Source organism: Musca autumnalis, unplaced genomic scaffold, assembly GCF_047663935.1.
Source record: "Musca autumnalis isolate F117 unplaced genomic scaffold, ASM4766393v1 scaffold_1, whole genome shotgun sequence".
NCBI lineage: Eukaryota > Metazoa > Arthropoda > Insecta > Diptera > Muscidae > Musca > Musca autumnalis.
This window is the reverse complement of record NW_027411644.1, coordinates 220,233,160-220,297,584: the sequence shown is the minus strand read 5'-3', so window position 1 is coordinate 220,297,584 and position 64,425 is coordinate 220,233,160. Positions and strand designations below refer to the sequence as shown.

General features: G+C 38.4%; 6 protein-coding genes across 6 annotated transcripts; 1 reads left to right on the top strand and 5 right to left on the bottom strand.

Moving 5' to 3' along the window:
- Positions 1–4,191: 4,191 nt before the first annotated feature.
- Positions 4,192–14,606, bottom strand: LOC141389153 (lysosomal acid glucosylceramidase-like). Its single transcript, XM_073960219.1, has 8 exons — positions 14,333–14,606; positions 14,114–14,259; positions 13,804–13,930; positions 5,688–5,826; positions 5,060–5,624; positions 4,657–4,999; positions 4,419–4,584; positions 4,192–4,339 (listed from the first exon to the last, which is right to left on the bottom strand). Exons 1-8 carry the CDS (start codon positions 14,376–14,378, stop codon positions 4,240–4,242), a joined length of 1,632 nt encoding a protein of 543 aa, XP_073816320.1. The 5' UTR covers positions 14,379–14,606; the 3' UTR covers positions 4,192–4,239.
- A 9,675-nt stretch (positions 14,607–24,281) lies between these two features.
- On the bottom strand, positions 24,282–31,715 carry elm (calcineurin like EF-hand protein 1 elm). The gene is made up of 3 exons (XM_073960218.1): positions 31,495–31,715; positions 25,479–25,742; positions 24,282–25,402 (listed from the first exon to the last, which is right to left on the bottom strand). The coding sequence occupies exons 1-3, from the start codon at positions 31,559–31,561 to the stop codon at positions 25,164–25,166; spliced, it is 570 nt and encodes a 189-aa protein (XP_073816319.1). The 5' UTR covers positions 31,562–31,715; the 3' UTR covers positions 24,282–25,163.
- A 4,070-nt stretch (positions 31,716–35,785) lies between these two features.
- On the bottom strand, positions 35,786–36,942 carry LOC141389151 (RNA 3'-terminal phosphate cyclase-like). Its single transcript, XM_073960217.1, has one exon. It carries the CDS (start codon positions 36,909–36,911, stop codon positions 35,832–35,834), a length of 1,080 nt encoding a protein of 359 aa, XP_073816318.1. The 5' UTR covers positions 36,912–36,942; the 3' UTR covers positions 35,786–35,831.
- Positions 36,943–39,797: 2,855 nt separating this feature from the next.
- Positions 39,798–40,919, bottom strand: LOC141389148 (RNA 3'-terminal phosphate cyclase-like). Its single transcript, XM_073960215.1, has one exon. It carries the CDS (start codon positions 40,917–40,919, stop codon positions 39,840–39,842), a length of 1,080 nt encoding a protein of 359 aa, XP_073816316.1. The 3' UTR covers positions 39,798–39,839.
- Positions 40,920–40,961: 42 nt separating this feature from the next.
- MED27 (mediator complex subunit 27) lies at positions 40,962–44,674 on the top strand. The gene is made up of 5 exons (XM_073960216.1): positions 40,962–41,544; positions 41,610–41,879; positions 44,016–44,106; positions 44,165–44,380; positions 44,456–44,674. Exons 1-5 carry the CDS (start codon positions 41,372–41,374, stop codon positions 44,591–44,593), a joined length of 888 nt encoding a protein of 295 aa, XP_073816317.1. The 5' UTR covers positions 40,962–41,371; the 3' UTR covers positions 44,594–44,674.
- A 63-nt stretch (positions 44,675–44,737) lies between these two features.
- LOC141389147 (gametogenetin-binding protein 2-like) lies at positions 44,738–58,111 on the bottom strand. The gene is made up of 5 exons (XM_073960214.1): positions 57,457–58,111; positions 49,485–50,051; positions 49,238–49,416; positions 46,549–47,974; positions 44,738–45,427 (listed from the first exon to the last, which is right to left on the bottom strand). Exons 1-5 carry the CDS (start codon positions 57,553–57,555, stop codon positions 45,221–45,223), a joined length of 2,478 nt encoding a protein of 825 aa, XP_073816315.1. The 5' UTR covers positions 57,556–58,111; the 3' UTR covers positions 44,738–45,220.
- Positions 58,112–64,425: the final 6,314 nt, after the last annotated feature.

Below are 64,425 nucleotides of genomic sequence, written 5' to 3'. Positions count from 1 at the left end.
ACTGGGAACCTGAAATGCCAAACTACAGGTAGTTCTGTCGAAAAATTTAGGTACCGTTATATGGCGCCTATACCAAAGCATGAACCTATTTTGAAGTTTTGCGACCTCAAATATCAAATAACAGATAGTTATGTAAAAAATATAGGTAAAACACCGAAACATCGGGAGGTACCGTTTTATTGGGGCGATTCCAAAACATGGACATGACATTTTCGATGGAGAAGTTTTGAGGCCTCTGTTAATCTAAAATGGCAAATTACAGATAATTCGGTCAAATAATCCTCAAAATACCGAAAATCGAAAAATAACGTTATATGGGGGGTAAAACAAAACATGGACTTATGTTGAAAAATGTTTGTGGATGTCGTGTTTTGGGAATTCTGGGAACGTGAAATGTCTAACTACAGCTAGTTCTGTCAATGAGCAAACATCCTCAAGATACCGAAAATCGGGAGGTACCGTTATGTGGGGGCTAGACCAAAACGTATGCCTACGTTGACATATTTTGGTGTAGAAGTTTTGTGAACACTATTAACCTCAAATGTCAAACTATAGGTAGTTCTGAAAAAGAGAGGGTGCTTCTATGGACCCTTTCTGACAGGAAGGCTGATTCTAGAGACCTTTTCTGAAAGGAAGGCTGCTTTTATAGACCCTCTCTGAAAGAAGGGGTGTTTCTATAGACACTTTCTGTAGGAAAGGGTGCTTCTATACACCTTTTCTCTTGTGTGTTTCTATAGACTCTTTCTGTAGGAACGGGTCCTTCTATAGACTCTTTCTGTAGAAAAGGGTGCTTCTTTAAACCCTTTCTGTAGGAAAGGTTCATCTATAGACCCTTTCTGTAGGAAAGGGTGCTTCTATAGACCGTTTCTGTTGGAAAAGGTGCTCCTTTAAACCCCTTATGTAGGAAAAGGTGCTTCTATAGACCCTTTGGCGCTTCTATAGACCCTTTCTATAGGAAAGGGTGCTTCTATAGACCCTTTCTATAGGAAAGGGTGCTTCTATAGACCCTTTCTATAGGAAAGGGTGCTTCTATAGACCCTTTCTATAGGAAAGGGTGCTTCTATAGACCCTTTCTATAGGAAAGGGTGCTTCTATTGACCCTTTCTATAGGAGAGGGTGCTTCTATTGACCGTTTCTAAAACAAAGGGTGCTTCTATTGACCCTTTCTAAAACAAAGGGTGCTTCTTTTGACCCTTTCTAAAAAAAAGGGTGCTTCTATTGACCCTTTCTAAAAGAAAGGGTGCTTCTATTGACCCTTTCTAAAAGAAAGGCTGCTTCTATTGACCCTTTCTAAAAGAAAGGGTGCTTCTATTGACCCTTTCTAAAAGAAAGGGTGCTTCTATTGACCCTTTTTAAAAGAAAGGGTCATTCTACGCACACTTTCTGTAAGAAAGGGTGCTTCTATAGACCCTTTCTAAAAGAAACGGACTTCTATAAACCCTTTCTGTAAGAAAGGGTGCTTCTATATACCCTTTCTAAAAGAAAGTGTGTTTGTATGGACCCTTTCTGAAAGGAAGACTGCTTCTACAGACCCTTCCTGAAAGAAAGGGTGTTTCTATAGACACTTTCTTTAAGAAAGGGCGCTTCTATAGACCCTTTCTATAGGAAAGGGTGCTTCTTTAGACCTTTTCTGTAGGAAAGGGTGCTTCTACAGACCCTAAGGTGATAGACTTTTTCTGTAGGAAAGGGTGAAAGAAAGGGTGCTTCTATAGACCCTTTCTCTAGGAAAGGGTGCTTCTATATACCCTTTCTAAAAGAAAGTGTGTTTGTATGGAATGGTGCTTCTACAGACCCTTTCTGAAAGAAATGATGCTTCTTTATAACCTTTCTGTAGGAAAGGGTGCTTCTTTTGACCCCTTCTGTAGAAAAAGGTGCTTCTATAGGCCCTTTCTCTAGGAAAATGTGCTTCTATAGACCCTTTCTCTAGGAAAATGTGCTTCTTTAACGCCCTTCTTTAGGAAAGGGTGCTTCTATAGACCCTTTTTGAAAAAAGCGGGTTTCTATAGACCCTTTCTTAAAGAAAGGCTGCCGTGATAGACCCTTTTTGAAAGAAAGGGTTTTTCTACAGACCCTTTTTGAAAGAAAGGGTGCTCCTACAGACCCTTTTCGAAAGAAAGGGTGCTTCTACTGTCCCTTTTTGAAAGAAAGGGTGCTTCTACAGTCCCTTTTTGAAAGAAAGGGTGCTTCTACAGACCCTTTTTGAAAGAAAGGGTGCTTCCTCAGACCATTTGCTGAAAAAAAGGGTGCTTCTTCAGACCCTTTGCTGAAAGAAAGAGTGCTTCTTCAGACCCTTTGCTGAAAGAAAGGGTGCTTCTTCAGACCCTTTGCTGAAAGAAATGGTGTCTTTTTTAGAGGAAAGAGCGCTTCTACAGACCCGTTTCTATAGAAAGGGTACAGGGTACAGACCCTTTCGGTAGGAAAGGGTGCTCCTACAGACCCTTTTTGAAAGAAAGGGTGCTCCTACAGACCCTTTTTGAAGGAAAGGGTGCTTCTACAGACCCTTTTTGAAAGAAAGGGTGCTCCTACAGACCCTTTTCGAAAGAAAGGGTGCTTCTAAAGTCCCTTTTTGAAAGAAAGTGTGCTTCTACAGACCTTTTTGAAAGAAAGGGTGCTACTACAGACCCTTTTCCAAAGAAAGGGTGCTACTACAGACCCTTTTTGAAAGAAAGGGTGCTTCTATAGACCCTTTTTGAAAGAAAGGGTGCTTCTATAGACCCTTTTTGAAAGAAAGGGTGCTTCTATAGACCCTTTTTGAAAGAAAGGGTGCTTCTATAGACCCTTTTTGAAAGAAAGGGTGCTTCTATAGACCCTTTTTGAAAGAAAGGGTGCTTCTATAGACCCTTTTTGAAAGAAAGGGTGCTTCTACAGCAACTTTTTGAAAGAAAGGGTGCTTCTACAGACCCTTTTTGAAAGAAAGGGTGCTTTTACAGCCACTTTTTGAAAGAAAGTGTGCTTCTACAGACCCTTTTTGAAAGAAAGGGTGCTTCTACAGTCACTTTTTGAAAGAAAGGGTGCTTCTACAGACCCTTTCTGAAAGAAAGGGTGCTTCTACAGACTCTAGAAAATGGTGCTTCTTTTGCCCCTTTCTCTAGAAAAGGGTGCTTCTTTTGACCCTTTCTCTAGAAAAAGGTGCTTCTTTTGACCCTTTCTCTAGAAAAGGGTGCTTCTTTTGACCCTTTCTCTAGAAAAGGGTGCTTCTTTTGACCCTTTCTCTAGAAAAGGGTGCTTCTTTTGACCCTTTCTCTAGAAAAGGGTGCTTCTTTTGACCCTTTCTCTAGAAAGGGTGCTTCTTTTGACCCTTTCTCTAGAAAAGGGTGCTTCTTTTGACCCTTTCTCTAGAAAAGGGTGCTTCTTTTGACCCTTTCTCTAGAAAAGGGTGCTTCTTTTGACCCTTTCTCTAGAAAGGGTGCTTCTTTTGACCCTTTCTTTAGAAAAGGGTGCTTCTTTTGACCCTTTCTCTAGAAAAGGGTGCTTCTTTTGACCCTTTCTCTAGAAAAGGGTGCTTCTTTTGACCCTTTCCGCAGGAAAGGTGCTTCAATAGACCATTTCTGGAAGAAAACGTGCTTCTATAGACACTTTCTGTAGGAAAGGGCGCTTCTATAGACTCTTTCTGTAGGAAACGGCGCTTCTATAGACCCTTTCTGTAGGAAAGGGCGCTTCTATAGACTCTTTCTGTAGGAAACGGCGCTTCTATAGACCCTTTCTGTAGGAAAGGTTGCATCCGTAGACCCTTTCTGTAGGAAAGGGTGCTTCTATAGACCCTTTCTCTAGGAAAATGTGCTTCTTTAAACCTATTCTTTAGGAAGGGGTGCTTTTATAGACCCTTTTTGAAAAAGTCGTGTTTCTGTAGATCCTCCTCTGAAAGAAGGGGTGCTTGTGTCCACCCTCACTGAAAGAAAGTGTGCTTCTCTATACTCTCTTTGAAAGAAAGGGTGCTTCTTTATAAAGAAAGAGTGCCTCTATATAACCTTTCTAAAAGAAAGTGCTGGCATCCAAAATTGGAGAAGTAAAGTAAAGATTGTAAAAAGGGACCGATGCCATTGTAAATCTATTCTTAGTTCGGCTTATGGGGCAAACGTTATGAATAAATTCATATAATTAAATAAAAAAGGACTTTCATCCTGTCCTTTTGATTTAGCCAATCTTATGGCATCAGATACATTTTCCAATAGATGGCTCTTATTTGTTAAATAAATTTGAATATATAAAGTTTATTTTCAAAAAATATAAAAACATTTCTTAGTGATAGATCATTGTATGGATAGATCTTGGGGGTAAAACAATAATGGCACTTCCACGAACACTATCGATAACATTGATTTCCACCTGAGCGTTGCCACTGTAAATACAAAAATAAAAAAAAATCATCACATCTATCTCCGAACATAATAGACATAAAAACAATTTGAGAAACTTACCTATTGAAAAGTACTGCAGCAACTGAACCATCAGGACGTAAATAGGCCACACTGTCGATATTGACATTACTACGTACGGCATCAATGCGTACCGAACCCTCGGGAATAAATTTGGAGAAATGACCCATGGCATAGAAGATGGGTTGTTTCAAAATTTCACTGGGATCTGACAATTAAAAAAATGCACCAAAATTCACCTACAAAACCTTCTTTCTTCTTCTATTTCATGACAACTTACTAGCAGTATCCACAATAACCGGAGCATCGACGGTATTGTCTACATAATTGGGACCACCATTTTCATCCAAAATTAAATTCCAATCAATCCAACCATTATAGCCGTGTTGCAAGTTTTGCAAGAATGCGCGGGCCATTTTTTCACCACGATACCAGGAACCCAAAACTGGTCCAGCCTTTTGCCAGGGTTTATCACCAATACAAGATTCAGTCATAATAAGGATTTTCTCGGGATATAATGCCAAAGTGTTATCAATGAATGTGGGCTTGAAAATCTCATCCCAATACCAGTGGACAGCAAAACCATCCAAATAATTCAAGGAATCGCGACGAGATAATTTCATCTAAAAGAAAATATCAATATATCCGCATAACTTCTTAATATTCTGCATCAAACAACTCACTAATTTGAACCACGTTGGGAAGGTATAACGTTGATCATCATTGCCGAAAATAACCAAATCCTTGTATTTGGAATTGCGTATGGTGGGACCCAGGTGATCACTTAACCACGCCGCCTGACTCAACGGATGCCAACCCATACTCATGAATCGCACAAAATACATGAACAACAAACCATTCATGGGTTCATTGCCAGTGGAAATGGCCCATATGGGAAGACCATTCTCCTCCATAATTTCCAACCATTTCAAATGGTAGTCGGCCCATGTCTGATAGTATTCCTTCTTTAAGCGGCCGAAACCTGTCCAACGATTGTTTGTTTTCATCCATGGTGGTGCACTCCAGGCAGCACCTTTAATGCGTAAATTTTTCGGATTAGCTACAGCCATTAAACGTTTGATTTGCTCCGCCTTGGTTTGATCGCGTGGATCAATTTTGGTAAAATTACTCAAATTGGCATCATTAGCTGGCTCTTCATTATAGGCCCAGGGAGCTAAATCGAAATCACAGCCACCAATGGACATGCGCATTAGATTAAAGGCTAAACCATCGTCACCATAATAGGACCTGCGGGAAAAGACGGGATTTTAGTGGTTGCACAAATATGTATGTTCCCAGTCCATTACTCACTTGTATAAATGATCTTGCACGGCTTGAGGTAATTTCTCCAAAAGATATGAAACAGCTCCGGTAAATGAACCGCCAAATCCTACAATCTTACGATATTGCTTCTCACGATCGATGTTGAGATTTACGGTACGTGTGGTAGCTGTAAAGGGAAGCAAACCATTTCAAATAAATTAATAAATTGTACTTCTCCTAGGTGGTAAAAATTGTGGCGAATTTCTATGATAAGGGTATTATTCCATAAAAATCTTTCCAAAGACATTTTTAGTCCTTACAAAGTGTCACTAATTTCAAGGATACCTCTCAAAATCAAAATAACCAACGCACATAGGAGTAATGTATGTTTAAAGTTGATTAAAACTCCGAAAACCCTCATTTATAATCCGATTGATATAATATTTTGCACAAATGATATCTTTGGTCCAAGGACTATTTTTGTAGAAAACTATCAAAATCGGTCCAGATTTGGATATATGTAGCTCCCATATATATTAGTATCGTATATGTGAGAAATAATGTACTAAAAGCGTAATATAGGTCCGATCAAGCTGAAAATTGGTACAAACATACAAAACTAGCCTAGAACACAATGTTCCAATTTTGGTTGAAATCGGTTCAGATTTATATATAGTCCCCACATATTTTTAATCGATTTTCTTATTCAATTGCACGAAAGCTCTAATATATCATGGTGATTTTTTGTAATATAACCGAAATGTACATGATTCAGTGTATTTCATAAAATTATCCTAAAATGCCGATGAAATTTGGTACAGAAAGGATAAAATTAAAAATAAGACAAATTTATTATGAATTTACTATAAATACCAACATACATATTTCGAAATACCCAGTCAGCATTTTTTGAAAATTTTAATCAAATTCGAGTCTTTTTTGATCCGACTGCACGATTAAAAAGCTAGAATATGAGCTCATTTTCTGATCATAAATGACTCCTTTGTCGGTAGGAAAACATAACCTCAGGCGACTCTTCTAAACAAATCACAAATGAGTCTTTTTCGAGTCGTATTTCAATCATTTATTGGTGTTTTGTTGATTAATTTCGGACCCTTTTTCGAGTCTTTTTAGAGTCATGTTTATAATAATTTATGAGTCTTTAGGGAGTCATTTATGAGTCTTTTTGTTAGACGAAATAAATTAAAAAAATTTTCTTTTTATTCTTCTTTGTTTCTTTCCTTTGTTTTATAGTCTTTTCTGCTTTGTTATGTCTTTTAATTATCCTTTATGTTGCTTGGTGGTTAGTATACTGCTTCTTCATTTCACTTGGCAAAACCTGTTGTGTTGTGTTTGTCTGTACCTTTAATATTATACGTTACATTTATATCAAAATTTTGTAGAAAGTGTATATGAGAATTTTATTTTTTTATTTACAACCAAATAAAAATAAAACAAAGCAATCAGTTTTTAATCACCTAACTGTTCAAAATATGATCAGAGTATACATAATTATAATCACTTTTCAAACACCTGTATGACCCTTTTTTGATTAAGCATTTTTCAATCTTCCAGATGCTCAAAATGTGACAATAAATAACAAAAAATTGTCACATTTTAAACACCTCAATGATTTATTTGTGATTGCTACACATTTGTTGTTGTATTTTAAATTGAACTCTTTTTAATCATTACAGGGAGTCACTTTCGAGTCCCTTTCTGATCACACAAGCGACTTAATCAATTTTTGATCACCAAAAGGACTCTAAAAAGACTCCTCAATGTGATTTTTGAAAAAACAGTCTTCTAAATGCTATCTGGGTAAGCACTGGTTGTATTACCCATATTTTATTTGAGAAAAAAACGTGATTTTTCCATATGGCGCAAACATTTATCAAAAGTTTTGATTTAGTCTGATAAATAGGAACCCCGGTTATATGACCGACCAAAATTTAGTGTTGGCAAACATTGCCAAAATATTTTTTTAATTTTTTAAATTTGCTTTACGTAAATTATTCCAATTTTACTTGAGAAAAATCCGTGATTTTTCGGAAAGGCGCAAACTTATATCAAAAGTTTTGATTTATTCTGATAAATAAGAGTCCCGGTTATAAGACCGACCCAAATTTAGTGTTAACAAACATTACCAAAATATTTTTTTTAATTTGCTTTACATAAATTATTCCTATTTTACTTGAGAAAATCCGGGATTTTTCCGAATGGCGCAAACATTTATCAAAAGTTTTGACTTAGTCTGATAAATAACAGCCCCGGCTATAAGGCAGATCAAAAATTAGTGTTGGCAAACGTTGCCAAAATATTTTTGTAATTTTTTTAAAATTGTTTTACATAATTTTTTTAAATTTGCAACGTACACAATATGCCCTAAAATGGATACCAGGAAAACAACCCCATATAAACTGCAGCCCAGATTATTGCACTATAATTTCATTTGGGGTCCATATCGACGAATTAAAAGCAACAAAGTCCAAAAAAGCATTACCGTTTATTTCAGAAAGGGTCAATAGAAGCAGTCTATCTTCAGAAAGTGTCAATAGAAGCAGTCTTTCTTTCGGAATGGGTCAATAAAAGCAGTCTTTCTTTCAGAAATGATCAATAGAAGCAACCTTTCTGTCAAAAAGGGCCTATAGAAGCAGCCTTTCCTTCAGAAGGGTCTATAGAAGCAGACTTTCTTTCAGAAAGTTTAATAGAAGCATACTTTCGTTCAGAAAGGATCAATAGAAGCAGTCTCTCTTTCAGAAAGGGTCTATGGGAACAGCCATTCTTTCAGAAAGTGTTTATACACGCAGAAAAATTTATGTTAGAAATATGTTTGGATCCAAACAAATATATGTTTGCAACATTTTGTAACATATCTCAATTTGATATGTTTGGGTAAAACATATTTTTTATGTTAGAACATTTTTTTCATGGGTGGAGAGAGGATGTTTGTCAACGAGAGTAATAACAGTGCTCTGGCGGCTGTGGAATGCTGCTTTATAATAAAGAGTTGTGTGTATTGTATAATAGAAGACGTAGAAGCGAAGAAGGGGGCTTTGGTGGCATGTATGCGTCAAACTCGTGTGTTTCTTGTTTTGTTGTTGTTAACCAACGAAGAAGAAAAGAAGAAATGATATGATTTATATTTTTTCTTTCTTCAGTGTTTTAGTTGCCTTTGTAGAGTCAAGACGGTAAAGTGAGTGAATAAATCAGTGTTTTGTGTTTTCTTAAAGAAATTGTGTTTTTAGTAAATTAAATGCCCAATACATTTTATAATTGAATCGGAAAGTTGAATGGAATTATTTTATTGGACAAGGAAGAAATCGCATTTAATATTGGTAATTACATACATACTTATGTATATTTGAAATATGGCATATCCATATATATTTATTACATTACATAATCATTTGATTCTAGATGCCGATTTCCCGCTGATGATTTCAACTATGAGGACAATTTGTTTTATTTCACAACTAAGGAGAAGCGTTCAACTACGTTTCTATATATTTTTCCTTTTTAAAAGTGTGACTACATTTTATTTCAATCAGTTTTTCTTTTATTAAAGTGTGTTGTGTATTTCTTTGGAATTTTGTATGTACCTATGTGTTTGTTGTTCTTTTGCCTTTTAATAAAAAACCACAACATTTGTGTGTATACTATAGAGATAGCCAGTAAGCTCTTACTGAGAGCAAGTGAGCGCACATTTAAAAGTGTTTTACATTGAATTTTACGCTCCCTTGCTCTCAGGAAGCGCCCACTGGTGCATGTGTTTGTTTTTTTTTTTTGTGCCTTTTGGGTTTGTATTTTTTGCACCCAAACATATAAAATGTTTGCACCCAAACATAAAATTGTTTCCACCCAAACATATCTTTGTTTGCACCCAAACATATATATCTTTGCACCCAAACATAAATATCTTTGCACCCAAACATATATATGTTTGCACTCAAACATATATTTGTTTGCAGACCCAAAAATATATTATGTTTGGGACTGTTGCAAACATATATATGTTTGCTGCAAAATATGTTTGGGACATATGTTAGAGAGGCCGTTGTTTTTTTGCGTGTAGGAGCAGCCTTTCTTTCAGAAGGGATGTACAGATTCAGATTTTCTTTCAAAAAGGGTCTATAGAAGCACACTTTCTTTTAGAATAGGTCAATGAAAGCACCCTTTCTTTCATAAATTGTCTATAAGAGCATCATTTCTTTCAGAAAGGGTCTATAAAACAAACTCTCTTTAAGAAAGGATCTACAGAAGCAGCCTTTCTTTCATAAATGGTCTATAAAAGCACCCTTTCTTTCAGAAAGGGTCCATAAAAGCACCCTTTCTTTCATAAATGTTCTACAAAAGCATCCTTTCTTTCAGAATCGGTCTATAAAAACACCCTTTCTTTAAGAAAGGATCTACAGAAGCAGCCTTTCTTTTAGAAAGGGTCTATAAAAGCACACTTTCTTTCAGAAAGGGTCTATAAAAGCACACTTTCTTTCAGAAAGGGTCTATAAAAGCACACTTTCTTTCAGAAAGGGTCTATAGGAACAGCCATTCTTTCAGAAAGTGTTTATACCAGATCCGGTCTTTCTTTCAAAAATGGTCTAGAAAAGCACCCTTTCTTTCAAAAAGGGTCTAGAGAAGCACCCTTTCTTTCAAAAAGGGTCTAGAGAAGCACCCTTTCTTTCAAAAAGGATCTAGAGAAGCACCCTTTCTTTCAAAAAGGGTCTAGAGAAGCACCCTTTCTTTCAAAAAGGGTCTAGAGAAGCACCCTTTCTTTCAAAAAGGGTCTAGAGAAGCACCCTTTCTTTCAAAAAGGGTCTAGAGAAGCACCCTTTCTTTCATAAAGGGTCTAGAGAAGCACACTTTCTTTCAAAAAGGGTCTAGAGAAGCACTCTTTCTTTCAAAAAGGGTCTAGAGAAGCACCCTTTCTTTCAAAAAGGGTCTAGAGAAGCACCCTTTCTTTCAAAAAGGGTCTAGAGAAGCACCCTTTCTTTCATAAAGGGTCTAGAGAAGCACACTTTCTTTCAAAAAGGGTCTAGAGAAGCACCCTTTCTTTCAAAAAGGGTCTAGAGAAGCACCCTTTCTTTCAAAAAGGGTCTAGAGAAGCACCCTTTCTTTTAGAAAGGATCAATGGAAGCAGCCTTTCTTTCAGAAAGGGTCTATAAAAGCACATTTTCTTTCAGAAAGGGTCTATAGAAGCACACATTTTTTCAGAAAGGATCTATTAAAGCAGAAAGAGTCTATATGGTGATTACGATGGCTATCATGGTAACACCCAAGCAAGTACTGGAGCGAGAGCATGTCATTGTGTGGCTGTGCTGGAAGAATCTTTGTAGATGTAGATGTTCCATTGAAGACATGAGGAGGCACCTTGCTGCAGTTGTCAGGGCGGCATCTAGCAAGTTTAAATATTTGTCCATGCTGGCGCCACATAGCTTACAACAGACCGACCTATCGCGTTATATATGCTCAACAAGGTATCTTTATCTACACCCTAAGTGCTGGCGTCTAGGGACTTGAGGACCTTGTTCCTACATCTCAGCGTGTCGCCGATAGCTATGGCATGCGCGGACGACATGAACATGCTGTAAAATGTGACCAATTTAGGGGTAGTGTGTGGTCGAAATTCCGCTACCTATGACCATGGCATTCAACTCAGTACTCAACTCTGCCGTCCATACAGTGAACACAGTGGCCGTAGATTTAGTCGCGGATATTTGCATATTCCTCGCGTGGAAAAAAGTGGTAAGATCAGTCAAATGTCACAACTGACATTTGGGAAGGTACTTGACACCAAGATCGTACAATCATCCGCATACTTTACGATATCAATGCCGTCTGGAGGGGGTGGAACACATGAAAGGTAGAGGTTAAACAGTTCCGGAGATATCACCCCACCTAGGGGAACTGCCTGTTTCACTTTACGGTGCTTGGTCCTCTTGTTCCTGAATTCCACTTACGACGACAAGCGCCACCATCACTGTTCTATCACACGGCTTGTGCTGCTTACGGAACCCATGCTGATGATGAGCACCATGCTGTTGATCGGCAATTGGATATCTATTTTTGACGCTGTGGGGGACTAAAGCCTCAAGGGTCTTTGCTACGGGCGACCAAAACGAAATCGGCCTGTATGATTCACCTTTTCCAGACTTCGGGAACGATGTGGGTGGCGACAGGATGAGAACTTTAGTAAGATACTCTACTCCCGGCTCATCCAGCTGCATTACCATGGAGATTCCATCAGGGTCCAAAGCTTTGGATGATTTAGCGTTCCTAATGACATTCGCCACATTATCCATTGTAAATTGTTGTGGTTCACCCCCGGCAGGAAGATATCTAATGCGACGTATTACCCTTCTCTTCGCTCTGTCAATCCCTGGGTTCTCTACAAACTGTCGATTGAAATAACTTGCGCACCTCTTGGGATCAGACAGTGTAACGTCGCCAAACGTGACTGACGCCCTATCATCCTACTTTCCAGGGTTCGAGAGTGACTTAATCGTTGGCCATAATTCACTTTTTCCGGCTCTAATAGTTCATTTAGACTAGTCATAAATCCTCAACTGGATTTAATAAATCCAGTACAAATCTCATTGCATTTAGATATACCTTTGGAGGATTTAAATGACAGTCAGCTGAATTTTGTTCATAGCACAATTACCAAGGTAGATGCATCAGCCCATCTGATCGAATTTGAAACGTCAAAAGAAGTTGTTGTACATTGAATTTGTCTCAAACAACATACGGTAAAATACAAATTTATTGTTTAATATTGAAACTGCTAGCACGTTATGCTACTAATGCTAACTAATAAGCAAAATTAATTACTTTATCGTTTGACATCGTAAATATTAGTCTTGCTTGATTAAAATCAACTTTGTATATCAAAACAAATTTAATGTTTCCCCCTTGTTGCAAACAACAGAGTTGTATACGAGGATTTATGCCGGATTTAAAACAAATCCACTCTATACGAGGTTTTATTTTTGTATGGGAAATCTGGTAGATTTTGGCCGGATTTAGCAAATAAAACCTGATAATGCGCTAAATCCGGCTAACGATGTCATATTTAAATGGCCTATAATGTTGCAACTCTTCAGATTATTTAACCACTTGTTTCGCATATGTTTACCGACCATCCTGTTAACTTCCAGTGTCAGCTCCCTGACTCTGCGGTTACTGGGGTTGGCACGACGAACCTCATAACGCTCATTTGCTAATCCCGTCGCCTCTGCTGGGAAGTTTGGTCGCACTTCGGGTATTCGAACAGCAGGTATAGGGCGTGCGACTGCAGCAGTGATGATGTCCCGGAACGTCGTTTCTGCTACCCGAAAATCAGAAGGGCTGGGAACATCTCTGAAGCGGTGATTAGTGAACTCTCTGAAACTATGCCAATTAGCTTTCCCATAATTGGTGAAAGTGTGTCGTTCAGAGGTGATGATGGATATAACTATGGGGAGAAGATGTCAGATGTCGACATTTGTCAGACCAGGTGACACGATGGTTATGTCTGGCGAACTGTGACACTCTCCGCTAATTCTGGTAGTCGCGTCCTCATTGACCTTGCAAAACGTAGAGCTATCAAGCTGCTCAGTCAGCAAAACCCCCTAATGTCGTTTCGGAGGACCGAATGCCACAACTCGTGATGAACATTAAAGTCGTTAATGGACAAAATGTGTACTTTTGTGAGTAGAATATATGAAAACTGTGTGCAAACTGACCATTTTGGGTACATCCCTCACAGAAATTCAAAATTTTCGAATAGATTTTGTTCGAGGATAGTTTTGAAATTTTTCGCTAACCAATTCAAATGGTCGGTGGGCACTTTAACTATCGAATGGATTGGCCAACATTAGCAGAAAAGTCAAAGAATAAGCCAATCAGATGCGTGCAAATATTATACACAGACTTATCATTTAAAAACTTATCAGTATTGAGCCATAAAGATGTTCACCTGCCAAATATTAATCGCATAAATTGGCAATTCAACAACTGTCACTAAATCATAAATCCCAACACATTTCTTGTTGGAGTGTTGTTGCAAAATATGCATGTATGTCTGTATCGGATATACCATTAAAATCCACAAAAATAAAAGTTCGTTCGTTCCAAGAGAACTGACCAAATTTAACACTACACAAAACTTTCACACTTCAAAACTTACCACGTTCACTCATATGGGCTGTAATATTATCGATTTGTTGTCTCTCGACCAGCTGATCATAATCCAAGACATATTGTTTACTAAAGCGATTGAATAGGCTGGTGGTGGTGGAAAATCTTAGGCCAGCCTATAAATGAGATAAATTAGTAATGCATTATTAAGTGGAACAATTATTATGAACATTTTCCCAACACAGTTGAATTTCTCTATAACGAACGTCTCTATAACGAATAATTCGCTATAAAGAATTGTTTTATAAAACTTCGTCCTCAGCAGCTATCTCGTTATAGAGAAGTTCGACTGTACTTACCCTTGATGATGATACTAATGCATATTGCACATCACTTTCCGGTGTCGGGTCATCTAGATAATCACAATATTCCGAATTGCAAACACAAACACCACCCTCAGGTGTCTCACGCAAATTGCATGGTGTTGTAACGGCATTAATGCCAACTAAATGAAACAACAATAACTTTTTATTACAACAACTACAGACATGGGAGTAAATTCTTCCTCTCATACTCACCCAAAAAGGTCAAGAATATTAGAAATTCTTTAAAATGTATTTCCATACCGACTGTCGTCTAGTCGTTTCAAAAGTCACCACCGGACTAACGGATACTTTAATAAACTAAATAATAAAGGTATTTATCATTGATTTATTGTTTCTTCAAATCTTTGAGTTTTCAATAAAAAATCCAATAACAAAAATTACAGAAAAATCTTATGTGGGAACCATTTCGAAGTTATTCTGACACCCCTCCGACAATACCCGCACACACTCAAGTCTCATATCAGACAAAAACAAAATGTTATGATAACGTTGTTGTTGTTTCTTTTGTTCGTTTGTTTTTCACCTGCAAATTGTTTTCACCATTCAATTAATAAATTTAATTATGTGGGATAATCCGCAATAGCCGTCTAGAACTTGTGACAAAGACGAATAGTCGACACCCTTTGTGGAATTGATGTATCCTAATGGAATTAAAAGCAGACCTTAAAGTGGACCCTCCTGGGAAATTTATCAACTGTATATATTGTTGTTACAGCGTTTTATTTTCATTTTCTGCTTAATCTGGCTCTGAATCTATCTCCAGTTCTAGGAATGTGGCTGACTCGATGGGATGTAACCACAGATCTACTGGAGTTAGTTGGGTAGGTTTGGAAGGGCAGTTGAAATGGTGCAGTGTGTCGTGCGGACCTCTACTGGGCAGATGTTTTGCGCTTTGTCGTCTATCCTTGCCCTATGGAAATTCTGACGGCTGCACCATCCCGAGCGTATATGAATATCCTGACATGCCTGGGTGGCGCAGTTCTATACGCCATATGGTGATTAGGATGGCTCTCACAGTAACACCCGAATAAGTATTGCAACCAAAGCATGACATTGGATTGTAGTGAAAGAATCTTTGTCTCCTCATTTAGATGATCCACTGAAGAAATGAGGAGGCACCATGTTGCAGTTCTCAGTGTGGCATTCTGACGGCCAGGGACTTGAGAACCATATTCCTATATTTCTGCTTGTTGCAGATAGCTGGGGCATGCGCGGACGACACGAACAGCTGTCGAATGTGACCCCTAGAATTTTGGGGTGGTTTGTGGTCGGAATTCTTAAACAGTTCCCCGCCTTGGAAACTCCCTGTTTCACACAACGGTGTTTGGACATATTGTTCCTGAATTCCACATACGACTGGCGTCCACACATATAATTGATTATCCATGGTTTCAGACTTGGCCAGAGTGTTGTCTGCTCAATGTCCTCAAACAGCGTGTAGTGCTTGAGTGCTTGATAAGTCAAGCGCCACCATCAATGTTCTATCACACGGCTTTTCCTGGTTGAGTCCTAGACAAAAATGGGTGGAGATGGAGTGCAGGGCTGTTGTCATGCTGTGTTGCTTACGGAACCCATACTGATGATCGGCTACTGGATAGCTATTTCTGACGCTGAAGAGGACTAAAGCCTTAAGGGTCTGTGCTAAGGACGACAAAAGCGTAATCGGTCTCTACCATTTACCTTTGATGGTATCCTTACCTGGCTACATTCAGTAGCGGGACCACCGTGCTCATTTTCCAGACTTCGGGAGCGATGTTGGTGGCTAGCGACAGGTTGAGAACATTAGTGAGATACTCTACATCTAACTGTTTCAGGTTTACCATGGAGATTTCATCAGGACCCAAAGCTTTGGATGATTTAGCGTTCTTGATGACATTCGGAACATCATTAATTATAAATTGTGGTGGCTCATCCCCGGCAGGAAGTGATTTAATGCGTCGTAGTACCCTTCTCTTCGTCGTGTCACTCCAGGGGTGCTAGATATACTGTCGATTGAAATAACTTACGAACATCTTCGGATCAGTCAGCGTAACGCCGCCAAAAGTGACTGAGGTCCTATCTTCCATCTTTCCAGGGTTCGAGAGTGACTTAACCGTTTCCCACAATTCACTTATTCCGACTCGAATGTTGTAACTTTTCAGATAATTTAGTCACTTATTCCGCTTCTGCTCACCGATCAACCTGTTAACTTCCACTGTCAGCTGACTCTGGGGTCACTGGGATTTGCATGACGAAGCTCATCCCACTTATTTGTTAATCTCGTCGCCTTAGCTGCGAAGTTTGGTCTCACTTCGGGTATTCGACCAGCAGGTATATGGAGTGATGATGTCTCTGAACGCCCTTTATGCTACCCGAACATTAAAAGGTTTGGGCAGATCTCTGAAGCGGTGATTAGTGAACTCTCTAAAACTCGGCCAATACTTTTTTGCCATGATAGGTGAAAGTGCGGTGTTCTGCGGCGCCATACCTCGTGACTCGACGGTATGTCTGGCTAACTGTGACACTCTCCGCTAAATCTGGTAGGGGCGTCCTCATTGACCTTGCAAAATATAGAGCTATCAATCTGCTCAGCCAGCACTTTGCCCCTCTGGTCATTTAAGAGGACCGAATGCCACAGCGATCCCACGGCGGCGGGTTCTTCGATACCGGATTGACCTGAAACCAAAAAACACCCGTGTTCCTCCCAGCGGTTGCCACCTCAGTGTACACATGTTTGTATTTGTATCGTTTTTCTGTACAGCGACGATACCAAGCAACGGTCCCGACCGGCTTTAACATGGCAAAGCCCAGGATTTATCTTGGTTCCTCTTACATCTCAAGTAAACACACACACAGTCCCTGTGAGTCGTCGTCGTCATGTTACGCCACATCCCCGCAGTCCACCCAACAGCAGCCGCACACGCAACACTTAAAACCAGCCGTTGTTGTTCCAATCGCAAAAAACATCCTTTTTGCAACTTAATTGCAATGGACTTCGAGATAAGATCGAGGAAATAGTGGACTTTATGAGTCGGAAGAATATCATGGTCGGGGAGGTACAGGAAACCAATCTCAACAACAATTGCAGCTAACAGCGTTATGATTGTTACAACGTAATGTGGAAAGATCGCACCAGAAGTGGAGGTGGGGGACTAGCTTTCCTATTGCCCCAGTCTGTTCAATACAGACTTATCTCCCTTGAGCCTGGCTTTAATGACCCGTACATGGAATGTATGGGGGAAGCGGTCAGGTGTGGAAGAGGTAGAGTTTGCTGAACGTATACATCCCGCCGATAAATAGCTGTACTCCAGGTTATAGATCCAACAATATCACTCTTTTGGGGGACTTTAATGTTTGTCATGATTTGTGGCATTCGGTCCTCGAAAACGAGGTCAATGGGGACGACCCCACCAGAATTTCCGGTGAGTGTCACAGTTCACCAGACATAACCATCTTGTCACCTGGTCTGACAAATGACGTCTCCTGGCAACCCGTGGTTTCTTTAGGATCAGACGATCTTCCCATAATTATATCCATCAGCAGACCACCCGATTTCATCACCTCTGAACGCAGCACTTTCACCAATCAGCCTAGTTTCAGAGAGATCACTAATCACCGCTTCAGAGATCTGCCCCACCCCTCCGATTTTAGGCTAGCAGAAAGGACGTTCCGAGACATCATCACTGCTGCAGGCGCACGTCATATACCTGCTGGTCGAATACCCGAAGTGAGGAAAAACTTCCCAGCAGAGGTGACAGGATTAGCAAATGAGCGTGATGAGCTTCGCCGTGCCAACCCCTGTGACCCCAGAGTCAGGGAGGTGCCACTGGAAGTTGACAGGTTGTTCGGTGCGCATAAGTGGTACAAGTGGTTAAATCATCTTAAAAGTTGCAGCATTGGAGCCGGAATAAGTGAATTGTGGGCAACAGTTAAATCACTCCGGAACCCTGGGAAGACGAAGGATAGGACCTAAGTCGAGTTTGGCGACGTTACGCTGACTGATCCGAAGAGGTATGCAAGTTATGTCAATCGACAGTTGGTCGAGAACCCCGGGAGTGACGAAGAAGAAGGGTACTACGTCGCATTAGATGTCATCCTGCCGAGGATGAACCACCACAATTTACAATGGATGATGTTGCGAATGTCATCAGAAACGCAAAGCGTTGGACTCTGATGGCATCTACATGGTAGTGCTGAAACAGCTGAATGCGCCGGGAGTAGAGTATCTTATTAAAGTTCTCAACCTGTCGCTAGCCATCCACATCTTTCCCGAAGTCTGGAAAACGGCAGGGTGGTCCTGGGTGAATCGTACAGACCAATTTTTCCTTTGTCGCTCGTAGCGAAGACCCTTGAGGCTTTAGTCCCCCCCCCCCCCCCCATCGCCGGAAATAGCTATCCAGTTTCCGATCATCCGTAAGCAACACAACACGTCAACAGCGCTGCACGCCATTTCCACACATTTGTATAAGTCGCTATAAGCCATCAATCCCCCCTCCCTTAGACGGCATTGAGATCGTAAAGTATGCGGATGATTGTACGATCTTGGAGTCGGCTACCTTCCCAGATGTCATGTGGAAAGGCCTAACTCCTATTTGACTGATCCGCCACTAAATCTGCGGGCACTCTGTTCACCACATGAACGGCAGAGGTGATATCAGAGTTGAATGGTCGATGGTAGCAGAATTCCGACCACAAACTACCCAAAAATTCTATGGGGTCACATTCGACAGAATCTTCATGCTACAGCTATCTGCGACAGGCTGCGATGAAAAAAATATTCAAACCTGTCAGAATACCCCGCCACCCCTACATGTCAGAAGAGATCTTCATGATCTAGAAAGAGAGGTAAAACGTTACAAGAGAGAACCCTTAGATCAAAAAGCCTATCAAACAGGTTTGAATAGTATTCACACAGATACATCCGCAGATGTCATAAACAGCCATCATATGAATGCGATCTTCTATCGTAGCTGAGGAGCGGCAGCTGCCACGACAAACCAAAGAAGTTTTGGCTCAACTACGCTACGGATGGTGCAGCCTGCAAATTCTTATAAGGCAAAGATCTGCCCAGCATGCGACACAGGCCCGCACGATACCCTGCACCTTTTCAATTGTCCTGTCAAACGTGCTCAACTAACTTCAGTAGCTTTGTTGTTACAACAAATAGAAGCACCCACGTTAGCGGGTTATTTCGTACCGGATTGACACGATACCAAAAGTGTTTCGGCCGGTTTGGCAGCCGCAGCTACAACAACAACCAAAATCGCACAACCCCACGGCGGCCTGTGCCGTGAACCAGATTTATTCGGAGTTATCTACGAACAACAATTACATATTTCTGTTCGTGTATTCTTTTGTCGTCTTGGGAGCGACCGCAATGTCAGTTCCAAGCACTTTGGTCCGACCCGGGATAGATAAAACCCCTGGACCGCAGATCTGTTCCTTCCGAAGCTGTTCCGCTTTTAGACGGTTCAAGGACTACTGTGATAGGAGTTATGTTGCTGCTTGTTGAGCCACAACATCTCCCTACTTCGTGGACGAATTCATCGTCGTCGTATTCTCTCCAACAGCAACAAAAGCAGCAGCTATCACCCCTTGTTGTTGTTCAGCTTCACAGTATCCTCACCAAAGTCAACGATATTGTAGACTTTATGGGTCGGAGAAACATCATGGTCGCCGCGATCCAGGAAACAAAACTCACCATCGCCTGTACACCAGTCTGTCCAGTGACCCATACATGGAATGTATGGGGGTAGCAGTAAAGTGTGGGACTGCCGAGGTAGAGTTGTTTAATGTGTATATGCCGCCTATGAATACCTGTGCCTGCGTTATATGCTCCATATTAGTTCGCATTTAGGGGTGCTAGGGGACTTCAATGTCATCATTAGCTTTTTTCAGAGAGGATAATACCCAAAAGTTAGGGAACTTACTCTTGAAGTCAATAGGTTAGTTTGCGAGCATAACCGTAAAAAGTGGCTAGACCACCTGAAACAATGAACCATTGGTACAGGATTGAGTAAATTGTGGGTAATGGATAAATCACTCCAGAATACAAGGATGAGGTTACAGCCACTCCACTCCACAAGGATGCACACCGGCTGTTACTTTCATCGGCGTGACAGATCCGAATAGATACGCGTCTTGCTATAACCGACAGTTTATACAATACCCTGTGAGCGATAGGAGGAAGAGAAGTGTGATATGCCGTATATCAGCCCTCTCGTCTGCCCTGATCGCCACAATTCGCGATAAGCGAATTTGCAGATGTCATTCGAAACACAAAACCATTCAAAATGTTGGACCCTCACAGAATCTCAATGTTTAAGTCACTGGCTGAACCTGGAGTTGAGTATTTGACAAGTGTCAATTTGTCTTTAGATAACCATATGAGAAGCAATTGCCCAACTACAACAGCATTATACGCCATGTCCACATATCAATGGAGGATTGAACCAGAACAGCCCGTACGAGCGAACAGTCATTCTGGCTCTTGACCTATCAAAGGCCTCCGATATCGCCAACCATGCTAAACTGTCTAAGGACATAGAGAAGACTTCACTTGAGCAATCCAGAAGTAGGAAAAAGGTCCTCAAGTCGCTGGACGACAGTACATTGGGCGCCAGCTGCCAAGGCAAAAAGTGTAGTTTTAGCTAAACTAAGATCCGGACGGTGCTGTCGTCTCAATTCGTATTGGGCTCTATGGAATAAAAACCTGTGATCAGGCTTGGTGGGCATATAAGACGCAGTACAGCCAATTCGTTTTTTCGATAATGAGCCATGATTGAAAAATATACAAGCCTCTTTCTTCTCAATTTCATACCGAGGGACTTTTTTTAAAATAATATATGTAGGTACATGTAGATGAAGATCTGGCACAGAAGCATCGAATTCAACCCAAGCCGACGAGAGTTAAGGCCGGTAGTTTATGTGTTCTCACTTATACAGAGTGCCATGATATCACCTTCCAATTAATGGCCGTTGTATGCTACAGCACGATACGCTGCATCTCTTTACCTGCACAGCTAAACCCACATTCTTCATGAACGTCTACAGCCCAGGGCTGTAGGGCATAGAGGAACCTTGGCCAGATAACTGAATTAGCCCTGTCCGTCCGTCCGTTACGATAACTCCATGGAAATGATAAAACAGCAGAATGAACAGGGAGTTGAATATATAACTAAAGTTCTCAAGCTGTCACTAGCCACATATAGCCCGAATTCTAAAAAATGTACAGGGTGTTCCCGCTACAGGAGCCAAGGAGGAAAGGATGCAGGCAAAGGTGAATCGTACAGACCGATTTCGCCTTTGTCGCCCAGACTCTTGAGGCTTTTGTCGAACAGAATCTTGAGGCTTTAGTGATGGTGGTGGCGCTTGACATTCGAAAGCGCTTGACTTATAAGCCATCTGCAACAAGCTGTGATTTAGACACAAGGTACTCAAGTCTCTAGCCAGCATCACTTGGGATGCATATAAAGAAACCTTGTTGACCTCATATAATGCGATATGTCGGCTAATGCCATCGACTACGACATTCAACTCTGTTCTTACCTCTGCTTTCCATTTGGTGAACAGAGTGGCCGTAGATTTACAGCCTGTTTCACTATGTCGAACGAAAATGAAAAGGAAAGAAATACAGCTAAACTCGTGCATGATTTTTAAACGTTGTAGTTGTTTTATAGCAAACACAAAGTCAATATTGCCATGCAAACCAAAGTTTAGGTGTTCATTTTCTTTCGACATAGTGAAACAGGCCCTTAGCGGTGGATACTTGCATATACCTCGCGTGGAAAAAGCTGATAAGATCTGCCAAATAGAAGTTCAGCTTTTCACAAATGACATCAGGAAAGGAACCTAACACCAAGATCGTGCTATCATCCGCATACGTTACGATCTAAATGCCGTCTGGAGGTGGCGGCAGGAGAGGTAGAGGTAGGTAAGTCAAGCGCCAATATTACTGTTCTATCACACGGCTTGCTCTGATTGGAGTCCTCGACTAATATGTGTGGATATGGCGTGCAGCTCTGTTGTCATGCTGTGCTTATTACGAAACCCATACTGTTGACCGGCAACTGGATAGCTATTTCTGATGCTGAGGAGGACTAAAGCCTCGAGACAAAGGCGAAATTGGTCCGTACGGTTCTCCTTTTCCAGACATCGGAAAAGACGTGGGTGACTTGCGCAAGGTGGAGAACTTTAGTAAGATACTCTACTGGTGGATCTAATGCGACGTTGTATCCTAATGCGACGTTGTGCCTTAATGGGACGTGGTACCCTTCTCTTAGCCCTCTCACTCCTGGGGTCCTCGACCAATTATCGATTAAAATAACTTGCGCACCTCTTCGGATCAATCAGCTTAACGTCGCCATACGTGACCGCCCTATCTTCCTTCTTTCCATGGTTCGAGGATGGCTTAACCTTTGCCTACAATTCACTTATTGCGGGTCCAATGCTGCAACTATTCAGATGATTTAGCCACTTGTTCCGATTTTTCTAGAAGACCAACCTTTTAAATTCCAGTGTCAGCTCCCTGACTCTGGGGTCACTGCCCAACAAAGCTCATTTGGTCTCACTTGGTGTATTCGAAGGGGAGGGTAAAGAGAAGGGACCAAAGGTATGGATCCCTGGACACATTAGTTGTTCTGTCACATGGTGTGTGTGTGTGTGTTTAGTCCATATATTAAGAAGTTTTGTTTTACTTGTTGTGTCTTTATGGTGTCAAAAGGGTTGAGAATCCGCGACCGTTCATATAGCCGGTCCAGACACGAGAACTAACGGGGATACGCAACAGTAATGGTATATTGCGAGCGTCTACAGTAGTGATAATGTCTCAAAACGTTCTTTCTTCTACCCGACCATCAGAAGGGTTGGGCAGATCTCTGAAGAGGGGATTAGTGAACTCTCTGAAACTAGGCCATGATTGATGAAAGTGCGGCGTTCAGAGGTGATGAAATCGACAATCTGCTGATGGAGATAATTATAGGGAGATGGTATAATCCAAAAGAAACGAAGGCAGTTAGGTGACACTACGGTTTTGACTGGCAAACTGTGATACTCTCCGCTAAATCTGGTAGGGGCGTCCTCATAGACCGTGCAAAACGTAGAGCTACCAATCTGCTCAGCCTGTACTGTACCCCTCTGGTCGTTTCCGGGGACCGAATGCCATAACTCATGATGTGCATTAAAATCCCCCAAGTCCAGACGGTTATGACCTTCCATGCTCAACAACAACTGCAGCTTACAGCAGCTACAGGTGAAGAATCGCACCAGAATTGGAAGTGGGGGATAAGCTGGAGTACATCTATTTATGGTTGGATGTTTACGTTAAGCAACTCTATCTCGGCAGTTCCACACCTGACTGCTATGCCTATACGGGTCATTAGGCTCAAGCGAGATAGGTCTTTATTAAACAGACTGGTGCAATAGGAAAACTAATCACCCACCTCCAATTCTGGTGCGATCCTTTTTTACTACGTTATAATCATCACAGCGCTGTAAGCTGTAGTTGTTGTGGAGCATGGTTTCCTGCACCGCCGCGACCATGATATTCCTCCGACTCTTGAAATCCAATATTTTCTTGATCTTACCTCGGTGTTCATTGCAATTCAATTGCAAACAGGATGCATTGCCAGGGATTGGAACAACAACGGCTGGAGTTAAGTGATGCGTTTGCGGCTGTTGTTGGGGGACTGCAGGGAAGTCTCGTATGTCAAGCGGTTGTTGATATCGTACTCAAATAGGCGTTGCATCAACAGGTGGACTTCAAAGCCATATGGAGGAGCTATAGATACATTTTAGAGAGCGAACACCTTCCGTTCAGGCACTACTTTGGTCGCGGTAGTATACTAATGTTGTAAATTACAGGGAACGTATCGAATCTGGCATTTGTGCCTTCTAATACAACATATCTACGTCGTATTGGTTTATGGCCAAATCAGATTGAGGTAAAGTAGTTATGTTGCACATATCCAAACCTATTCTTAAAAGTAATAAATATATTTTCACCTACCAGACATTTTCGGACATTTGCAAAGCATCTGACGATAAGGAAGTAAGCCTAATTCTACAGCTCTACGTAGCTCGAACAAATATTCTTAAGACTCATCCACTTCGTCAATGTTATGATTGCGCCTAAAAGTATACTCCACTTCTAAAAACACATTAATTTCTGGCAATGTTAAGTACATAATAAATATTATTTTATTTTATTTTTTTTTTTAACAAAATTCCTATTTCTAGCCTGATTTTTGTTACTTGTTGCTATAAATAATTTTTTATTTTTGTTAAAAGCCATATTAACTGTAAAAACAGTAATTAAATTACAGTTACATAATTTAAGCTGTGTTCCAGAACTAAAAAGTTTTTACAATTTTTACGACTTTTACACATTTTACTCGAAAAAGCGTTCCCGTACACAAGAAAGTTGTAAAATGTTCACTTCTCTTTAAACAAAAATGGCGCTGAATGACGCTCTCTTTAAAAACTTTTTACACGACAAATTTGGGCAAGTAAAAAAATAGTAACATGGTTGCCGGCGTCTGATTGGCTGATACGCCGACTTTGACATTTGTTCCAGTTTTTTTGACGTATTTCCCATTTTTGCGTTCCCGAACTATTTCAAAAAACTTGTGTGTAAGAACAAATTTTTTGCAGTTCTCTCTTTTACGAGTTTTACCATTAAAAAGTACGGGAACGAAGCTTTATTTTCTTTTCTTTAATTGCTATTTTCTGCGATAAGTTATTGACACTAAAGCACACGGAATGGATACAATTTGTTTGATAGGGAAAAATAGAAATAAATAAAATATGTACTAAAAAAGACAAACCAACAATGATACGTTTAAAAAATGTTATGAAATAAAGGAGACATTTAACTATTCTTGATAATACTTTGTTTCATTTTTTGCTATATGTGTGTGGGTATGTGCAATAAAATAAAGTACATTTTACATACAATGATGGCATTGTATGAACGCTGTTAAAACACTAAGCCAATAAAAGAATTTGTCTACATTTTGCTATGTAGACTGTTATCCCCAGTTTGTTTTTAGTTCAAGAAACGAATTGACATCTTTTGTTCAACATCTGTACGTTCCAAAGCTTTACAGAAATCTTCAAAGGAGATTTTACCCTGACAACATAAATCAGCTTCCAAAATTGTACGTTCAGCAATGCTAACCAATTGATCTTGGCTAATGTTGGCACCGACCATCATGTGCAAAATGCTCAACAATTCATCGCGGCTAATGACACCATCATCATCCAAATCGTACATTTTAAAGGCGACTAGGGGGGGAAGGAAATAAGGGAAGCTTTAATTAGAGGGAGAAATTGTTAGAAATTGTTGTTAGTCAATACTTACATTTCAATTTGTCTTCTCTCGAGTTTAGTTTGTTTTCCTTTTTATCCTTAGTTGGCCGGAAGTGAGCCAAAACATTCATGAATTGACGGAAGTTAACGCGATCATCGGTACTATCGGCAAAAAAGGCATGAACAATACGTTCGCACAATGGATTAATGGCCAATTCAGGAATACGCAGAAAATCATCACGTGACAAAGTACCACAATCACCACGATCCAAAGAGGTGAAGCGAGAATACAAACGTTCGATTTGATTGGGTGTAACTGCAAAATTCGCAAAAGATTAGGTAAAGATTTGAACATAGACGGAAAGTATAGTATGTATATGTAGTTACATATGTATATATTTGTCACCGTAATAAATTTATTGAATAGACTATGGATTTATCGGCATTTTTAACCACTAACTTCGATATTGCTTTCAAAAATAGTGCTCAATGACGTAATTCATCGGACAATGTCCAGTTGGTACATTATCATACTAGCGACTTTTTCAAAGGTGATAAATGATAAACGGGATGATTACCCAGCAAAATAAATTGGAAGTAGTGCAATGTGGACTAGTTCTGTCACGGCATGTTTTGATGCAGTTCAACTGGAGTCGTGAAAAAGGCACTCCAGTCCTCACATTTTAACCGCATTTGGATGCAATCCAAAGAATCACATCCACTTGTCACATTTTAACAACATCCGGATGCAGTTCAACGGAGTCGTGAAAAAGGCACTCCAATTCCTCACAATTTAACAGCATCCGGATGCAGTCCAAACGGAGTCGTGAAAAAGGCACTCCGTTCGCTACATTTTATTAGCAGTTGTTAGAGATCCCTATATGTACATAAATCAGATTGTACATCTCTACAGGCAGCGGCTTTCATTTTCCAAAAAGAGATAAGCGTGTTAACATGTCCAAACATTTGTTAATACAAACTAAATAATATTTAATATTTAAATAATATTTAATTTGTGAACATTTTTCCGGCAACTCACCAGAAGAAAATTTCCGAATGGAGTGCTGTTGGAGTACGTGTCGAAATCTTAACTGGTGATGGGAAGACAACCCATTTAGCAAATGAAGCAAAAACAGTTCAGCTTGGAAGAAATGCAAGCGGAGGAAACACGCATGTTTGCGATTGAATTCAATGGAGAATTTTCATAATTTGTGTTAATGTAATAAAGTTGTTAATATTTTTGTTTTGCACAAATAATAAATGCATTTTATTTGTTCTGGCATATTTTGTAATGGCTTGCACAATTTCCGCAGAATGCCTGTACCAAACACGTGCTTTGAACTGCCTCCTATTCTACCCCAAAGGGTTAGTTAAAATGCAATACCAAAGGGTCAGTTAAAATGCAGTGCCAGAGGGTCAGTTAAAATGCAGTGCAAAAGGGTTAGTTAAAATGCAGTGCCAAAGGGTTAGTTAAAATGCAGTGCTTTGGAGTGCATCTTTCAGTAGTCACGCTCTTGTAAAAATCATCAGTGAAAATGCATAATTTGATGCACATCCAGATCACTTGTACATATCATTTAACTGCATCTTTGGAGGCAAACATTTTGCTGGGTTAATTTCCTCTAATGGCACATAAGCCATTACACAGCGAATCCAGCCATTGGTCAAAAATTAAAAAAAATTATCGTTAAAATTTTGATTTAAAATAGGTCACCATTAATTTTGTTGGTAATTTTTTAGGATGATTGCTGGCCGGCCAATAACATGCATACATTTACACAATACTCAAACTATCTTGGAATGTCCAGAAATGCCTGCTGTGGCAGGTTAGATACTTATCTCCATCAAGAGACCTTCCGATTTAACAACCTCTTAATGCAATGTTTCCCTTAAACATGCAAAAGCCAATTGGCAAAGGTTCATAGAGTTCGCCAACTGACGCTTCAGTGATCTGCGCAGTCTTTTTGATGTTCTAGGAAAGAAATTCTTAAACCCACAGCCCATGTTTCGGGTGGTTGTATACCCAAAATTACACCGAACATTACATTACTAGACCGAAGAGGGTCTGCTCAAAGTCCCCAAACTGTTGTTATAACAACATATAATATTATTTTATGGTCTGGAATGTGGTTGCTTGTGCCTGTGCCGCATGCTGCGCAGATGTTTTGTATCATTAATTTTTGCCCTATAGGAATTTAGACGGTTGACGCTCCTCAGCTATGAGCGACATTCTCAGAGGACGCGATAGTTTATGGTATCTGCGACTGCATCTGTGGTAATGCTATCCAAGCCTGCTTGATATGCATGCATGTCAAGGGGTCCTCTCTTATATCGTTGGACATTTCTCTCTCTAAATCATGAAGATGTCTCCTGACATGCCTAGGATTCCCCCCAGATGGTAACATCCGATTAAGTACTGCAACGAAAATATGCCATTGTTTTACCGTACTAGAAGAATCTTCGACTCCTCATGCAGATGGTCCAACGATGACATGAAGAGACGTTGTGAGAGGTTTGAATACTGTTCCATCTACCGGAGGGTAGTCTGTTCAATGTCCTAAAACAGCGTGGAGTTCTCGACAGTATCATTCCCCTATCGTACGCCCTGTTGTGTTTGAGTACTGCCCTCCAGAGCCTCCAGAGTCTGAGCTACGAGCGACAAAACCGAAATCGGCCTGTACAATTTACCTTTGCTGGCATCCTCGCCTGGTTTTAGTATCCACACTGCCCATTTTCCAGACTTCGTGGTCGGTTTGGGTGACTAGCGTCAGGTGGACAACTTTGGTGAGATGCCCAACTCCCGGATAATTTAGCGTTTTTGATGAAATTTCCAACATCTTTTATTATAGTACTCTTCTCTTCGACTTTCACTCCCGGTTCCGGCGTGTGCGACAAACTGCTTACCGACCAACCTGTTAACTTCCAGTGTCAACTCCCTGACTCTGGAGACACTGCGGTTGGCACGACGAAGCTCATCACACCCACGTCGCATCTGCCGGGAAGTTTGGCCTCACTTCTGGTATACAACCAGCAGGTAGCAGCGATGGTATCACCGAACGTCCTCTCTGCTACCCAAACATCGATGGGGGTTAGGCAGATCTCTGAAGCGGTGACTGCTGAACTTTCTGAAACCTGGCTAAATAACTTTACCATGACTGATGAAAGTACGGCGACCTGCTGATAGAAACGACGGTTTGCCAGACTTAGACCAGGTGACTCGATGGTTATATCTGGCGAACTGTGACACTCTTCGCTAGTTATGGTATTGGCGTCCTTTTGACCGTGCAAAATGCCGAGCTATCAAACTGCTCAGACAGCATTATACCCTCTGGTCATTGCCGAGGACCGAATGTCACAACTCATGATGAGCATTAAAGTCCCCAGTCACTTATGATTTTCGTACAGCGGGCTAATATTTAGACTACAGCGTGGAGTTCAGCTATTTATCGGCGGGATGTATACGTTAAACAACTCTACCTCGGAAGTTCCACGCCTGACTGCTACGAGCATAGATTCCATGTACGGGCCTTTAAAGCCAGGCTCAAGCGAGATAGGTGTAATAGGACAGACTGGTGTAATAGGAAACCTAGTGCCCCACTTCCACAACGCTGAAAGATGTAGTTGTCTTTGAGCTTGGTTTCCTGTACTTTCCTTGTTCTTACCTCTGATTCCATTCCAATTAAATTGTGGTGGGCGCTACACGGATGTTGTATGGTACCGGGTAAGTTCGGTACGAGAGAACCCGCTGCCTTAGGATTGTACTCATAAAGTCTATAATTTCTATAACTTTGTTGTGGAGACCATTGCAATTGAATTGCATGGACGATGCATTTCAGAGACACTGAAAAATAGTATGAGGTGTAGGATTCTGCGTTTGTGGTTATTGGGGAGACAGCGGGGGGTGGGGAGTATCTCGTAGTCATGGAGGCGGATAAGACCGGAGCAGCCTCAGAAGTGCACCCATTTCCCACATCCATTACATTTCACCGATGTTGACATGTGGTAGATGCGGATCTGACAAACGGAACAGATCCATGACTCCATGGCCCGGGGCTCTTCTCTATCCCGACACGGACCAAAAAAGCTCGGGGTAGGCATTCCGGGATATATTGTTGGTGTTGTAAATAAAATTTGCAGCTTATAGTGGATTTGTTACATCTTATACCACAGCGTTAATTCTATTTTTAGAAACTTTACTTCTTCCAAACAAATAATTTGTTAACAAGGCCTAGCAAGTGTTTAAAGATTACTGGGACACGCTACTACTAATCATATCTACCAAAGATTACTAACAGACAGACACATTCCAACCGTTTAATTCCTTCTTAGCGAAAAATTTCCCGATTTATAATACAACAATTTAAATCAAGTGTTGTAAGTTTTCAATTGTTTACCATCCCCTTTACTACTCCTCCCCTCTCAATGTGAACATTGTACCCCACTGTATATCACCTTAGTCATTATTTTCCATTTCACTAAAGTTATTAAATAATTAGTACTTCTTATCGGCTACCACCATTCAATCGATTCTTATCTATGACAGAATTCGTTTAAAATTTCAAAAAAAAAAATAAATAAATACTTGTTGGAAGTAGAAGGAGGCTACTATTTTTTCATTCTATAAAAATGCCGACGACGATTTTTCTTCATTGCTATACATATTAAACATTATGAAGTGGAAGAAACAAACAACAAAGTTATTTACTAAAGATATTCAAGATCACACTAGGCACAATGGCAAACTTTCATTACAGCAATAAAGGGAACAAACACTTGGGAGACGGTTAAACATCAAATGTAAATACTACAACCACATACGATTTCCTAACAATGAATGACAGATATAATGATAATGATGAGTTTGTGTGTATGTTGTGTATGTGTTTTTAACTACTGGCTGTAACTATTTCATCAAGTGTTTCGTTAAGAATTAGCTCTGGAAATGAAATTTTTTCCACTTGAAATATGCAATTAGGTTTTGAAAATGATGTCATCATTACAGATCAATGAAATTAAACTGTGTCACATTCACAAATTGATTTAGCATCGTCATGTGCTGTTCGTCTTTGAACGAAATGAATAGCGGAAAATAAGCTGAAAACTTCTGCGACATACACGTTCTATTCTGCACAACTCTGCACAATGTGCTCACGATACTACCCATTTGTTCCATTCTCCATATAGTCCAACAATTCTACGTTTAGATCAAGTGAGGCAATATTTAACACTACACACAAAGAATGAAATTCGGGCGATTATACCATATAATTACTTGACTTCAGTGGATGTGGAAGAGATAGGTTGCAAGTCTGATTGAGATTTGGACAACGGTCGTTTGGTCCTGTTCCGCGAATAAGTATGCTCCTCTGGGTATTAGCGGCAGAAATCCGTTACACAAATTTGGGAAAACTAAATATTATTTTTAATTTTTTAATAATTCTTGGATTTAGATGAATTTATGGTCATATAAGACACAATTATAAGTGTTCCAGAATTGTTTTTTCATTCTAGTTATCCAGAGGATTATCTTATCTTTTAGAGATCTTGACAAAACCTATATCACTGATATTCTGATGACCACTGCTGTACTATCACATAGGCTATCTATTCGTATTCATATTTTCCATTTCCCTCATATCACAATCGCTTCTGTGACCCCCTTCCTGACTGTTATTAATTGCAAAATTTAAATTCCATTACCTTGCTATATGAACAATTAGCAACCAACAAAGTGGACATACAATATGTATTATTGATATGTATATAGCATTGTGCATACATCATGGTCAAAATACACTACCAATAAAATATATTTATTAGTTGAAAGATAATAAACAAAGTCAATAAACAATTATGTCTGATAAATAGAAAAAAAAAAACATTCACTCGGTCCGCGCACACACAAACACTCGTCGTCACATTATTATCCATATCGTAAATTATTCAGTAAAGTCAACACCATACAATAAACTTAGTAATTATGGAAGACACAAGTTCCAAGAACCACCCAAATGAAGGTTACTTGAAGTGCCTGCCTTGGATTAATGACAATTGTTGTTCATACTTACATCCAGTCTCCTCTTGAATCTGAGCAATTTCCTCAGGACGCAACAACAGTGATGACTTGTTACCCATAATGAAGTTCTCCTTTTATTGATACACCACTTTAACTTATCGTTTCTTTGGAATTGGAATAAAACAAAAGTAGTATCTCGTACGTAGCCAGACAATTTTATAAATTCTACAATACAAGTGAACAGCTGTTATTAATAAATGGCAATTGACAAGTAATGACATTTGTTTGTAGTGTTGCCACAGTAAGTTGATATGTAATTTCACTGTGTATTAAAGTGGGTGTCACGGAAAAAAATAAAAAACTTTTTGAGTTTGTCCGAAATTAGTTTTTTCGCATTTCTTGAAAGTGTGAAAAAATTAAGAAGTGAGAAGAAAATTAAGGCTTAACTCTGGTTTAGTAAAAACTCCCCGATTTTTTGAAATTGTTTCTAGAGGAAGATATTAGCTCGTTCCAGAACTAAAAAAATGTGTGTGTTGGACTCATTTTCAACAGATTGCTCTTTTGACACTTTTATCATTAAAAAAGTACTGGAACGAAGCTATTGTGTATAATTTTCTTGGGGAACGGATCCGGTTATTGGACCCGAAAATCCGGGTACAAAACCCGGGTTAGATCCGGCTCTACTGATCCGGATATCAATGGGTATCATTGGAAAGCTTATGGAAATACCTATTCAACAAGTGATCATATTACTGGGTTGTTATTGCCAGGTGATATAGCCCAAAAACTAATTTTTGAACCCGGATTTTTTCATAAAAACCTCAAAAAGTCGGAAATGGGCCCATTATGCGGGCTCATCTAATGCCATATTGTAGCTCACATTTTATCCTTTTCGAAATTGTGGTATATGTTGTAATACATTCTTCTCTGGATCCGGAGATATGGCCCTTAAGGCCTAGGTACATAAGCTGCCTTGCCTGGGTTGCTTCTGATAAAATAATAAAGAAGAGAAGGGCAAACTAGTTCGAAATTGGCTAGGCCTTCTTTATTCTTTTATTTTTGTTATATCAGAAATGAAGCAGGAAAGCCAGGCAAGCAGGCGAGGCAGCTTACGTACCAAGGCCTTTAGAATCTTGACAACCCGTTTTTTCAAAGGGTCTGTTTAGAGAAAAAAATGTAATTTAAAAGAACATTTTGTTCCAGTTCCCGAGATTTGCACCTGTCCATAGGAGAAAGTCTTAAATACCCGGCCCAAGGCCGGCTATTTAAAGAAACATTTATGATTTAAAATAAAATTTTTGGTCCCGTTCCCTAGATTTGCACCTGTCCATAGGAGAAAGACTTAAATCCCTGTCCGATTTAGAGAAAAAACTATAATTTAAAAGAAAATTTTGTTCAATTTAGAACTTTAAATTTGTCCATAGACACTTATAATGTAAAGAAATGAGCGCTACAGAACCGAGTTGTCAAGATTCTAAGGGCCATATCTCTGGATTTAGAGAAGTTATTACAACATATAACACCATTTTGGAAAGGTTAAAGAGCAGCGTACATTAAGCGGGCGCCCATAATGGGTCCGTTTTTGACTTATTGAGGATTTTATGGAAAAAACCCGGGTCCATAAAATGGTTTTTGGGCTATATCACCTCAATACCTGAAAATAACCATACCATATGGTCACTTGTTGGATAGGTATTTCCATAAGCTTTCCAATGTAGCAGTCGGTTCAGTAAAGACGGGTCTAACCCGGATTTTGTACCCGGACTTTCGGATCCAATGACCATGTAATAGGCTCCGCCCCCAAGAAAATGATACATTTTCATGATCAGCGCAACAATATCTACCTCTGGAAAACAATTTCAAAAAAATCGGAGAATTTTACTAGAGTTGTTCCAAAATTAAGAGACTGTTTCACTATGTCGAAAGAAAATGATTGCGAACGAAAACACCTTAACTTTGGTTTTCATGGCAATATTGACTTTGTGTTTGCTTTAAAACAACTACAAAATTTAAAAGCCATACAAGAGTTTAGTTGTTTTTCTTTCGTTTTCATTTTCGTTCGACATAGTGAAACAGACAGCTAATGATGAAATTATAAATTCCATAAATAACTTATTTTATTTAATTTTCCATAGAACTCCAGGTTTGAGAGATAGGATAACAAGTCCTACTTATCATGAACTATCATAATAATAAGTGTGTCTGCGTACTCGATAATTTGTAATAATTATTGCAAATTATTACTGAATGTTGTTTTTTTACACAAATGTTCAGTAAAAGAGAATGAATTGAGAAACTTGTTTTAAAATTTTCATTACTGAGAACTTATAATTTTTACTGAAGGAATTTTGTTCAGTAACATTTTGTAGATTTAGGCAGTTGTCAAAAGTTTAAAATATTCAAATATCATAATCGTAAATATTAATCAAATTGAAAATTTTTACTGAATGTTGTCTTTTTACTTTTTTAATTTTTTCCTTTGAAAGAGTATAAAATGCTTTACTCTCTAAAAAGAAGTTACTGAGTAATATTTACTGAGAAAGTACAAGGACAAACCTAATAGTTGCTCTGTTCCGGAACCTGCAAGAGTCTCCTATTTTTGGCATTTTAACATCTTTTTTTCTTTATAAATTTTGTCAAAAAGTTCAAAAATAATACATATATTCTCGCAGGTTCTGGAACAGAGCAATTAATTGATCCCACAAACTGTCCCAGAGGCCCAGCGGAGATTTCTCCCTTATGAATGGATGCACCCCGATTCATTTTAGTTCAATAATATGGGACCTAGTTCTTCAAACTTCAAATTGTCGAGGGTAGTATGAAGGGTAAAATTATATCGTTGTTACAGATACCATAAATGCTACCTCCTGTAAAACCCTGGACTTAACTGCACTTTTGTGTTGGAGGCGCATCAAGAAGTGAACTTAAATATTGACATGTCTCGGGAAGTATTGACTTCCATTAGAGACAAACGATTATTTTGTAGTTACTTATGATATCGGATAGTAACACGATTCGAAAAGTGGCCATACATTGGATTTTGGCGCAAAAGTGTTAAAATTTTGTGGAAGAGGTACCAAAAGGAATGGGGACATGAGGGGAACATGATCTAAGTTTGGGAGTAATTCTTTTCGATTGTTATCGTACCGACTACCCATTTTAGTTGATCAAAGTAGAATTTTTATAAAGCTTTCGGGCCATTATCTGAGTAAGTATGGTCTTGATCACGAAAAACATTTTGTATTTGTGAAAAGGACCTCAAGCGCTACGTTCGATAAGAATTCCACAAGGACCCTCGAGTAGCCCTTAAAATAAATTAATTTTAGCTTGTGAAAATTATTACAATGTGCTGCTTTTGATATTTACACAGCTAGCAGCCATTTTAGTTGTTCTTTATATGTTTTTTTTTTTTTGCTGCCCATTATCTCACGAAAAACATAAAATCACTGTAAAGAGTGAAGGAGTGTACCGACATAGAAATATTACGATGAATGGAGCATATCGGTTACTCCCTTCGAGAGTTATAGTGCGCAACATTTTTGCGAAAAATGTTGAACTTTTGTTGGGAAGATACCCGATGGAGTAGACCGATATGGTCCATCATCAAACTTGATCTAAGTTTGGATAAAATATTACGAGGGCAAAATGTTGGTCCGAATCGGTTGAACCGTTCGAGAGTTAGAGTGCGCTTCAGCCAACTAGCAAAAGGACACCAAACTGACTCCGAATTGTCTGAAACGGATTTCGTTCAAACATACTTGGGGTATAAAACCCATCCTTCGATAAGACGCATTTTGGTCGTATGAAGGTAAGGTATAAAAAGGGAGACAAGTTCTCGGTAAAAGATCGAGATCGTTACAATATCCAAACCGATATTTTGCTAGAACGGAATCATTATGGCAGGGCTTTTTCACCGAACTCATCATTACATGCGTCGTTTTCCAATTTGCCTTTAAAATTGCAAAATCCGCGTGAAACAACACAAACCACCTTTCCCAGCTTTTTAAGTCAGATTTAACTTAGTTAAACGGATATACGAACATATGAAATTAGGGTTATGTGGAATCCAAAGGCGTCCTTTGCCGGTTATTTACTTAGGCTGGGAACCGAATGTCAAGTGGAAAAATACTTTCGAAGGTCATGTCTCCTCATGCAAATTATCTACTGATGAAATGAACAGGTCCATGTCCAGTTCTCAGTGCAGTATTTTACCATTTTTTTAGTTTCTTTCACTATATTGCATTTACTGCAAGTCACCGTATGAATTGCTAGTTGTAAGGATATTTTTCTAGCTCATTACTGTAAAAATAATATCTTCCCTTTCATACATCAGTAGAACAAAATCAATTTTTATGAACATAGCGTTCCTTTATTGTCTAGTTTATTTTATTAATTTGGGCTTACATGTCCTATACCTTGACAGGTTAACATTACATGATGTTCATTTATCTTTTCCTCTACAAATCGAGCTCCACACATTTTCTCTGCTACATAAATTGCCGTCTTGGTGTGATTTGTCAATGGAGTTGTTAAGATGCGAGATTGTCCTTTGGCCAAGGCCATGTAAATAATTAATTGATCCTGTACATATTGATCCACACACACTTGTTGTGTTATAAGTTGTGCCAATTCTCGTCCAGCTTTCGAACCCAATTCTTGAGCATCAACTTTTTTCTCACCCAAGGACGAAGAACCAATAACACATCCAGTATTTGTGGTCGCCTTTAAGATAACACCTGAACCATTATCTCGTGCTACATCCTGTGCTTCTTTATATGCCTCCAACTGACAGGGTGGAGCATTTTTGAGAATACTTAATTCCTTTTCAGCAGATGATTTCATACTATCGGCAAGATTAGGTGGTAGGCGGCCAGCAACAAAACACCAACCCACGGTTTCTTGTACATGACCAAACTGGGTGAGGTCTATTGGATTGAGGCTCTTTACTGGTGGCACATACACCTTGCAACGACCACCTCCTCTGGGATAATAACCTCTAGTCATTAGATCAAAATCAAATGACACACCAAACTGTTCTAGATTTGGTCTCAGCACTTCAGTCAAGAAATCAACTTGTGGAGCCATACCGACATTGGTACCACCCACAAGTTCCAGTTCAGAGTTGGCACCAGCAAAAGCCAACACTGGCAGAGCGCTTTGTAAAACCAATGATATACTCGCAGCTGTTTGAGTATTTACAAAATACTTTCCTGGTTTTATTTTACCAGGATTGAATTCGACTTGTGTCGATTTCATTTGATTTCCGTTTACCTGAGCATCTGTAATTTCCACCAAAAGATTTAGTCCAAAGAGATGTTGATTAGAGAGACCGGGATTTGGCCGGTTCGCCCTTATATTAACAATGCGAACAGGTCGCCGTAGTATACAACTAAAGCTAAGGGCATTCCGAAGAATTTGTCCCCCTCCTTCCAGATATTTGCCGTCAATTTCCAAAAAATCTACTGGCATCGTGAAAATCTATTAACTTGCAAGAACGAACTCACACACAAGTTATTACAACATATAACACCATTTTGGAAAGGTTAAAGAGCAGCGTACATTAAGCGGGCGCCCATAATGGGTCCGTTTTTGACTTATTGAGGATTTTATGGAAAAAACCCGGGTCCATAAAATGGTTTTTGGGCTATATCACCTCAATACCTGAAAATAACCATACCATATGGTCACTTGTTGGATAGGTATTTCCATAAGCTTTCCAATGTAGCAGTCGGTTCAGTAAAGACGGGTCTAACCCGGATTTTGTACCCGGACTTTCGGATCCAATGACCATGTAATAGGCTCCGCCCCCAAGAAAATGATACATTTTCATGATCAGCGCAACAATATCTACCTCTGGAAAACAATTTCAAAAAAATCGGAGAATTTTACTAGAGTTGTTCCAAAATTAAGAGACTGTTTCACTATGTCGAAAGAAAATGATTGCGAACGAAAACACCTTAACTTTGGTTTTCATGGCAATATTGACTTTGTGTTTGCTTTAAAACAACTACAAAATTTAAAAGCCATACAAGAGTTTAGTTGTTTTTCTTTCGTTTTCATTTTCGTTCGACATAGTGAAACAGACAGCTAATGATGAAATTATAAATTCCATAAATAACTTATTTTATTTAATTTTCCATAGAACTCCAGGTTTGAGAGATAGGATAACAAGTCCTACTTATCATGAACTATCATAATAATAAGTGTGTCTGCGTACTCGATAATTTGTAATAATTATTGCAAATTATTACTGAATGTTGTTTTTTTACACAAATGTTCAGTAAAAGAGAATGAATTGAGAAACTTGTTTTAAAATTTTCATTACTGAGAACTTATAATTTTTACTGAAGGAATTTTGTTCAGTAACATTTTGTAGATTTAGGCAGTTGTCAAAAGTTTAAAATATTCAAATATCATAATCGTAAATATTAATCAAATTGAAAATTTTTACTGAATGTTGTCTTTTTACTTTTTTAATTTTTTCCTTTGAAAGAGTATAAAATGCTTTACTCTCTAAAAAGAAGTTACTGAGTAATATTTACTGAGAAAGTACAAGGACAAACCTAATAGTTGCTCTGTTCCGGAACCTGCAAGAGTCTCCTATTTTTGGCATTTTAACATCTTTTTTTCTTTATAAATTTTGTCAAAAAGTTCAAAAATAATACATATATTCTCGCAGGTTCTGGAACAGAGCAATTAATTGATCCCACAAACTGTCCCAGAGGCCCAGCGGAGATTTCTCCCTTATGAATGGATGCACCCCGATTCATTTTAGTTCAATAATATGGGACCTAGTTCTTCAAACTTCAAATTGTCGAGGGTAGTATGAAGGGTAAAATTATATCGTTGTTACAGATACCATAAATGCTACCTCCTGTAAAACCCTGGACTTAACTGCACTTTTGTGTTGGAGGCGCATCAAGAAGTGAACTTAAATATTGACATGTCTCGGGAAGTATTGACTTCCATTAGAGACAAACGATTATTTTGTAGTTACTTATGATATCGGATAGTAACACGATTCGAAAAGTGGCCATACATTGGATTTTGGCGCAAAAGTGTTAAAATTTTGTGGAAGAGGTACCAAAAGGAATGGGGACATGAGGGGAACATGATCTAAGTTTGGGAGTAATTCTTTTCGATTGTTATCGTACCGACTACCCATTTTAGTTGATCAAAGTAGAATTTTTATAAAGCTTTCGGGCCATTATCTGAGTAAGTATGGTCTTGATCACGAAAAACATTTTGTATTTGTGAAAAGGACCTCAAGCGCTACGTTCGATAAGAATTCCACAAGGACCCTCGAGTAGCCCTTAAAATAAATTAATTTTAGCTTGTGAAAATTATTACAATGTGCTGCTTTTGATATTTACACAGCTAGCAGCCATTTTAGTTGTTCTTTATATGTTTTTTTTTTTTTTGCTGCCCATTATCTCACGAAAAACATAAAATCACTGTAAAGAGTGAAGGAGTGTACCGACATAGAAATATTACGATGAATGGAGCATATCGGTTACTCCCTTCGAGAGTTATAGTGCGCAACATTTTTGCGAAAAATGTTGAACTTTTGTTGGGAAGATACCCGATGGAGTAGACCGATATGGTCCATCATCAAACTTGATCTAAGTTTGGATAAAATATTACGAGGGCAAAATGTTGGTCCGAATCGGTTGAACCGTTCGAGAGTTAGAGTGCGCTTCAGCCAACTAGCAAAAGGACACCAAACTGACTCCGAATTGTCTGAAACGGATTTCGTTCAAACATACTTGGGGTATAAAACCCATCCTTCGATAAGACGCATTTTGGTCGTATGAAGGTAAGGTATAAAAAGGGAGACAAGTTCTCGGTAAAAGATCGAGATCGTTACAATATCCAAACCGATATTTTGCTAGAACGGAATCATTATGGCAGGGCTTTTTCACCGAACTCATCATTACATGCGTCGTTTTCCAATTTGCCTTTAAAATTGCAAAATCCGCGTGAAACAACACAAACCACCTTTCCCAGCTTTTTAAGTCAGATTTAACTTAGTTAAACGGATATACGAACATATGAAATTAGGGTTATGTGGAATCCAAAGGCGTCCTTTGCCGGTTATTTACTTAGGCTGGGAACCGAATGTCAAGTGGAAAAATACTTTCGAAGGTCATGTCTCCTCATGCAAATTATCTACTGATGAAATGAACAGGTCCATGTCCAGTTCTCAGTGCAGTATTTTACCATTTTTTTAGTTTCTTTCACTATATTGCATTTACTGCAAGTCACCGTATGAATTGCTAGTTGTAAGGATATTTTTCTAGCTCATTACTGTAAAAATAATATCTTCCCTTTCATACATCAGTAGAACAAAATCAATTTTTATGAACATAGCGTTCCTTTATTGTCTAGTTTATTTTATTAATTTGGGCTTACATGTCCTATACCTTGACAGGTTAACATTACATGATGTTCATTTATCTTTTCCTCTACAAATCGAGCTCCACACATTTTCTCTGCTACATAAATTGCCGTCTTGGTGTGATTTGTCAATGGAGTTGTTAAGATGCGAGATTGTCCTTTGGCCAAGGCCATGTAAATAATTAATTGATCCTGTACATATTGATCCACACACACTTGTTGTGTTATAAGTTGTGCCAATTCTCGTCCAGCTTTCGAACCCAATTCTTGAGCATCAACTTTTTTCTCACCCAAGGACGAAGAACCAATAACACATCCAGTATTTGTGGTCGCCTTTAAGATAACACCTGAACCATTATCTCGTGCTACATCCTGTGCTTCTTTATATGCCTCCAACTGACAGGGTGGAGCATTTTTGAGAATACTTAATTCCTTTTCAGCAGATGATTTCATACTATCGGCAAGATTAGGTGGTAGGCGGCCAGCAACAAAACACCAACCCACGGTTTCTTGTACATGACCAAACTGGGTGAGGTCTATTGGATTGAGGCTCTTTACTGGTGGCACATACACCTTGCAACGACCACCTCCTCTGGGATAATAACCTCTAGTCATTAGATCAAAATCAAATGACACACCAAACTGTTCTAGATTTGGTCTCAGCACTTCAGTCAAGAAATCAACTTGTGGAGCCATACCGACATTGGTACCACCCACAAGTTCCAGTTCAGAGTTGGCACCAGCAAAAGCCAACACTGGCAGAGCGCTTTGTAAAACCAATGATATACTCGCAGCTGTTTGAGTATTTACAAAATACTTTCCTGGTTTTATTTTACCAGGATTGAATTCGACTTGTGTCGATTTCATTTGATTTCCGTTTACCTGAGCATCTGTAATTTCCACCAAAAGATTTAGTCCAAAGAGATGTTGATTAGAGAGACCGGGATTTGGCCGGTTCGCCCTTATATTAACAATGCGAACAGGTCGCCGTAGTATACAACTAAAGCTAAGGGCATTCCGAAGAATTTGTCCCCCTCCTTCCAGATATTTGCCGTCAATTTCCAAAAAATCTACTGGCATCGTGAAAATCTATTAACTTGCAAGAACGAACTCACACATACATACATACATATATATGTACATACAGACAAAACATCTGATTTGCCGGTATTTTTTAACGATGCTGTAGACTTTGCAATTTTTAGGGCACGCAGGCGATGTTTACTATCTAAAATACTTTAACGCTACTTATGGCATATCTGAAGTGAAGAAAATGACACTGGGAACATTTGTATACATAACTGGGAATATAATTTTCTCATAACACCCATTAAGTTCAATTTGCATACTACGTACCATGGCACAATCACGATATGCCTTGCTACGTACGATACGTAACTCGCACTACCATACGGCACCAGTAATCCATCAAATAAATGTTTTGACAGCTCTTAATCGCTTTTGTTTACATTGGCAAATGCAAGTCGTACTAGTTGGTGGTCTGGAAAAAAGGAACAAGCTCGAATTTAAAGATGGAAAAGTTAAATGCAACCTTAAATGCTGTAAAATCACTGCGTTCCAGTGTACGCCAGTGTTTTGAACAATTGGCCGATGGCACTGCCGCCACTGAACAATCAGAAGATAGCCGAACAAAATTTCTGGTGGAATTTCAAGAGAATTACAGTCATATAAACCAACAGCTGAGGTATGCAATTATCATTAATTTCCATTACATTTTAATTTATAATCTTATATTCATCTTCTTTACAGAGAGGTTGAAACATTAATAAATGGATTGCAACCGCCATTGGGACCCTATTATTTGGGAAATACAACATATTTGGCACAGGAAATCACTCAGGACCGTCAAGCTATGTACTCGCAGCTTGTAAGCAGTTACAAATGGATTGACAAAGTCCATGAACACAGTTTATTGGCTTTTAATAACTTAAATTTAAACAATTTGAGAAGATCCTACACTTATTGCTCACAGAAAAGGGGTAGAGTACAATACACTTCCTGCAACAATCCCGATCCAGAGTAAGTAATAGAACTAGAAATAAGCACTTATGTCAGTATGTAGCAAGTGTATATGTCGGATGATTGGTCGGGTTTCTTTCCTGTTTTACGGTGTATATGTTACAAATCTGAAGAGTGGAGTAGATTATTTGGCATAAGTCGAGTTTAGGGCCCGGTCCCGAATATTGATGATACATATAACACAGTTAGGTCCTAAGTACAACGATATAAATTTTATCTGGCACAAGTTCATACTTCCGGAGGTATGTGCCTTTAAAGTAAGGTATCATTGTAAAGCTTAGGAGATTTTTATTGCAACTAGCGGTTGTTGGAACAACTTTCCATTTTTAAAGAGAACATTTTCCTGAGTAGCCGGTGTTGCCCATAGGTGAAAGTCTTAAATTGCCGGCCGAATGTCGGCCACGCACTTAAAATTCTAAAGGAAATTTAACTGCGGGCTTTACATGGGTATAAGAAATGTCTTTGGTGATTGTGAAACTTTGAGGGCCATATCTCGGGAAGTATGGACTTGTCCAAGACGAAATTTAAATCGTTATACTCAGGAATCCAAGGGCTATCTGTGGTATAAATATCATCAAGATCCGGGACCGGGCCCTTAACCCGACTTGTTCTGATTATTTTAACCCACAATTTGTAGAGCACTCTGATAGTTGTTAGAGCGGGGAGAAGAGTTTTACTTCGTTTACGATTTCTTCCAACACAGATTCTGAAAAGTAATTAGAGTAATTTTGAAACACGAATTATAATGAGCAGGTTAAGTCTATCCTTCTTCAACTTGTGGTTACGAACCCTAACGAAGTGTCACATAACAGTGTAAACCATGTTGACCTATTACATCGCGATAAGAGGAGGACTTCCATTGCCCCTTTAATAAAAGAAATTCCGAAGACACAATGATGACAACAAGTCTTTTGATTTTCTTCTTCATAGCCTGTTACTAAAACATTTGCAATAATTGCATTTCCTAAAATACATTAACATATTTGTTGTTATCTTCTTTGTCACGTTTGCTCTTGAGGCATTGGATCGTAACGTATGCGGATCTTGGCGTCGGGTACCTTCCTGACCTTGATATATTTTTCCACCGGAATAATAAGGAGATAGCCGCCACTAAAATCACGACCAATGTGTTTACCACATGGACTGAGTGGAATGTCAAGGTCTATGGTAGTAGAATTTCGACCACTAACTACTCCAAGATTCTAGGGGTCACACTCGACAACATGATCACGCCGTCCGCGCATTACACAGATATCTGCGACAAGCTATGATGTAGGAAGAAGGTCGTCAAGTCCCTAGCCGGCAGCACATGGGGTGCAGATACAGAAACCTTATTGACCACATATAACGCGATAGATCGGTCTGTACTAAGCTATGTCAGAATGCCGCACTGAGAATAACTGGGTCCCTACTTATGTCTGCATTGGACCATCTGCATGAGAAGACTAACATTCTTCGAGTAGAGCAACATACTGGCATACATTCGTTGCAGTACTTGCTCGGATCCTATTCTGATAACTATATGGTGAAAACCACCCACCGGGATCTTCATGATCTAGAAAGATAGGTCCAAGGGTACAAGAGAAAACACCCTAGATCAACATGTCTATCAGGCATCATGTTTGAATAGCATTCGCACAGATGCAGTCGCAGATGTCGTAAAAAACTATCGTGTGTATGCGGTCCTCAGAGAATGTACCGTTATTCAAGCACCCTTGTATCACTTCGTGTGGCTGATAGAACAAAAATATCGGTATAAGACCAACCAGTTTGGAAACATTGAACCTAGCTGTAAGATGTCTAAAGCAATCTGGCCAATCCTCTCCAAGCGGAGAACCACATGTCTTCTTTCCATGAAGAAATCCGATCTGAAACTAACGATAGGAATAATTACTGGTGACTGCAGAATAAGATCAATGTCTTGCAAATGGGAATGAGATGAAACTACACACCAATGCAGGTTATTCGAAACTGAAGAAGAAACCAACCTAGGTTAAATATCTTCGGCATTCGTTTTGCTAAAGGTTGCTAACAGTTACTAACAGATTTCCATTGATTAAACGATGCCCAAGGCTCAATTCCATATTTATAGTTAATAAAAAACTCGAATTTCAATTATTTCCTTCTCTTTTACAGATTCATTGACAATCTATTTTACAATGATATCTCACATACCAATACAATCTATAAAGTTTGTCGTCCATTTAGTTCCAATGCTGTGGTGATTGTAAGTCATCCAGTGTTATCAAAGTGTTTTTAATAACGATGCAAAATTACTCTTATAGGCAACCATAAGTCACGTTTTGAAGGCCGCAATAATTTGCAAAGGTGTTCTCATTGAATGGGTAACCGTGAAGGGATACGACGAACCCATGGAAATCGACGATCTATGGACCGAATCTCGTTATGAAGTCTTTCGTAAAGTTCAAGAGCATACACATTCGGCCATGTTGCATTTCTTTTCGCCCACCCAACCGGAATTAGCTGTCAAAAGTTATATGGTAAGCTGTGGGATAAATGAAGTATGCGAGCACACTTTATATAAATAATTCTTTTCCTGCTTTTGCTCTTTTCAGACATGGTTGAATAGTTACAGTAAATTGTTTTTGGAACCATGTAAAAGGTGTGCCAAATATGTTTCAAATGGCTTGCCACCCACATGGCGCGATTTAAGAACTTTGGAGCCGTTCCATGAGGAGTGTAAAAATTGCTAAAAACTCTGAACATCAAATTTAGTTATAGTCCCAATTCCATATATGTAAAAAAATAAAAAACCAAGTATTTTTTAAATAATATTTCTTCTTTTTTAGATATATTTTTTTAAAACAAAAAAAGAAAACAATTCATAATGTCTATGATTTCTTTTTGCAAACAAACAAAAGAATATTTCTGCATCATACTTTTTGCTTTCTATTTAACACTTCACTCATCAAAACATGTAATGCGCTTTGTGATTTTTTTCGGCACAAACTGTAGGATCTTTTGTTTGCAGTAACAGAGATGATGGATGCGATGATGACAATGATCATCGCATGATGTTGCGGTTAAATATATGTATGTATGTTGTATATTGTTGATAGGTTTTGGGGGGGTTGGAAAGGCCAAGGAAAATACAATTGTTTTGCATAATATTATAATCTGGATACTTTCATCGATGTATGGTTGGTTTATGTATAATTTCAAAAATTAACTGATTCTGGATAAAACGACTGCTGAGCTCTTCTAGGGGGTGGTGGTCATCAAGATTAATGGGAATGAGCCGCCCACCAGTCAGCCGCAGCAACAGCATACTGTGTTTTATCAAGAATCCACAATGATGTGTCAACATTATTTTGTTTGTTTTACAACTTATTATTAGTCACAGTAAAGGGTGAGGCGTTCAGCGAACGTCCCTGTTGCATACACAAACGCGCAAAATTTTCACGCAATGTTTCGCGTAATTGCAAACGTTGTTGTTGAACCTTTTCACGTTGGCACTGATACTCTAAGACCACTTCTGGGGGAATGTAACAGTTCTCTTCAGCTTCATCGTCGCCATCGAAATCGTCCTAAAAAAAACATGGGTAAATTGGAAAGAGAAAACGATTGAGAGATGAGAAATTTGTTTGAATTAAGAAATTGTTAAAATGAGGACCAGGTCACCCAGAATGTGAGGGACTATTGATTTGAAGTTATGTACCCACTATTGTGGGCCCCATTGATCTGTTCTGACGCTTTAATTTTATTATGTTCGTCAATAAAGTCTCCCATGTATTCGTCTTTAAATATCGTCCATAAGGACTCTTCACCTCGTCTTTAACGAATCCTTACAGCCCTCTCTAGAGACTCCCTCAAGCTCGTCTGAAAAGACGCCAACCAACTTGTCTATAAAAACTCCCTCCAGCCCGACCTGTCCTCTATAAAAACTTCCTCCAACCCGTCCTGTCCCCTATAAAAACTTCCTCCATCCCGTCCTGTCCTCTATAAGGACTCCCACCAGCTCGCCTAAAAGACTCTCACTAACTTCGCCTAAAATATTCCCTCCAGCTCGTCTATAAAGATTTCATCAAAGATCGTCTACAAAGTCTCACTACAACTCGTCTTTATATACTCCATCCAGCTCTATAAAGGCGCCCTCCAATTATCTATAAAGACTCCCTCAAGCTGGTCTATAAAACTGACGTCCAGTTGTCTATAAAAATTCCTTCATGCTCGTCTATAAAAACTCTCCAGCTCGTCCTGTCCTCTATAAAGAATCCCACCAGCACGTCTATAAACAATCCCTCAAGCTCGGCTATATAAACGCCTTTCAGCTTGTCTATAGACTCGCTCCATGTCGTCTATAAAGACTCCCTCAAGCTCGTCTATAAAAACTCCCTTTGGCTTGTTTATAAAGACTGGAGGGCGTCGTCTATAAAAACTCCCTCAAGCTCGTCTCACTCCAGCCTGTCATGTCCTTTATAAAGACTTCCTTCAGCTCGTCCTGTCCTCTATAAAATATCCCTCCAGCACGTCTGTAAACACTCTCTCCAACTCGTCTATTAATACTACTGCCTCTGCTCGTCTCCCTACCACACTTCTAGCTCCACTCTTTACCAACTGCTTCTAGTATGTACTTAATCATTTCTCCCAGTGCTTAATATACAAACACATAATAATTTCGAACATATAAACTCATTATAAAGCTTACCAACATTTGTTGCAGACTCAACGTATTGAAATGATCCTCTGGAAAGAATTTACACGAATCCGAACCAAAGCTATAATCAAACGATTTATGATGATGATGATTATCATCATCGTGATAATGATCACGATTGTATTGATGATCATCATGGTGGTGATGATGATGGATGTGATGGTCATCAACCGACGATGTCGACAACGACGACAAATGACATTTATGTGGGTGGTGGTTATTATCCACATTTTTCTGCTTGCCAATGTTGCTGGCACGTTCATGATTGCAAAAACCGTCCGAACATGATACTTCCGAACCCTCAGATGTATCTTCGGGTGATGAAACAACACTTGAGGTACGTGAATTGCCATGAGACAAGGGTTCACTGCCATATCCAGAATCTTTGATATCACTTTCACAAGGACACTCGGATGTTGACGAATGACAACAATCGTTGCATTTACTTATTGTGGCATTAGCCGTTGTGGTGGTGGTAATTCGATCAGAGGTGTTGTTGTTTTTAACACCAAACACCTGCTGTTGTTGATTGCCATTGGAGGAGACGCTCATCAATTCTGATTTTTGAGATTTCTCCTTCTTCTTGTTGCTGCTCTGAGTGCCGTTACTATTATTGTTGCTGGTGGGGGAATTTTTCTTTTGGGTTGTTTTTAGTTTTTGTTTTTGCTTTTGTTTCTTCTTCTTTTGCTGCTGCTGCTGAGTATTTGGCTGAGCTGAGTTTTGTATAGTTGCTGAATGCGGTTTATGATGTTCACTAACATCATCCGCATCGTCGTCTTCGTGATTCTCTTCAAGATGATCACATTCCACACCTGCGTCTTCTTCCACAAACTCTTTCGATTTCTGACCAGCAGCTGACACATTCTTTCGATTCTTCCCCACTGTCTCTTCATCTACGTCATCTTCCTCCTCGTCGTCTTCATCGATGCCCAAGGCTTCATCTCCATCATCATTAGTCGATGTTGTTAAACTGCCCGTTGAAATCTTCTTTGCGCCACGATGTTCATGATGTAAGTCTTCATCTTCGCTACCATGTTGATCCTCATCCTCTTCCTGCTCCCCAACATTAACATCTTTGCGTTCACATACACGAGAATTTTTCTTCTCATTCTTCTTCTTCTTCTTTTTTAATTTCTTCTGCTCACGCTTATGCTCCTTGGCTTTTTCGGCGCGGCTTATCTCCTGGTAGAGCAATTCTAAATTGCTAATACCTTGTTTCTTCTCCACGGACATGTCAAAACTTTGACAAAGCGCGTGAACACCAACAGCAGCTAAGACTTGACAGGCACGTTCCTCCTCACGCAAACTAACGTAGACACGACGTAAACGTTCATACATAATCATACCGACACAGGTGAGAACTTCCTCCTGGGCAATTTCTAATGTTTTCGCATGACGTTCTCTAAGTTTAGAGTAGCTGAAAAAATGAGGATAAGAAAGAGACAAACAACAACGAATTAGTCAAGTATGAAACAAGTGTTGATTATATTATTTATGTAAGGGTGGGGACAATTATTTACAACATAATTCGTAGGTTGTGAATATTACGCTATGACAGGGCAGGCTTCATTGACGACCAAAACCTGAGTCATTATAGATGAGCAAAGCGGAAATATGCGTTTTTGTAGGCGAGCTGAAGAGAGTCTTTATAGACGAATTGAAGGCAATCTTTACAAACGAATTGAAAGCGTTCTTTATAGACAAATTGAAGGAAGTTTTTATGGACGAATTGAAGGGAGTCTTTATAGACGATTGGAAGGGAGCCTTTATAGACAAGCTGATGGGAGTCTTTATAGAGCAGCTGAAGGGATAAACGAATTGAAGGCAGTCTTTATAGACGAGTTGTAGCGAATCTATATAGACAAGCTGAAGGGAGTCTTCTATACGTCTTTATATACGAACTAAAGAGAGTCTTTATAGACGAGTAAATGGAGTCTTAATAGACAAATTAAAGGGAGTCTTTATAGATCAGCTGAAAGGAGTCTTTATTGGCGAGCTGAAGGGAATATTTATAGATGAATTGAAGGGAGTCTTTATAGACGAGTTGAAGTGAGTCTTTATAGGCAAGCTGAAGGGAGCCTTGGTATACGAGTTGAAGCGAGTCTTTTTAGGCGAGCTGAAGATAATCTTTATAGACCAGCTGAAGGGAGTCTTTATAGACTGTAGGCTGTAGGGAGTGTTTACAGAAGAGCTAGAGGGAGTCTTTATAAACAATATAAAGGGAGTATTAAGGCACGAGGTGAAGAGATTCTTTATAGATGAATTAAAGGGAATATTCAAAGAAGAATTGAATGCAGTATTTATAGACGAGTTGAAGGGAGTCTTTATAGACGATCTGAAGGGTATCTTCATAGAGGAGCTGCAGGGAGTATTTATAGACAATATCAAAAGGGGATATAGGGGGAGCAGAATTTTAAAATGAACAGAATAAGATTTTTTACAGAAAAACTGAGTGAAGTCTATGAACGAGTTGAAGATAGTTGTTATATAAAGTCTTTACAATCTATCTAATATAAATAAACTAAGATGGTACTTATATAGAAAACACTGGGATCATTTATAGGCAAGCTAAAAAGTATTGACGACGAGTCAGATTCCTTATAGACCATAGGACCATATAAACGGGAAGAGAGTAGCGTCAATGTTGTAAAATTTATTTCAAATATAATATTGAACTCACCTTCCGTTGACTTCAGGTTCGGCGCGCCTTATAAGAGCGTCGAGAAAGTCGATTTTATTTGTGAAAACATGTATATGCTTGTCGGGATGACACTTTTTGATATTAGCATAAAGTGCGGCGACATAGCCTTTCTCTTTTGTTGTCGTCTCACCCACTAAGATTTTATAAGCCTTTTCGATCTGAAAGAAAGAGAGAAAAAACAACCAATTATAAGTTGAATATTGAAATTGAAGTTCCACAAACTTACCTTCGTACGACAGCCATTGCAGAATTTATGCTTCTTCAAATAATTCTCCAACACTTCGTGCAGTTCTTTTGTTTCGATCACGGCCAATTCATCACGACAATTATGTTTCATTGAAGACCACACCTCACGCCATGTCTCTGAAAATGGTTTCGAACGGAATGCATCCAGCGAGTGCAGCACACATCTGGTCTTATTCCGTAATTTACTCTCGAGCAGGTTATTCAGAATTTCATGATGACGATAGAGAAGTGTACCCAGTGCTTGTGGTGTTTTCATTTTCTCTTCGGCTATACTTAGGACACAGGAATTCTTCAATACCAAAGGATCCAATGTTGGATGGCCGGACATTGAAAGCTGATAGAACAGACGTTCGACAAGTCGTCGACAGCCAACACATTGAACGCACTGATTTAGAACGGATACAAATGTTTTGCTACTAATTTCTAATGATGTTTGTAATTCTTCCGTTGTTAGTAGATTGAATTTTCGTGTAAACTCTTCGAGTTCTTTGCCACGTATGTGAGGACTATCAATGCACAAGCCTTTACTATTTAAATCCATTAACATCTGGAAAAGGGGAAATAATATTTTTGATGATAAAACAAAAACAAAACAATGATTATATGTTCTGTCATTAGAGACGATTTGAAGAGTATCTTTACAAAGAAGGACGGCCGAAGGGGAGTTATTTTATATTTCACCAAGCAACATTTTCTAGACGACCAAAAATGAGGTTTAATAAAAGATCAATAGGATATTAATTTTAGACAATCTTAAGGGCTCCCTAAAAGGCAACCGAAGGTACTTTTTATAAAGAACCAAATGTGATTGTTTACAGATGATCAGATTAGCGTATTTATAGACCGCAAAATGGAGGGATTTTAGACGTGCTCATAGGATTCTTTGAATCTGTCGCTAAGTGAGTCTTCATATAAATAACCAAATTAAAATTGACAAACCATTTCAAAGCAACAAAAATGAATTTTTTCGATGGCGAAGTCGCTTAACTTCTACAGTTATCTACAGAAAAGTACACTGTCACTGTCAAAGTAACTTCAACAACATAGAATAAGATACACTTGAATTTGGCAATCATTATCCACTAGAACTAGAAGCTTTTACTCAGTGAATAAGGAGCCTTTTTTATCACTTGTTTTCATTGGTTCGTCCTAAAGTAAGCTATGTTGAGACTTTAACTTGTACCAAAGCAGCTCTTCGAATAAAATGGACATTGCAGAAATATTTTATTTTCATATATTGACACTGGGGAGTTTCCACAGTTCCAATTGAAGCTAATACAAACCTTTTTATCCGCAGCCGCATTAGCTTAATTGTACAGTCACTATAATGGCTATAAGCCGAAGCTTTCTTCAAGACAAACAAATATATAACAACGTGTCAGTGACAGATCCGAAGATGTATTACCCGTTTTTCATAAATCAGTTTGAGAGTACCAGGACGAAGGGAGCGGTGGAGTATTAGAGGCCTAATAAGCATGAAGAGTTTAGTTTCCAACATATGTCCTCAATATGTGCTTTGTCAAACATATTATATCGGAACCATGAAAAAAACTTTTCCCGCTACTGAAACTAGGAAAGGATGTCCGTATTCAAATCGTACAGGACCATATTTTACCACTAGGGAAAATTCTTGAGGCAATTATCATCATAATGAGAAGAAGTTTACCAGTTGCCCAGTGACTGAAGATTCTTGGCCTATTGAAGACCTCGGGTGTAGTCAACCATCCCAATCAGTTCTAGGACAAAGGGAAGACTAAACTCACGCCGTTCCGGGTTATACTAATATAATGGGAAACGAATGGACAGATGAACTAGCCTGGGAGTGCCTCTAAGTCAGTCGATTTACCTATTGATAAATCTGTTAGGCTACCAATATGCTACTATATTTCAAATTTTGTGTAATCTACTTTGAGAAGGCAAACCGCAGATAGCTCATGGAACCTGGAGGGACATCCAAAGCAATCTTACCTGTAATCTCTCATAGTAGAATTACCTCCCTTCTCTCACTCGATAAGTTATGGATGATAATCACTGTGGGACTTATTAACGGGCCACTGCAGATTTAGATCTCTATCGTCAAGAGGACCGTGGTGTCGAGAGAGACAGCCCAACTTCTACTTTAAAGTCGACCCTTGTTGCACAAACCAACCAATGAGAAGCAGTTTCCCATTTGCCCAACATCAGTATGAATTCAGGAAAATGCACAGCACCACAATAGCGTTACACAACATATCCACACATATCAGTGGAGAACTGAACCCGAACAGGTTGTGCCAAGCTGTTCGAGGGGGCATAGAGAAAACTTCCCTCCAGCAGTGTTTGAAACTACACAATATTCAAATATATGTGTGGACGCCAATCGTTTGTAGAATTCAAAAATAAGAAGCCCCTGGCCTGTAGAGTGGAATAGGGAGTTCCCCAAGGAGGAAATGTATGACCTGAAGCTTTATGAAATTTCACATCCTCCAGACATCGTAGAGATCGTAATGCATGCGGATGATTGTACGGGCTTGGCGTCGGGTACCATCGTCGATGTGATATATTAAATGTCTTTAATGACTTGGAGCATTTTTCTGTCTAAGGAATATGAAAATATGCGCCGCTAAATACACTGCCACACTGTTCATCATCTGGACGACTGAATAGAAGATTTCTCTGGACATACTGGCCGATGGTTTCCTGATTCAGACACAAACTACCCCAATATTAATATAATTGTTCCACAAACATCCCAGATGGGACAAGGGAGACTTCTCTCATATCAATGAGTGCACCCCGATTCATATTAGCTCAATGATATGGGACCTACTGCTTATTGCCGAGTCCGAACGGCGTGTCCTAAGACACCACTTGTAGAGAAGTTTTACATGGCTGAAATACTCAGGAATTGTCGCCAACATCACTGAGGGGTATTTTGCCACCATTGAAAATTTGATGTTGCCTGGCCTGGGAATCGAACCCACGACCTTTAGCGTGCAAGGCGGGTGTGGATACCATTACACCACGGTGGCACCCAACTACCAAACTACCCCAATACATTAGTTAACTTTAAGTCGTCCGCGCAAGCCACAGCTGTTTGCGACGAAGTAGGAACAAGTCGCTGGCCGGCAGTACTTGGGGCGCTGACAAACTTACCAACAAATTTCGTTAATTACTGAAATTTTATATTTTTTAATTTTACCATTTTTTGTCGGTAACTCGAAAAATGAGTTACAAAATTCCACTACTGCCTCCGAATGGAAACAAAGCCCATTGACTTGGGAGGCCGATCCTGTAGAATTTGCTAAATTCCTCCAACGTACTTCGTTGCATATACTGTACATCATACTGTATATCATATACTGTCAATATACCGACCGACCCACAAACAGCCACAATCACACTACTAAAAACTTTCAGTTAAACAATAATTTTCTTTTAATTTCTTTGCATTCTTCTTGTGATCAATCAAAACAAAACTTTAAGAATAAAAACAAAACCCAAACCACTATTAAATGAACGTTACCTTCAAGATAAGATATTACCTTAATAAACCACATACTAAGATATTTTTCCAATTTTTATTACATTGGCCAAACACGTGTGTATATGTAATCATTGCAATCACATACATATATACAAACAGATATACATACATACATATGTATGTATGTTCATGGCTTTAAAGTCGCAAAATTAACATTTTTTATTATTAAAATGCAATTTAATAAAAAAGTGGAGACAAGTTATGAACTTTAATCCCCCTGAGATAGGTATATTGAGCAAAGAAAAAACGAACAATATTGAGACTCTAAAACAAAGCCTGGATCATATATTTGTAGTATCTCTTATAGTATTTTTGGAAGATATAATTAAAAATCATATCGAGAAGGAGCAAAAGAGGGCAAGACATTTTTGGTTAATAAAACGCTTGTTGTTTAACTGTAAGTGGCGATGACACACATTGCATGGGTAAGGGGGTAGGGTGCGGTTCTAATATCATTTTTGTATTTTACAGACTGAACTCGAAAAACTTCATTAAGCACAAAAGCGCTTAAGCAGAAAAACAAAAAACCGACACCAAAGCAAGTTAAATAAAACAATGTAAAAAAATATTTAGAACACAGGTGGCCCATATTTTGAATCGTTTCAGTAGTGGTGGATTTTTCTTTGTCAGTCCATTGAAATCTAAAATAATCCTTGTTATTTGTTTAAATATTCTACATATATAATATAGTAACCCCTGACTGCCGTACTTTTCTGAAGCATGGAAAAGCTGTTTGGCAAGGGTTCAGAGAATTTAACAATCATCGCTCAGAGAGCCGCCTATTCACTCAGATCCTTGGGTAGCTGCACAGCTGCAACCATATTTTTCATCAGAGATAACGGGACTAGCAAATGAGCGTGATGAATTAGGGAACTTACTTTTGAAGTGAACAGACTTGTAGGCGAGAATAAGCGGAAAAAGTGGCTAGAGCACCTGAAGGACTGCAATTTATAGAACACCCCGAGAGTGATAAGGCAAAGAGGAGTGTGCTACGCAGTATAAGAGCCCTCACAACACACCCCACACCTTATGATGAGTGATGTTGCAGATGTCATCCGAATCGCAAAATCATCCAAAGCGTTTGATCCACAGGGAATCTCAATGGTAAAGCTTAAGCAACTGGATCAACATGAATATATCAATACCTGGACAGCTGAAATGAGGCTCCCCCTGGACATATTGGTCGATGATGGAATATTGGGTGTAACGTTCGATAGCATGTTTAAGTCGCCATAGGTATTTGCGACAATATCAGAGGTAGGAAATAGGTTCTCATGTAACCCTTGAAACCTTGTTGACTTCTTATAAGTAATAGGCCGGCCGTTCTGTATTAAGCTATGCGGCACCAGTGTAGTATGCAAATGTTAGCGCTAGACAGTGGAAAAGTGGACCAGATTATGTGGATACAAACATTTTTCCGCTGCATTGGCACAAGATGTTTTCGATGAAGTACTTGCTTAAACTGATAGGGATGACGCTCATGTCCAAGGTTGCAGAATTTTTGAAAATATATATAAACGAACATACATTTGGGCTAAAAACTCTTGGGTTGGACTTCCCTATCTCTAGGTCATGATGATCTTTCCAAAGCGTGAGTTGAGAATCTCGATGCGAGAATCCACTTAAAACCCCAATAAATGTGCAGCACAACTTTAGAGCAATTCATACCAACAACTTGTTTAAGACTTTAGGATCATGGTCAGCAAGTTCTCAGCCCACAGCGCTGGGCGACATAAAAATAATCTTATTGGCCGCTTATATTGGACATATAAATGTCAGGCAATTGAAAAGTATTCAGGTCTGGGCCGCCTGGCTACGTCTGTGATCAAGTTATCATGTTAACCAAAGGTAGCCGCATAGGTCGATAGGTTCCGATCCCTTGACTATGGCTCATTTGTTTTGAACGATCAAATGCAATATGGATATCACTCTAAAGCGATCCAATATGGTTATATCTGTCAACCTCTCAGTTCCTTTCATGCTAAAAAAAATAAATAAAATTTTATGATTTTTAAAGACAGAGCTTAAAACATTATTTAAAATCACGGGTAATTAGGGAATTTTGAAGACGAATATGTCGCAAGAAAAAATCCTTAGGCATACCTGTGGTAAGATTTACAACTTGATCTGCGACAGATTTCACCTGATTCCTTATAGTCCAACCGTAATAATATACATTTGAAACCGCAGGAAACAATGCACAGTGGTCCCACTTGTAAGGGAAGGTGCGACAAAAATATTTCTAATCGTCGGAACGATTTGATTTTTTTCAGTAAATGCTTAAAATTAGTAAAAAAAACGAAACAAATTGATTATACGAACACTAGGCAGGATAATCTGAAATTTTTACCACAGGTAGATCTTTTCGTCTTAATTACAAAAATTTAAAGTTGTTCGGGGGGGAGTCCATACTTACCGAGATATGGGCCTTTGAAGTTCCGGAAATTCCCTTGTTTATAACTTCGTCATTTTTGAACGGATAATGACAATATGGGTATCAATGCTTGCGGAATACACTATCATATGCAATACAATGTATATCAAAATAGCCGGCCTTTGGCCGGGGATTTAAGGCTTTCTCCTATGGACAGGAGCAAATCTTGGGCACGGGAACAAAATCTACTTTTAATTTGTATTTTTTTTCCAAGAAAACTAGGGAATTTTCGGAACTTCAGAGGCCCATATCTTGGGAAGTATGGACTCCCCCGAAAAGCTTTATATTTTTGTAATCAGGACGAGAAGTTCTACCCATGGTAAAAATTTCAGATTTTTCTGCCAATTTTTTTTTTTTCAATTTATGCCAAAAATACTTTGGCCAAAAAATCATGTTTAGAGATACTTTACATGTACATAACGATGGAATATACTACGGTAGCGATTTCACCTGTTTCCTTATAATCCAAGCATAATAATAAACATTTGAAAACCCAGGAAAAATGCACAGTGGACCCACTTGTATGGGAAGGCGCTACAAAAATATTGGTAATCGTCGGATCGATCCGATTTTTTCAGTAAATGCTTGAAATAAATAAAAAAATACTTTAGCCAAAAAAACATGTTTAGATACTTTGCTAAATTGTCATTGAAATTTGTTGATATTGATTTTTCGATTTTTGTCGCAGCTTGAGACCACAAACAGTTCTCAGTTTTGAATCTAAATCCTACTTTAATGAATATAAATCAAATGATGGATTAAAAACGAGTTTTCAGCTGTCACCTCGTCTTGTACATGAAACAATGTAAACGTCTCGAATACCAATTTCCAAACTTCCCATATCTCTATGTATAAAGTTTTATACAAATGAATGACCGTCAATTTTGGAAAAGAATTGAATATCCCATCTCTGATTTGTATGCGTTTTTCTATACAATAGCTAGCTGTAGTACGTACGACTACTGCTACAATGCTAACAAACTAAATTATATGTTGAACCTGTTTTATGCAGCCTCTTCTCAGATGTGAGATGGTGGTCACAAAGAAAATCCAATAACACAACAACATCAATAATTTGCTGAGCTGAAGAAAACAACAATGGAAAGAGATTAAAACAAAATATAAAGGCTATCAAAGAAAGTATTTTTAAACATTTTTTTACGAAGCTAATCAATATTCAGTTGCATAAAAACATAACTTATGAAGGTGTTTCTATAAGTGATTTTTATTTATGAAGGAAGTGGGGGTTATTATTGTGGGCGTAGTACATACAATAATAATGTTATACAGTTTGCACTGATCAAGAAAGTAAGGAATTGGTTTATATGATCCAATGGGTTTTTCAATATTAACTAATACCAATAAATTGATTTCAAAGTCTTGCTTTGTTCACAAAAATAGTGCGTATAGCTCGACGACGTCACACAAAATACCAGACGACAAACTCTCATGACAAGTGATAAACAATTTAAAATTCAAGGTTTTTTTGTTCCAAAACAAACAAATTTAAAGAAGATATCGTTCATTGTCGTCGTATTCGATCGAAGTAAACGGCATCACTTAATATTGTTGTACTATATACGACGACTACGAGACTTTACGAGAAGATACAAAACAGCACCAAATAATACCTCTCTAACAACAAGTTTAATCAGAGTCAGCTGCACCTTAAAATGGGAGGAGGGTGGTGGTGTGGTGGTGCGGCGGATGCAAATGGAATGGTTATGATTGTTATAATGGTGGTGGTAACAATGAAAGACGGCAACTCACATCACACCAAAGAAAATACAACAACAATAATAAATAATTTCCCCAAAAACGTTGTTACATTTCTTCACGAAACACTACTACGATGATTACGACGAATATTGCTGATGATGAAAAACTCGCCTTGCCTTGCCATTAAAAATTGTCTACTAGTTTCATCACTTCACTTTGGCAACGGCAACTGGAAAAACACCGTGTTAATCATCATCATAGAAGTGCCCTTACCATTAGATTATCATCACCAGCACTGACGGGCAATTGCCTCCGGCCGACGTTCACATAACTCATGTCCTCCATTCTATAGACGTAGGTTAGACGCGCCATGTTTTATTAATAAAAAAAAACAGAATTCACTCGCTTATCGTTTTCTTTTTCTCGTTTTCTTCTTCTTCAACCACGTATGCCTCGTATTTCTGGTTATTGTATCAATAAACCTTTTATATCCAAGAACAATATTAAAATAATATTTACAAATTACTCCTTAAAGGGGTTTTATGCAAAAAAGAAAATCTGTTTCTATCGCGCAGAGTTTTCCCGATTTTTTTCTCACTTCACCAAATAAAGAAAAAACCGATGTGAAATTTGACAAACTTGACTCGTCGTCTCGTTCAGCAATTTTTTCTCCTTTGATCGAAAGAAAAATGATGTTGCCACACTATTTAGTTGATTGTGCAACTCTGTTGGTTTCTTCATTAACACACGAGAATCATCGACTATAAACAATGCAATTAATTATCTAGCTTCACAATTTAACCCAATAATGATTAATTAAAATTTAATGTTAATGTTTTTAATGATAATCAATATCAAAACAAAAAACATATGAGCAATTTTGTCATATAATTACGTGGCATCACCACACATCAATGTTCCGTGTTGCATATTAAAGTAGTGATACCACATTTGGGAAGGAAATAATCAACCCTTTTCACATACACAGTGTTGTGTTTTGGTCTCACCCAATTAGGGAGTTCACATTTTACAATTTGTTTACAGTAAATTGGAAAATCGATCGTTTCATCCGGGGCACATTTTTAAAGGTGCATTGGTTCTACTCTATTTTTGCAACTTTTTGAGAAAAATCCAATTTCCGTACTCCAAAAACTTGCACTTCTCTTCAAACAAAAGTGACCTGAATAGCGTTTGTAAAGTTGGGCGTCATTTCTGGTAAAATTATAGCTTTGTTCCTTTACTTTTTTAATGGTAATGCTAAGTTTGTCCCAATTTACATTGGGCGAGTTTACTTGCGGCAATTGTAATTTTGTAGGAGAGAGAGGTGAGGCATATGGTAACCCTTTGCCTCTCAGCACCCTCTCTCACCAACAAACTGACAATTGCCGCAAGTAAACTCGCCTAATGTAAATTGGGACTTTACATTTACGAAATCCACTCGATTTCAACTGTCAATTCCATAGCTCAAACGTCAAATGAAATCTCATCTGGATTTCATTTGACGTTTAACCTATGGATTTGACAGTTGAAATCAAGTGGATTTCGTAAATGTAAACCAAGCATAAGGGTGGTAAAAGAGAAAAGTGTCAAAATTGCTCTCTCATGAACATTTTTACCAGAAAAGTAAAGGAACGGAAAAATGGTAGATCTGGCAGCAATATCAAAAAGAAACATAAAAAAATCAATTTTCGTCTTTTATTTCACAGTTTTTAATTTAGTTTTGTCAGCGTTCGACTTTTTCTTCTGTTTTCGTCCATTTTCATTTTCATAATCGTCAAACAAAAGTCGAAAAATCAGTTCTGTCATTTTTTACGTGCAGAAATTTTGCCGGTAGCCTGTGGTAGAAGAGAAAGCCATTTTCGCACTCTCTCCACTCTCACTCTCTTAAAAATTGCTTCCAGTTTTGCCACTTTTCGGGGTTTAGGAACGCTTTACAAATGGAAAAATTCGTATTTCAAATGGAATAATTCGAATTACAAATGGAATAATTCGAATTACAAAGGGGAATAATTCGAATTGCAAATGGAATAATTCGAATTACAAATGGAATTCTCGAATTACAAATGAAATTTTACGAATTACAAATAGAATTCTCGAGTTAATATTAAAATAATTCGAATTAAATCTGAAAAAGGTTTAGATGAGTAGGTAGGTATCTTTTTTTTGCCTAGAAATTCTCCTTGCACAGAAGATCTCTAAAAAGCCTTCTCGTTCCATGGACGTTCTGTAAAAACTTTACCATAAAGACTTCTTCATATCAAGGACATGTAACCTCATCCAAGTCCGAACGACGTGCCGCACACTAAAACACAACTTACAAAGCGGTACAACATTTAGTCCCAATTTACATTGGGCGAGTTTACTTGCGGCAATTGTCAGTTTGTGGGTGAGAGAGGGTGTTGAGATGCAAAGGGTTACCATATACCTCACCTCTCTTTCCATCAAACTGACAATTGCCGCAAGTAAACTCGCCTAATGTAAATTGGGACTTATTAATATGTGTGGTATTTTGTTAAATTTGAAAAAAAAAATAAAGCCCTAATAAACATGTGCCTTTTGATTTCAGAAAAAAAGACTGAAACAGCGTCTCTTTTTTAATGATTTTTCAGCGATTCCACACATTTTTTAAGAATTATACTTTCTGCGAGAAATTATCCATTTAGTGAAATGATATGGAAACATTCAAATTGAAAATGTAACGAATTTTCATTGATGTTTTTCAAAATATTAAATGAAACGTGTTTACATATACTGGTGACATTAACATTACAAACAAAAACAATTTTCTGTGTGGTTGTTGTTCAGTTGTATTTATTGTAGTATTTACTTTACCTTGTTTGTTTTACTATGTAGAAGACCTAGGTAATGTATTTCTTATTATTTTCTTCTGTAGTGCAATTCTCTAACTCATTTTTTGAGTTACCGACAAAAATCGGTAAAATTAAAACGCAAAATTATAAATGAAAAGTTCAAAAAAAGTTGACAACACTCTTGCTATCGGTAGAACTTTACGACTGCTTTTTATTCGTCGCTAACTTACCGAAAAATGTCGGTAATTACCGAAATAATATGCATTTAAATTTTACCGACAATTGTCGGTAACTCAAAAAATGAGTTAGAGAATCGCCTACTGATCGCTTTCGCTAACACTTGTTGATTAAGGTTATGCAAAATGCAAATGCAACACACAGCCTCCTAAGTGCCGGTCCACACTAGAGTAAATTTCATTAAAAAATTTCAAGAAATTAGGTGTTCTTAGGCCGAATTCCCCATTACAGCAATTTTATGATTTTACTCTACTGTGGAACTCGATCTACACTCATAATTTTATGTTAAAATTTCAGTGAAATTATTCTAGTGTGGCCCGGGACTAACGAATCTATTGTCGTTAAAAAAGGAATAGATAATAGTTGTGTCTTTTTACTTTTTCAGTAATAATTATTCAGTAACTTCTTTTCAGAGAGTAAGAGAGATTTTACTCTTTGATACGAAAATAGAGAAAAAAGTAAAAAGACAGCATTTAGTAAACTTTAGCAAGATAACAGTTGATAACCAAAACAAAAACATTGGCGCCAATGTATGAACGAAAAAATAACTCCAAAGCATTGAAAAAGTTCTTCAATTTTAAGCAAAATAAATAAAAAATAATTAATATATTCATAAAATAATCAATAAATAAACCTGAATCGTAATATTTATAGTATTCTTCCACAAAAATAAGATAAACATTGAGCAGCTGACCATTCGCAGATGATTAAAAAACAGCTGATCGAACTTGCTAAATGTTGCTGGGAAAAATTCTTTCAGCAACTTTTAGCAATTTCTCAGCAAACATCTGTCAAAATTGTTCTCTCACTTCGCTCTCTTTTACTGAACTTTTGTGTAAAAAGACAGCATTTAGTAACATTTCGTAATAATTATTACAAATTATCACGTAAAAAGACACACCTAATAGTACAAAAGATATCGCTTATAGAGCAGCATAATAAATAATAAGAACAACATGAAAGTCATAAAGAAAGAGAAAGCACTATATTAAACTCAATTTAAAAAAAATAGAAAACACAAAAGCTACCATCAGCAAAGAGGAACAACAAATATATTAATAGACCTGTAAAGTAAAAAGTACTTGCAAGTACTTGCGACTACTTCTCGCTTCTCGTCCACTGAACAAATTTGTTATCGAACAGCACTTTGTAAATGTTTGTACAAATTTTTACAATCTTTTGGGTTATCGAATTAGCCTAATGTGTAATTAATTTACCTATTTTCAGAAATAATCGTAGGAAGAGAAATTATCGGCGGTGGATTTTTTATAAAAAAAAATATTGAAAAGACTATGAAACCGGTAAGTATTGAAATTAGTATATTTCATTACAGGTTTTAATCCTTGAAATCATTGCTTTATTTCATTGTATCAAAACTATTTGATTCGATCAGCTGTTCAAGCAACAACAACTGCCCCATTACCGCAACCAATCTGCAGTAACCGCACAACCCTCAACACCATCATTATCAACAAACTTCACTGTTGAGAGTGGCAAAAATTATGGGTTAAACCTCCCGTACACTAGCCGTCAACTCGCTCGTCAGCAAGTAGGAACAAAAACCTTAGTAGTTTGTGATAGTGGCAATAATATGTTGGAGCCTCCTTCCACTAGCCATGGACTTGCTGCTCATCAAGAAGGAGCAGAAACCTTAGCCATTCCACCGCCAGTTTGTGTTATGCTGGAGTTTAATTCCACTACCCATGGACTTGCTGCTCATAAAGAAGGAGCAGAAACCTTAGCCATTCCTCCGGCACTTCGTGGTAGTGAGAATCATATGTTGGAGCTTCCTTCCACTAGCCGTTGACTTGGTGCTAATTTAGGAGCAGAAACCTCAGCCAATCCACCGGCAGTTTGCGATAGTGGCATTATTGTTATGCTGGAGATTCTTTCCACTAGCCGTGAAGGAGCAGAAACCTCAGCAATTCCACCGGCAGTGATTGTGACTTGCTGTTCATGAAGAACGAACAGAAACCTCAGCCATTCCACCGGCAGTTCGTGGTAGTAATAATATTGTTATTTTGGAGATTCCTTCCAATAGACGTGGAAGTTCGTGATAATGACAATCAGCCCATTCATGAAAATTCTTGCGGAATACAACTCTCGCGGAATAAATTTTTCTCGAGAGAACATTCCTCCTATCATGAATAATGTGAGAAAATTAATCATTAAATTTTTTCATACCTTGTGTGCCCTAATTGTTGTGAAAACAAAGAGAAAATGTTAATTGTTTGCATGGTTTAATTGGAAAGGCATGGTAGAACAAATACAAGGTAAAGTTAATACTACAACAAATACAACTCGAACAACAACCACAAAGGAATTTGTTTTTGTTTGTAAACCTTAGTGTCAACGTAAATGTAAACAAAACAAGGAAATGTCTATAAATTACTGGAATTTAAAAAACTAATATTTTTTCACATTTGATTGAATATTTTGGAAAACATGAATGAAAACTCGTTAGATTTTCAATTTGAATGTTTCCATATCATTCCACTAAATGCATAATTTCTCGCAGAAAGTAGAATACTTGCAAAAATGTTTCGGGTCGCTGGTAATTCATTGAAAAAAGAGAAGATGTTTCAATCATTTGCTTTTGAAAACAAAAAAGCACATGTTTATTAGGGCTTTATTCTTTTCAAGTTTAACAAAATACCACACATATTAACAAATATTGTACCGCCTCTATAAGCGATGTTTTAGTGTGCGGCATGTCGTTCGGACCTGGAGGAGGTTACATGTCAATGATATGAAGCCGTCTTTATGGGAAATAGTTTTTTTTTCTGATGAATAAATTTGTTCTTCAAAAATATATATCCCTAATATACATCGAACATAGAAATAAATACATAAAATGTCGAATGGAATTTGACACTAACACTACAACCCAGTTCAGTCAGCTGGGTATTGCTGCTACCTTTTCTTGTTCTACCATGCTGGAAAGGTTAGGTAAAGCTACCTGTCAGTTTAAATTTTTTCTTTCGAGTGTCCCTAAAACTTCAAAACAATATGCACAATCTGTGTGTGTGTGTACTGTTTGAGTAATATGTCAAACAATTTTAAAAACAATCGAATTCAATGATTTTTAAAAAAGTTTTTAGAACATTTGTGTGGAAGAAATTTTTCAGTTTTGCATTGGAATTTATATTTAATGATATCCACTAGCCGATTAGGTGGATAAACCTTGACACTTCTGTCATTTTTTCGCGTTTTTTATAAAATGTGTTGTAAACAAACCAACTTGTTCTTTTTGTGTTTAGTAATTTTGACGTTTTAGGTTTAGAATTTAGGAAAACCCAGGGTTCTATAATTTGTTTTCATCTAGATCTACCTCTTTACTTATACTATGATTGTTTGTGTTTTTAGACAAAATCAAAAAATTTAATCAAATAAATTATACTTTTATACATCAAAGACATTCAGAAGATGTTACTAATTATGAAAAAAATCAGATGTGATTGGAAATTTCTAAGAAGACAGTGAAATTGACTCCATGGTAGAAGAAGAGAGGTAGGCCAAAGCTACCTTTCAAATAAATTTTTTTCTTGCACTGTTCCTAAAATGTCAATGAAGGGTTGATATTTTTCCGTTTGAAATGACGTTAATGTAATTGTCATATTAACGTCATATCAAACCAAACAAATGTTTGAAATTCAATTTTAATAAAAAACGTAAAAATTTGAACATATTTTGTTACATTTCAAATTAAAAAAAAAATGGGACGTTGCGTTTTATGTAAAAAAATAGTTTCTAACCAAAACGGGCATTTTTTTAAAATACCAAGTGACTCTAATATAGAATGTTGAAGTGGTCAGAGGTTTGTGGAGTAGAATTTGGAAAAAATGACCGCATTTGTGAAGACCACTTTTTGCCAAGAGACATAATTGCTCGAAACACGAGATCCTCATTGATGCCAAGCGCTATACCTATTGTTATTACAAAAAATATTCCAAAGTAAGTACACCTTTGGAATCCTGATTAAAATTCACGGATTTTTTTTTTTTGCAGAATGAATGCATCTAACTTTACGGATGGCCAAGACGACATGGAATGGAAGATGAGCATATGGAAACAGAGTAAGTTCAACAGAAGTAGTTGCATGCGGAATGCGATGCGAACAATATTGTAAAACACAAAAGTGTTAAGCAAGATGTATCACTATACAACATGTTTTAAATTTGGTGCTAATAATACG

Coding starts and splice junctions, on each gene's coding strand:
- LOC141389153 (XM_073960219.1), bottom strand. CDS start 14,378: ATGGAAATACATTTTAAAGAATTTCTAATATTCTTGACCTTTTTGG. Junction 5,827..13,803: donor AGCCCATATGAGTGAACGTG/GTAAGTTTTGAA, acceptor TTCCCTTTACAG/CTACCACACGTACCGTAAAT. Junction 4,585..4,656: donor GGTTATTGTGGATACTGCTA/GTAAGTTGTCAT, acceptor TTTAATTGTCAG/ATCCCAGTGAAATTTTGAAA.
- elm (XM_073960218.1), bottom strand. CDS start 31,561: ATGGGTAACAAGTCATCACTGTTGTTGCGTCCTGAGGAAATTGCTCAG. Junction 25,743..31,494: donor GATTCAAGAGGAGACTGGAT/GTAAGTATGAAC, acceptor CGAATTTTGCAG/TTACACCCAATCAAATCGAA. Junction 25,403..25,478: donor GAGAGAAGACAAATTGAAAT/GTAAGTATTGAC, acceptor TTCCCCCCCTAG/TCGCCTTTAAAATGTACGAT.
- LOC141389151 (XM_073960217.1), bottom strand. CDS start 36,911: ATGCCAGTAGATTTTTTGGAAATTGACGGCAAATATCTGGAAGGAGGG.
- LOC141389148 (XM_073960215.1), bottom strand. CDS start 40,919: ATGCCAGTAGATTTTTTGGAAATTGACGGCAAATATCTGGAAGGAGGG.
- MED27 (XM_073960216.1), top strand. CDS start 41,372: ATGGAAAAGTTAAATGCAACCTTAAATGCTGTAAAATCACTGCGTTCC. Junction 41,545..41,609: donor CATATAAACCAACAGCTGAG/GTATGCAATTAT, acceptor TCTTCTTTACAG/AGAGGTTGAAACATTAATAA. Junction 44,107..44,164: donor GTTCCAATGCTGTGGTGATT/GTAAGTCATCCA, acceptor TTACTCTTATAG/GCAACCATAAGTCACGTTTT.
- LOC141389147 (XM_073960214.1), bottom strand. CDS start 57,555: ATGGCGCGTCTAACCTACGTCTATAGAATGGAGGACATGAGTTATGTG. Junction 50,052..57,456: donor CTGGTGATGATAATCTAATG/GTAAGGGCACTT, acceptor CCCCTTTTCCAG/ATGTTAATGGATTTAAATAG. Junction 45,428..46,548: donor TGAGTCTGCAACAAATGTTG/GTAAGCTTTATA, acceptor TGTTTTTTTTAG/GACGATTTCGATGGCGACGA.